Source organism: Bombus affinis, unplaced genomic scaffold (assembly GCF_024516045.1).
Source record: "Bombus affinis isolate iyBomAffi1 unplaced genomic scaffold, iyBomAffi1.2 ctg00000119.1, whole genome shotgun sequence".
Classification (NCBI taxonomy): domain Eukaryota; kingdom Metazoa; phylum Arthropoda; class Insecta; order Hymenoptera; family Apidae; genus Bombus; species Bombus affinis.
Genome location: NW_026108853.1, coordinates 283375 through 342220, shown reverse-complemented (window position 1 = coordinate 342220; position 58846 = coordinate 283375). Strand labels below are relative to the sequence as shown.

The 58846-nt window shown below is 37.4% G+C and overlaps 1 protein-coding gene and 2 long non-coding RNA genes across 5 annotated transcripts; 2 read left to right on the top strand and 1 right to left on the bottom strand.

Annotated features, from left to right (window-relative positions):
* Positions 1-18683: 18683 nt before the first annotated feature.
* On the bottom strand, positions 18684-21212 carry LOC126927455 (G-patch domain and KOW motifs-containing protein-like). 3 transcript variants are annotated; one of them, XR_007715496.1, is made up of 5 exons: positions 21106-21212; positions 20923-21026; positions 20550-20808; positions 19323-20279; positions 18684-18751 (listed from the first exon to the last, which is right to left on the bottom strand). XR_007715496.1 is itself a non-coding variant. In XM_050743584.1 (2 exons), exons 1-2 carry the CDS (start codon positions 20766-20768, stop codon positions 19755-19757), a joined length of 744 nt encoding a protein of 247 aa, XP_050599541.1. In that variant the 5' UTR covers positions 20769-20808; the 3' UTR covers positions 19176-19754. The 3 variants fall into 3 exon arrangements, 1 of the variants encoding a protein (XP_050599541.1); XR_007715495.1 differs by lacking the exons at positions 20923-21026; positions 21106-21212 and having other exon boundaries at positions 19323-19469; positions 19557-20279; XM_050743584.1 differs by lacking the exons at positions 18684-18751; positions 20923-21026; positions 21106-21212 and having other exon boundaries at positions 19176-20279.
* Positions 21213-36583: 15371 nt separating this feature from the next.
* LOC126927466 (uncharacterized) lies at positions 36584-37351 on the top strand. The gene is made up of 2 exons (XR_007715509.1): positions 36584-36799; positions 36864-37351. It is a non-coding gene; the product is annotated as an uncharacterized LOC126927466 (long non-coding RNA).
* Positions 37352-39259: 1908 nt separating this feature from the next.
* Positions 39260-42224, top strand: LOC126927477 (uncharacterized). Its single transcript, XR_007715520.1, has 2 exons — positions 39260-39343; positions 42059-42224. It is a non-coding gene; the product is annotated as an uncharacterized LOC126927477 (long non-coding RNA).
* Positions 42225-58846: the final 16622 nt, after the last annotated feature.

The window sequence follows — 58846 nt, the reverse complement described above, 5'->3', positions numbered from 1 at the left end:
CATCTATCATTTCTTTATAAACCGAAAGAAACTTTTGGAACAACCTAATATTTCTCTCCAACGACACTTCTACGATGTTAAAATATTTGATAAAAATATTTGATAAAAATATTAAGAAATTCTAATATTGATTTAAACGTATCGATTTATTTACTTTTCGCTGCCAGAAATTGTTAATTATGATTTCCACTTGAAAGCGTATTTCATATTATGAGGATAAATGATCAAATTCATCTCTAATATACACGTTAGAGAGTCATTTATAGCTGCAATCCTGTTTACCGCTCATATTCCTGGAACTCGATAATTCACTAGGCGATTGCTTTAACCGTGCAGAATACATCCATAAATAATTAATCGCCATTAATATTCCATCGACTTTTGAAAATCCCTGATGTGATCTATTTCACGTGATGAGAATACGTGTAAAGTGAGGTTATTGCTTGATTATCTTTAGTCGAATAAATCGAGTGATTCAAATTATAATGCGGAAGAAAGTCAAAACTATGTATATTATTTTTTTCAATTTTTATGTATCATTTGACGGAAGGAAATTTCGTAAGTAAGGTTCACCTTCTTTAATGTCAATGATTTTGACATATGTTATTAAGCTCCAAATTCTAAGCAATCTTCTATATATATATATATATATATGTAGTATCTTAATGGGTCTTAGAGGAAAGGACAAGTAATGATGTTTTGATTTAATAAATAATGTTCGAAGCAACGAAATGATTACGATGCTGTCGTACGTCTTATTCTCATAGACGGCTTCCGACTTCCCGATTCACACTCTTCCGCTTCTACACTCGCTCGCTCTCGCTTCTCAAGTCACACTCTGCACACCTTTTGCATCCGTCTTCTCCGGCTTCTCAACTAACACTGCCTTTAGCGTCTCTTTGTCTTTTCCCGTCCTATCGGACACGTGTCCCGAAACGCCCGTGGCCAGAGTCACGCAGGCCCTTTCCACGAAACTATCCACTTAAAAAGAACCGACGACACATTGATGTACCCGACGATGCCGCGGCTCTCGCGGCATTGTTTATGGTTCGGCAGATATCTTAGGCCTTTTGTCCACGATACTACATATATAACATACGTATAATAGCCAAAGTTCAACTGCCAAGTATACGCAAAGCTTTTATTTTCAATTTATGCGACACCACTATGTTTCATGAATTTATTTGCTAACGGTATTGAAACAAATAACAAGCAGAGGACGAACTATCCGTGAACTGTTTTGCCAACGAATACGCTTCCAATATTTTCTGTTTGAGAAAACACACTTGTTGCTGTTGCAACTCCAAATATTTTTACAGCCGACGTTTTTGCCATGAATCATCGGCTAACATATAAAATAGAGAAAAGCCATAGTTGATTGTAATGGAAATTTAGAAAACCTGAAACTCGATATAGAAGGGAAAAATAAAGGAAAGGAAGGGAGAGATAATTGGAAGCTTGGGGCCAGGTTTAATTCACTGAAACCGGGCTGCTTGTGTCATCACGAAACAGAATTGCCAGTACGTCATTTCTGTGCTCCCGTCCTCGTAAAAACGGTTTCACTCGTTAAGAAAAAACGAATAGGCGGTGAAGAGAGAAAAAAGCAGACAGAGAGCGCTTTTAAAAAGCTGACGAAGCGTGCGTTGCCACAACGAGACACACGGTGCTATTTGTCGTTTTAAATTGCGCCGCAACTTGTTTTTCAGATCTTTGCTAGAGACACGTGAAAACACGTTGGAAGTATATTTCTTGTTTTTGTGGAATTTAGCTGGAAAATAAAAAATAACGTAAAACATGTACTTACGACTTACAGAGTAATTGAATGTATACACTATAATAACCAGCGATTTAAGGCTTTAAAAGATCGAAAAAAAAGAAAAGAAAAGAAGAAAGATAATATGTTGTGGCAGTCTAACTCGATCTAAGGAAATAGAGAGGGAGGGGGTTGGGGGGGGGCAAAGCTTGTTAATCTGGAAAGAATACAAGCATCAATTTCAAGCACTTATAGAGAATCAAGCGGGCTTGTTAAGGTCGTAAGTTGGACAATTATCCCGTGTTAGGTTCAATCAGCTTAGTCCTACACAAAATTGATCGAATCATGTGAAAACAAATGTATTCTGATTTTTGTCGCAGATATTTCTGGTCTACGCACTCCAGTGCCCACAAAGCAGTTATTGAAACAGCTGATTTTCGCCTATTCTAGAGCGACAACATCCCCTGATCTTTTACAACCATGAAGGACCTGTACTCGAAAATACTTGCAATTCTCATCTGCTTGCAGGTTATTTTCGTCACTTTCTTCCCGTCAGGGGCTGGTAAGTTGATACTGATTAATTATACCATCGAAATTCTATATAATGGCTACAAAAAATATTTGCATCATTACCCTCATTTCCTAACGAAGCGCGTTTTTTTACCAAGTTTTATATTTCATTTCATAGTATCAAATCTCTGTAGTTACACGAAAGTATTAAATGATAGGAAACTTGATATACACGAATTTAATTAATTAATAAGTTAGTCGATATACAGCCATTATTATTTCATGTGAAATATTACAACGTCAAAAACTTAACGTTCTTGTACGTACAGTATTAATCACAAATTGTAAGAATGTTTACTGATAAGCAAAATAGATAATATGGAAAACGCAGACCTATGGAAAGAGAATTCCTGACATTAGACAGGAATACGCGATTGCACGAAATATTTTATGGTATGTCTGACATGGAGAATATATGCGGCGAAGTACGAAAAATTCATCCTGAGATATGTATACGACCTACGCGGTACGGGACGTGTTATAAATGGTTTTCGCCACTCAGCCGTATTTGAATTTGTGAACACGATCGAACAAATGACGCGACAATTATTAATTGCCGTCTCTGCCTTAGTAACGATTCGCGTTGGAACGAGGTCGAATCGTTCCGATTCCACGCGCGATTAACAAATAATTACAGTGGACATCAATTACTTGGATGACCTTCGTCATTTCAGCTTAAAACGATTAATTTGATCAAACCAACCAATTATTTCAATTAATACAATCTGCACTTTAAATTCGCACGTCTTGTGTATACACACCGGGCCAGAGAAAAGTTTTCATTCGTTCGAGTAGAACCTTCGTAGTCCTTGAGGACGCGTGTCGCTTCTCGTGCACCTAAAGTTTCGCTCAAATTAACCGATTTATTTGAATTCGAGCGAGTGAAAACCTCTTTGTCACCGTGAGTTTGTTACTTAATTGATACTCTTAGATGCCCTTTGCTTTCAATCTCTTACATCCATTCTTAATTAGTCAAGTCGTTTGACTTTTGACAAGTATTTTGAAACCATTTTACTAACACGAACCTACTTTTTTACTTGAGATTATCCGCTATTTTTATTCAAATGTATATGTACGTATATACACTTTTGAATTTTAAACGAACCTTCTATTATACCTATATCCTTTAAGTGCCGTTTTAAGTTTCAAGAGACTTTAACTCGGATAGCTCGACTTGGAGTTCTAACGTATACTGTAAAGCACACTTGCGAAGTAAAACAGCAAACACGATATAAAAACTTTTTGCCCATGTAAGAAATCGAATAACCTATTTCAACGGTGCTTTAATCTCATCGATGAAGCATCGATGCAACGAAGGAGCATCGTGATAGCCGCAATGCGGATCCGTTGAACAAAAATTTCCTGGTACGGTCGTTTTCGTAATGTTATTAACCGTTTTAGTGTCGGATGTTTCAAGACTCCGTATCGGTTTGTGCTGTGCAGCGCGATAGCGCTTCGTTTATTTATTTGCGAGTAGTACCGATCGACGCGATCGCGCTGCCCTTTTTCATCCTGTTTTTTTCATCGAAATATACCGTTCGACGTGCTCGCGCTTCATTTCATCGGTTATACTGGAAGCGTTACAACAAACACTCAAAAGTTTGCGAAATATTTATGCTCTGCGTTTCGTTTGTGTGATAACATTCTATAATGCAGGATTTGGTTTTCCGATTCAAGAGGTAATTTTTTATATTGGTTTTTTTTTTTATTTGGTTTATGATTATTTGAAAAACGAGTAATTACGAGAGGAAACTCTGATATGACTCGCGACGAGCACGCTTGAGCGCGTTGCGAATTAATGATCGTGACCATACATCGTGGCACAATTTACCACGGTACGCGAATAGAGTGATCACGCTGCGTGGCGTTAAAACGGTTAGCGTAACTGCGCGTACGATTGTCGAGTGACAAAGATATTGACGCTGGTAATCGTTTTCAGTGCATTTAGGAGGAAACTGTACTGATTTCGAAGGACGATCTGTCTTACATGGACAGATGTATGTGCCGGGACCTTGGATTTGCATACACTGCATATGTTACAATTCGAAGTCAACATCTTGCGGGCGTCTCCGCTGTTCAATTCCTGCGGTAAGTATATGCTCATTCTAAGAGCAACCAGCTTAACACAACCATGAGAAACTAAAGTACACCGTTAACGCTTGCATGCTGGTCGTTAAAACACATGCTGCGCGAATAGGGTACACAGCGATTCATTTAACTCGCCTTGAATTAGTTTTAGAAAGACAAACATGGACAGGGATAATTTTTGTCACGAGTCGTTTAATTTATTCGTTCATTAGAACGAATTAATTTACACCTGCTGAGATCGCGATTGATGCGACAAATTCGAAATCTTGTTCCATATAAATATTTTTAAACAAGCACGTCGTAAGCTTTGTATATTTTTTAATCGCAACGAAACTGTTCAGAGAAATGCTGAAATTATTAATTATAAAAGGAGATTTCTACGCATCGTTGTAAAAGTGTCAGGGAAAATATTCGTGAAACAGTTACGTTGTTACAAGTTCTACAAGAAGAAATATCGAAAATCACGTTCCACTTATTCAGTTGCACGTGTAAAAGGTATCTTGCGTTCGCGCAAAAAATCTCTGAAGGATACATGCTTTATAATAATTGGAGTGTCGAAGTTGTTACACGGATCGGCGTACACGTACCTTTTAATGAAACTAGGTTACTCATTCGTTATTCGTTCCTAATTTTCAGCTTCACGATTTTTACGCAATAAAATTTTATACACCTGTTCGGTTTATAAATGATTCAATTCAAATTTAACAGAATTAAAGTTGAAATAATCATTTGTACTTCATTAAAAGGTTCTTTCAGCATCTCGTTTCAATATTTTTATTGGTAATATTTTGTTGATCGTTATATTTAAATGGAGTTTTTCAAAGGAGAGACATTTTAAGGTAGGAAATGGACATACATTTATAATAAGAATTCAGAAGAAAGAATATTTCATACAGAAAGAAATATTCCGTATGTATAAATAACTACGCTATGAATTTTATATGTATCGGATATTCCTTCTGGTTAATGTATCTGATGTTTTTTCACGCGAGATAGCGTATATTTGCATCTATATGTCTCTTCGTTTCTCAGTAGTAAAACTTAGCATTCATGCGGCTGATAAGTAGTTACGCACTGACAACGAGAAACATAAAATGAGTAAGAAGCATGAGACATTCTATAGGAAAAATAAACTTGTTTTTATCTTTCATTGCATATTCGTCAGAATATTGTTAATAAATATTTAAGTTAAGATTTCAGTTGAAATAAATACATAGGATTAGACATTTATTTATATATATATCTATGAACGCATTTGACATAAAATTTTGATAACGACTAAAATTATATATTCTGATATTAAATTAATTTAGTGAGAATAAAAAACTAATTTTTTTAAACAAGATTTTGTATAAAGTTATATTTATTAGGAAAAGTTCGTTCATCCCTTTATAATATGATAGGATTAGACTCATAGCTGTGTAAATCATTTCATGGAATAGTATATGTGTGCGTGTGTGTTCTAAGTTTTTACTATAAAAATGCTAAATGTACTAGGAGACGTTTTTAAAAATTCATACATTTTTCTTCATCAAACATATCAATCGTTATATTGAAAAGTTAATTATCTATTATTTGTTTCGAGCTGCACATTGATTGAGACATTCCTGTTGGTTATAATTGCGAATTTAACGCAACGAAGTTGTTTGAATCCCTTGCGAGCATGTAAATATATCGTCGAATTAATAGGTCAATTACTTGAGGTTGGAATTGAAAGAAAGAGAAAGGTGGAGGAGAAGTCTTGCGTTTGAATGCGGGACACTTTTAAAGCCCACAGTTCGCTGAAATTGCCAGAGAATTCAATTAAATGGCAAATTAAACCATTGAACTGAATCTGTTTCCAATCGCGAGCTTAGAAGTTCTATCCTTTGAATTTTTATATCAGTCAACTTTCTTTTTGTACGTACGGTAACGAATACAATTCATGAATTAATGAAGTATGTAATTGGATGAAAGTTCTTCTTCCTGGATTCAGTTTAGACTAAGAAAAATTATATAATAACGAAATTATCAACTTAAAATTGATAGAGTGTATAGTTTTTTTTCTTTTTTTTTTTTTTTGCGTGAGGAGGGGAAAATGCTGTTACGCATACCCAGTGATCCGCATCACTGGGTTATGTGGGACTCGGGCGGATGTTGTTGCCATACCCACTAAAAACCCCTCCTCCTTTTTCCTTTGCTTTGAGGACAGACAACCCCGGTAAAACCTGTCGGCAGTCATCAGGGTTGTCCTTTCATGCCCCGTTGTATCTTCTTCGTCGGGCAGCTATTCTGTATATTCAGTATTGCTCTCGTCATCTTCTCAGCTAGTTCAGAATACTGGGCTGATCTCCTTCTGTGGTTCTTTGTTGTCTTGTATCTCTGCCTTCACTGCTCCGCGTAGTTGTTGTTGCTCTCGTTCTCCTCCTTGCCTCCTTCAAGGCCTTCGCTGTCACCCTCCTGTGAGACATGACGGTCTTGCGAAATTGCCTGAATTTATCCCAGCTCTCGTTCTTGGCGGTCACCGTGGCGATCAGATTGTCCACGTCTATCTTCTCGCCAAGAGCGTTCTCCAGCTCAATCCTTCTGTCCGTTCACCTCGGGCACGTGAAGAGGGCGTGCTCTGCATCGTCGTTAGGGTCTCCACAGTCGAGACAGTTGCTGTCGCTGCTCTTGCCAATCCTCTTTCTATAGACACCGAAACTCCTGTAGAGGTGGCCGTGTGTGCGTTATATATTTATTGGACGTGCGTGATAGCTGTGGTAGTTGGGCCTGGTCCGCTGTAATTGTCACTGGGGGCTGTAGATGTCGCTGCCGTCGTCCGACACTAGTTAGTGTCGAGTGCCGCCACACTCCCATGCCCGGTTAACAGCTGCATGCTGTGATGATCGATGTCCATCTTCTTTTTGGTAAATAGCAGCGCACTCGGTATTAATTTCCTTGCGCCTCCAGTTCCCCCTTCAGCTCGTTGCCGTCATCCGCGCCGATCTTGGTCTTATGGATCTTGTTCCACTCGTAAGTCTCTCCGAGCATCTTTATCTTTATGTAGATCGGGAGATTTCCGGTCAACACGCAAAGTGCCGCGTGGGAGACGGTACGATATGCCGTCGTTGTTATGCACAGGGCCGTTCGTTGTGCCCGTTTCAGCTTCTTCCTGTTCTTATCGGTATTCGCTAAGCTAATTCTTCTTTCTGAACCCATACTGCCTCCGATGGAACGGGTCCGTTCCGATGCATCTCTCGATGATCTTCTTAAAGCATTTTTCCCAGATCTTGCTCATGGCTGGGAGTATGCTTATCGGCCGGTACGCGTTAGGGAGACTGGGATCCTTTCCCGGCTTCCTTAGCAGTATTACTCTGGCCGTCTTCCAGCAGTCTGGTTCCAGCTTGCTTCCAGCTCCTGCTTCCAGCAGTCCAGGAGTCTTCCATCGACTCCTGCAGCCTTCTTGGTGTTCATTCTTCCGGCGGCATCGACGACATCGCCTTCGCCGATGACGACGCTGAAGCTGATGTCTCCTTCTTCTTCGGTCTCTGCCTCTTCGCGGCCCTCGTAATGGGAGGGTCCGTGTCCCATGGTGAATAGCCTCTGTAGGACTGCTTCCACCATGTCGATCGGCATGTCGTTGGTTGGTTTCTTGCTTTTGCATCTCTTCATGACTGTGCGATAGGGTTTGCCTTCTTGCTTTCCTGTATGGATGGAAACGCGTTCGAAAAGTAGAACGGAGTAATTAGCGATGCACGATCCCAGGCTGGTGAATATTTTTCCATCGGGAAAAGTCAGGTCGAGCGATACAAGATTTATATGCTCGTTCTGCCAGTTATTTCAACGTCTGTTACGCGATAGAAAATGAACATAAATGAATAATAAATGTATTACAGCCATAAAGATTGCTTGATGTACGCCACCGTTTTTCCCCTATTTCTCCGATACAATTTTCCTTTTTTTTTTCTTTGCCAAACACTTTACTAATCGGTACGTATTCGAATTATCCTCAATTATTCTCGGTTGTTTCCGTTTCCTTTGGATTTACATAAGTACTCGTTTGATGTACGTGCAGAGTGAGATAATAACTATTAACAGCTATAAAATAAGAAGCGAAAATACGTTGAAACTCGACTTCTAGATTCGCGAGACTTTGCAGAGCTTCGAAACTCTCGTGTTTCAAACCTAATAAAAAGTTGTAGAGGGAGAATTACATTGCGAGATCTGTTAAGGAAAATCGTATCGTTGTAATAGGATTATTTCAGCGAGGGAAATTCCGTGTTGCGTGTAACGCGTTGCAAAGCCATGAGCTTTCTTTCGGGTTAATATACATAATCGCCTTATCGAACTTTCCATCTAAACCGTTGCGCTCACACGTGAATTTTGCATTTCAATCTTCTTACTTGCAGTCCAGTCCAGTTTAGTGTGACTAAGCTAAATGTTTCAGCCCTTCCAGGTAGAATATGTTTTATAGAGAGACGTACAACTCTATGAAGGGGAGATCAATAAATTGGGTTATCTTTAAATCACTGACAATTATTTCATCGACACGATTTCACCGACAGCGAATCCACCGGCAATGTCTATCAAAGTTTATGTACCGATACACCGAGTGAAATCACCCACAATCATTTCACCAATATTCTCCTTTGTCGATAATTATCATGTTTGCCACTACATGTTATCGTTGATTATATGTCTTTATTTACACATTCGTTTACGCGCATAACGAGATAAACGAAGAAACGAAAATGATATGTTGTCATGATGTATTGTTAAATTACTAATTAACACGAGTTATATATCTACCTACATGAAAGCTTCTAAATATCAATTATAATTCATGAAAGCACACAAGCTATTTTGCTATACACAAATGGAATTATAAGGAAATGTTACGTGCTAATGATTTAACGAAATTTATTCTTCTGTACATTTGACATTTCTGTATTATTACTTGTGTACTTTCTGCTCTTGTTTACGTCATCGGAAGTAAAATTACGTTAAGCGAATCAGCTAATCTATTTGAGCGATTCAATGGCTCGGTCTTCTCTTATGCGACTACCAAGTAGAAGATAAGTTCTTGGTTATATAACATTTTATAACATCCAAATTAACTTTTTTTTTCTTTTTCGTTTTCTTTTTCTTTCTCTTTTTCTTTTTTTTTCCTTTTTCTTTTTCTTTTTTTTCCTTTCTCTTTTTCTTTTTTTTTCCTGTTTCTTTTTCTTTTTTTCTTTACGTGGGGGAAATCCGCTCGGACACGAAACCACTTCTTAAGTGGCGTGGTAGTGAACATCGAAATTAACTGGGGCACTAATTAGCTGAATTACATTGGTAATTTTCTATAATTTATTACTCGAATATGGTAATTTTTTCTTAAAAAGTTTGCTTTTTCTACAATTATTTTACTACAAAACCCATCAAAAACATGATGTATGTATATATACCCTCAAATATTATCGGTTTATTCTCAAGCTATAGTTCAATTTCGGAAATTGCCAATTAAAATCATAGAAAAAAAAAAAAAAAACACAGAAAGTTCGTTAAAATATGCGATTTTCCAATCAAGATATAGAATTTATTCGAGTAATATAGATTACAGTAGCGATGGTGACGGCAACGATGAATGGACTGATTCTTCGTGCGAAAATAAATTGGAAGCGCAGAACGATGCATTGTTTCAGGGAATATCGATTTTCAAGCATGGTTTTAAAGTACGTGTGCGCGTGACTAGGTTTGTTAATTAATGCCGCTCCCAGGTTTTCAATATATAAATGTGACACCTACATATCTTTAAGCTTAAAACAATTGGACTAACAATTTCATTAAATTTAAATGAATATTTATCTTTTTAAACGCAACAATATTTTTAATGACAACTTCACGTGTAAATCAAGTGCATACATATTCGATCGTTCTTGAAAACCTGATTCTCTGCGAAGAGAAAAAATCCTTGAATAAAGATTTGATCTACGTTTTATATGCTACGTTTTACATCCACCTCTTTTCAGATATACCTCTCTATTTAAAATCATAGATCGTCACACTCTATAGGTATTTCCTTGAAAAGGTTAAAGTCGTTCTGTATAAAAGCTAATTCAAAGGGGAAGGAAATTCTGCGAAAAATTCTTTCAGATTTCCCTATGTTTGAGCTCGAATCAAAGCAATCCTGTATAATAGGATAGGATGATAGGATGATTCTGTATTATTCCTTGTGTACTTTCTGTTCCTGTTATTTACAATAGGATGATTATGCGTTTAACTTCTCATAGAATCTCTCTGATTCCGTATGATATCGTCAGTGTTTTTGAAATATGTTATTGATGTCGTAACGTCAACCGTTTCCAGTGCAAATTCAATTTCGAATCGCAATTTCCATGTTTGCGTGGCAAAAGCGTAAAATCGATAACGCACGCAAACATGTCTTCTTTGCTAATGGCGTACTATAAATATAAATATTTGAATAAATATTGCGAATTTCATATTGCTAAAAGATTTATACTATTTGTTCGTAAATAATCGTCGGATCTATATTTAAGTGGAAACTGCTGCATTAGATCTCTTTTCTTACTTAAAATTATTTGGATTGGTAACTTGGATGTAACATGTAATTTATTCTTCTTTTATAAATAGTGTACAGAAGATACCAATTCAGAGAAATGGAAGGAAAGTCTAAAAGCAAAGAAAATCTACAGGAAGATGAAACGTTCGAGCCTTGCCAGGCTATATAAGATGCTAAGTAATCTTCCTAGTCCTGCAGTTCTTTCTATTTCGATCAATAATTATTGGTATATGTTAGGAATGCAATTAGAATTTTTGTCCTCAAGCAAAGTATAATTTCAATTTTGTATGTAAACCAAAATATTAAATATCAAATAACCATCAAATAAAATTATATTGTATGGACTACTGTTTCTTTAAATATTTGAATATTTGGTAAATATTGTTTATTTAAATATTTTAAATTGCATGGAAAAAAAATGATGCAAATAAATCATAGGGCATTTTAACTAAAGAGACCAATATCTATTTAACTGTGATTAAATCGTCACCGTTTAACGCTCTATCTCTTTTATTAACTGTGCCTTGTTAAACTACAGAAGATTACAGAGGATGCGTTTTTTTGATAAACAAACGTTCTGACAAATACGGCAGCAAAATCAGATATATAGATTCTTACAACAGCAGTTATATTCTATGAATTCCGTTTTTCAGAAGCTTTATTTGTGAAACGACAATTCGCCAGAGTACGGATTCACTGTAGTTATAGCTGTAGGATCTCTATCTAGTTGACAGATCTGCTTTACGTAAAGAATTCCTGTCTCTTGTTCTACCTTATCGCGATTCTTTCCTCACCTTATACGCTTTGTCGAGGAAAGTAATATCGCTACATATCTCGGCTCCGGTTACAATAATTAGTTTCCGCCTAAACTGTTAGAACCACGTAGCACGCACTCTACTCTCGTTTTTTAAACATTCAGGCCATCTGATCGCATGCGACGAGTTTTATGTTAATCCCGACCAATTACAATATCTTTCTCTCGTTTACAAGGGACGACGAGACTGGCAGTTGCGTGCTTTCCAAAGCAAAAGCCGCGATATCTGCATGATAACCTAACGTCAACCGATTTTGTTGTACTATTCTTAAGGACTTCGTTTGTACCACTTTCGTAACAAAAATAGAATATCTAGAACACAGCATTCCGTTATGCGATATTGTCAATTTCTAACATCTGAAACATCAGAGATAATTTTTTCCCTACAGTTGTAAATTTGTGTGAAAAATTACGAACGTAAAGGTGTTTGGCGCATGTACAGTTCCCCCCTCCCCCTCCCCCCCTCCAACCTTCATTTGCGTAGACATGCTAGAAAGATCCACTTTTCGACGGTGAAACCGTTAGTATTAGTATTAGTGTTATAATATATTTGACTAATGGTTCTCAAATACTAGTTTTGCTAAAGCAATGGTGGAATTGGAGCAATTCCTTCTTCTTTCATTCTTTGAATAACCTGAATTTTCAAATAGTCTAGTGACGATTGATCCGTACAATTAATCGATTTCTTTTTATTACAGAAGTGCAAGAAGTTCCGCTTTGAACGCAGATGTTGCAACATCGAATGCCTAAACCCCACAGAAGATCCGATCGAATTTAATGTCACTACCGTCGATGACTCACCCAGAAATGGTTCACTTCAGAACCATAGTCCCATATCTGGAAGCGTCAATCACTATGTGTCACATAGTCATATGTGGACGCTGAGCTTATTGATGGTAATTGTAATATTTTAATTTTTTTTATTCTATATTTTGAAATACTTTGAAATTACTTACTTGCGAATTACTTTGAAAAGTAATTCGCAAAGTAATATAAAATAATACTACTGATTTGTGTCTCTTTCAGAATTTTTTCTTAATCTCTTGTTTTTTTCCAGTGCAATCCCTTTTATCGGAAGTTACTTGATTGCTTTATTTCCTATTAGGTGGTGACCTGCTGCTTTCTTGGGGTTTAGGCGACTGATTGCTTCTATGATCTCTGCACAAGTGAAGGGTTCAATAGGAGGGGACATTTATGTTACTATCACGGGGGAATGATCAGAGGAGAGATCAGCCGAGGAATCCAGCTATGAATCTATTGCCCAGGGTGTCCAGGAAGTTGTCAAAGTTGTTAATTGTTATCTGTGTTAGCGTAGTGAATAAACACATTGATGTTCGGTGTTTCAATTATCAGAATTATAATCGATGTTAAATGTATAGAGTGTGAAAAAATTATTTGTTATAGCTGTGGAAGATGGAGATCTGTTAGAGAAAATGGATCATGAAATTGATCTTGAGTATAATTTTCAGACAAAATTTTTTATTGCATCATAAAGTACTCATCACGAGAAACGAAAGTTTCAGAAAACCCATTTTTTTTTTCTTTTTTTTTTTTGGTTCTATGTATCCAAGGTCGAGAATAAACTATGTGCACGTTTCTTGTATTCGTTTCTTGTATTTTTATGAGGAATTCAGTCTTTTTACGCCACAAGAGTCTCAACGTTTTCGTTTCCACGCCTACGTTACGCTCGTTAAACACGTTCCAACAAGACCATGAATAAGGGTAACAGCTTTAATGTTTTCACATGTGTTAATTTATTATTTTAGACCTTAAATATTTTATTTATAAAATCTTTATTTAAACAAGTTACCATTGTCGCTACAATAAATCAATGAATGAAATCAGTTTAAATTTAAAATATCATTTCATAATTTCTCGTCACTTGTATCTAAAAACAACAAAAAAACGGTGTACCCACATCGTGCGTAGACGGGAAATTAAAACAGTGGAGCTTAATTGAAACACTGATCATATTCCGCGATTGTAAAACAATAATAGAAAATCGTGTTTCTTTCGAAGGGTATGAAATTGTCAGGAGATTATGCCATAAATGAAATTGGAAACTGGCTGGTCAAAGGTATTAAACTCAATTAAACTGAACTGTGTTATATTGTACAAAGGCTAGAGAACTGCTACCAAATATCTGCTAGTTTAAAGGTGTCCCTTATAAATTATAATTATATTTCAAATTCAATCTCCTAATAATAAGTAAATTAATATTTTACCTAAAATCTGTGATATAGATAACAAAAATAAATTCTTTACATTATTCGTTAGTTTGCAATATAATTAGAATATTCTTTATTTTTATTTTCTGGTGTCTTTGTTATTCTTAAAAGATAAACTGCTTATTTACAAATTTAACACTGCATATGCTATTAATAAATCATTTTATATTTAATTTTGCAACCTTCAGTCATTGTTAAAACTTGTTGACAATACTGTCGGTTAATAGAAATTTCTAAAATCCCCTTGTTTCTATTCGATTAAAGGGTATATTGCAGAAACTATGTTAGCTACAGTGTTAGCTACAAATCACCTGTGTCACTCCGTTAAACTTATACACAATAGTATTGTTTCTTGTTTTCATTTAAAATAAAATATGTTATTGTAGGAATGAAGCAGAATGTTCAAATAATTGAAACAACTTTTTGTCCTATAACTAGTGCCTTTCATTTTAAAAATTAAAAAATTTTTAATCAACGATATTTGGAAGTTTCGATCTAAAATGACCAGGAATTGAAACAGAAAATATTTTGATGCCAATAAATACATATTCTTCACACATAAAACAAATATGAAAACAAAAATCGATGTATATGAATGAATTTTGAAATGGGGAGGAATTATATGATTATACCCATTCTCTGTTGCGTTTAATTGTTTCAATTGATGTCTCATGAGAATTTTCATCGAATTTTTTAGAGATCCTGGCTGTAAGGTCTTTTTAAAATTATAAGAACAGATTCAAACTATAACATTTGAAAACTTGTGCTTACAAAACTTACTTGTTTCTCATAATTATTTAAATGAATCTATTCGGCATTTTGAGTGACCGTCCCTTTATGGCTCGGACGGCACCTCTCCTTCCTTTGGGAAATTCCGAATTATCTGTCCTCCCCGAGCTGCAAACCTGATGACTTAGACAGTAGGGAAAAACATCAGGGAAAACCTCTGGCTAGAAAAGTACGATAGACGAACAAAATTTAACGGCTGATGGGGAGTATCAACAACATACAAGGACAATCATCAACAAAGTGTCGTACCGTGCGGGTGAAATACTGGAGTTTCAATAAGATCTTATAACCATCGAGTTCAGAACATCAAACTTTGTTTGCATAAAGCAAGTGTAAACAAAGTGTCAAATTACACTAACACTCGATCTATTAAATCCGTTCCACCTTGAGCGTTAATTCATTCGAGGTTCGTGGTATCGATCGATCGGTCGGACGTGCCCGCTGGCTCATTAGTTGATGATTTGTAACAGAATCCTTGCATTAACACAGATTCTCAGAACACACGACTTCACCCAGCAGATATCGATTACAGTCAGTTGTCACTAACAATGCTTTTATCAACAATTTCTTTACCTGTTGATCCTCTGGAAGTTTTAACTATATTATATTCTCTAGGAACAGTAAGATTTTAATGATATAACTTTACTAATGAGATCTTAATGTCATAAACGGTATCGAAACTTCTTAATTAATGTCGTTATCGAAGAAGAGACTCGTAATCTTCTCAAACGAAGAGCACTTGATGTTTACAAGTAGAACTCGATATCTTAGTTTCTTAAAATGTGTTTCTGTGTTTACTTTCTAAATGTAAACTTTATTCAAAACGAGCCGTTCATTCGTTACAGGCCGTTAATAAAATTGCACGTTGCACAAAGGAATTGCCGTTAATAATTTAAGATTCTCTGCTCGTCGTACAGGGTATATATCGTAATTATTCACGACGATCGTAACGTTTAAGTCCAATTCGAGCTTAAAATCCCACGTGAGCTATACTACCACAATAGCCTGAATTTCTATTTGTTCGTTTACTGCCTGTTCGTACTCGGAGCATCCGTTGTAAATTACAGCAAAATCTTCTAATGTGTTCCAGAATATGTCTTCATGGAATTTTAATAATTTATTAAATCTATAGATAACAAATGTAAAACTTACTAATTTATAATTAATATAAAATAAGAGAGCACGAAACTTCCTATTTTATGGACATATTAAATATTTGTAAAAAATTCTGTATCATTAGTATCACTTTAATTACTTTAAAGGATATAATCCCATAAAGCCGTGACCCCTGAAAGAATCGATGTTCACGCGTGACAAATTGGCGTCGTATGAAAGTTCCGGTATGAACGTTACTAGAGCTGATACCAGCTAGGGGCACAGGTATATGTTCTGGGTTCATTATATATTTATAAAGGGCTGCCGACTCAACGAGTGGTCCGGGTAAATTTAAATTGTAAATAGACAGAGATTTCAAGTAAAAGCCTGGATAAGAGCGGATATGGTATGAGAGTCTGTGGTGGAAAGAGGAACAGGCTGCTTTTATTTGTAAAGTTTGAATTTCCTCGATATCGAAGGTGTTTAAGCCGCAAGTGTGTTTCATGTTAATCGTTCGTGTTAATTCATTCGAGACCGAGATTTTATTGTAATACGATTCCTGGGTGTCAGTACGATCTGAATGTTTTGTTAGAATGATACTGTGCTTTTCTCTCTCTGGAATATTCTTTTCATATTTTAATTTTAAGTCGATGACAATCTTAAATTTTATGCCGCATGTTCTTAAAATATAAAATTATATACTATGTTATACTATAATATATTATGTACAGTTATATATATTATGCCTACTGATTGATATGAATTTCTTTCGGTCTCGAATGCGTTAAAACGGAGCGCAAAGAAGTCGAAATTACTTATTGTAATTGGTAAAACATCGTGAAAGGCAGACAGATACAAGAAAGAAGTTAAACTATAAATTATATTTGCGACATTGTTATGTTTTTGCTTTCTTTAAGCCTTTCATCAAGACAGCCGATCTATAAATATTAATCGACCAATTTCTCTAAGCTTGTAACTTCAAATTAATGTTTATATATATAAAGAGTTACGTATTAATCTATCTAAATATTTAAAAAGATGTTTAATGTTATAAATGATGGATATTAAAGATGTTCAAAAGAACGTAGTCTTCGCGTGTTCTTTATCATATCCCTGATCAAAGACATTCCAATATTATTACAATATCCAATTACATATTGATACACAAGATATACAGATTATTATTTATAACATTTTGGTTTTCTTAATTGAGTTATTCATTTAGTACAAATGATAAGTAATTAGTAATAAGTCATAAAAAAAAAAAAAAAAAAAAAAAAAACGGTATTGTAGTAGAAATATTATAAGAAAACATTTTCTGTTTCAGTGTAGAGTTACTCCTTTTTATAGACAGTGTCGTACAAATCCGTACGTCTTTGAGAAAATGTAGGTATCTGAGCCCTTACTTCCTCAACAACTTTCAAATCTGAGAGAAAAGAAAAACATACGAAGTAATAAGTAATGCTTGCTAATAAATTCAACAAATACAGAGGGAGCCGGCAAAATCGATGAACCAACGAGACTAAAAGTTAATTACATCATGGATTTCTCGCTTTTAATGTTAAGCTGGAAATTACCGATATCGGTGACCACCATATTTTCCTGAGTTTCCAAATCATAAAGGATTTTCTCCCAGGGATTTGTCAACTGTGTATGTCCCCATGCGACATAACTTGCTGAAGGAACACGAGCCGGTGATATACAGGCGACGTATAATTGATTGTCATTCGCTCTGGAACGCTGAAGTAATGACCAGTGCAGTGGTCCAGTGGTCATATTGAATGCCGCCGGATATATCAGCATTTGGCAACCTAACACAGAGAAACGGGAAATACGAGACCACTGAATTTTAGTTAACTTTGTAGCTGCACAGTCCATATTCCATAATTTATGAATATGCGAGAACAGTCCTCTTGTCGTGCTTCTAATTCTTTTATTTATTTCATTTTCAGCGAATATACTGGTTTTTTAAATTAAGCTCCTTTTTATACAGAGTTACAGATTATATTGATTATATTTTATATAGAATATATTTAAGAAAGATAGTTACTTTCATGCTAGTTAAGTATTGTTCGATTAAGCTACTGTACCTTTGTTCCGATAAATGCGTGCCATTTCCTCGAATCTGATATCATAGCAAATGCCAATACCTATTTTGCAGCCCTTCACATCAAACATTGTTAGGGAATTACCAGGACTGAGTGAATCACTCTCTCGGAAAGTAATCTTGTTGGGAATGTCGATGTCGAATAGATGTACCTAATAACATAAAAATATAGTTGCTAACTCTATTGCTGTAACTTTTGTAATTTAACATCAATGTTACGAACTTCTAAACTTTAATTGTTTTTTATTTAATAACTGACAGCGTTTTTATCACTTTCTTTTATTAAAAAGTTTTATCATTTAATAATATTTGAGAAGGAATATTTTTTAAGAAAAACTAAGTTTTTTCCTATGTGAAAAATTTATATTACAAAACAAATATATTGTACAAAAATTTATATATTATATTACGACAAAAATGTATGTTTCTCGTATCAAAACGTATTTTATAAACCTATAACATATTTTTTAAATTATAGAATTGGTTATAGTACACGTATGTACATATGCATATTCCTAAATTATTCCTAGATAGAGTCACTTTCTCCACCCCAATATTTTCAATTTCAAAGCCACATGGAGGTATATTATTTACCTTCCGGTGTTTTGCTATCAAAGTTCCATCGGGACCCCAAATAGTACAGGTATTGTACAATTTATCGCCCTCTATTTCAGGTATCGTACCACCAACTACATAAATGCTGTTTTCCTTAGCTGCCTTCGATAAAGCAACGCTCGTTTCACCGTTTCATCAGGAATACTCTCGGCGTATTTTGGAAACTATTCTGCATTGCAATATTTCAATTAATGAAAAATAACTGTCCTTTGTTCCAACCATAAATTAGGTTGAAATGTTTGTCAATTTTTTATTTTTTAAATTATTAAAATAACTAAATTTTATATTTAGATTTACTTAAATATATAATTACTTAGATAATAGTACATATAATAAATTGTTTCTACAGGTTCAAGATGAAAAATGAATATTTAGAAATGTTTAATTACAATCATGCTATTTGGGTCAGTACCAGTGACTTGTTACTTAACGACTTTGCTAGTACTTTTTGAAACATAAAGTTAGATTTTAACTAACTTTAATTTTTAACTATTATAGGTGGAATTATAAATACAAAATAATTGATAATACTAGTTTATAAGTACCTAATTATTAGTATCTTAAAAAATATATTTATACAAAAATCACGATAATCATAAAAATGGGGAAATTCTATATTCTCGAGTCAATTCACAATCTTTATGGAAGTATGAACGTTAAGGTAATTTGTCTACTTTTACTTTTTTCTATATAGTTGTTATACATATAATAAATTATTAGAAAAAGAAACAAATTATTACGTATTCCATATGGTGAATTAAAGCATTCAGGAAGAGCGATAATATCAGCATTATGCTCTTTCGCGCTTGAAATGTAGGAAACTGCCCGCTCTACATTTTTGCTTTTTACTTCATTTACTTGAAGTTGTACCAACGCCAAGCGAAATGCTAAAATGTTGGAAAAGTTAAATACACTCGGTTATATATTTCCCATACTTTTTATTTATAAATACTTTATACATAGTGAATACTTACTCGACATCGTTCGCACTACTTGTTTAACGATGTTCGTAAGTATCATAATGTTCTTTGAGGTTATGTATGGTATTACTCGATATCAACATTACGTAAGCAATACGCGGGGATTTTTAATAATTATTGATAAAGTTTAGGACATTAACTTTGATGTAATTGTAAACATTATTACATATTATAATTAAATGTAATTTTCAGTTAAGGGTAAGAAAAGAAATATACTTTTGTAAAAATACACTTTATTATAAAATCTGTATAAATAAAATTGTACAATTTATCTTGAAAGTAAAATGACCGAATACGTTCCTGGAAAATATTACTGCCTACTAAATGATCGAGATCTTGATCTTTCTCGTCGTCTCGTTTTTTACTTGATCTTTCAGACGAGCAATCGTACTTCTTACGTTTCTTTGACTTCTTCAATCTTTTTAATTTATAAGAATCATTACTATTAGAGTTACTTCTTTCTCTCCGTCTCTTCTTTTCAGAATCACTATCGCTGTCATCATTAGATTCGGAGCGTCTTTTTCGTCTTTCTGATTTTTTATCCCCCACTTTATCATACTTGTTCTTATTGTGCATCGTACTTCCGATTTTCTTTCTTTTATTACTACTTTTGTTCTTCACCGTCTTCGGGGTCAGGGGACATTGATCTTTTTCTATCCATCTTTTGCTTGAGTCCCTTGGATTCCTTGTCCTTATATTCCTCATACTTTTTTGTATCTGAAATTAACCCCATAAAATACTGAAATCTAAAACCTCTACATTTATCATATTTTATATAAAGATAGAAGGGACCTTTAAAAAATTGCATGCAACAACACACTTACAGGTACTCTTGAATTAGTTTTTCTACATGTCCGATTATGTCTTTATATGTATATGTCAATTCAAATTTATTTTCTTAAATGTCCCTTAATGAAAAACTAACACTTCATATTAACTTTGAACTTTTGAGTTCTTAGAATATTCTGATTTAGTCACTGGCTGTACCATAAATTCATTTACAGATATTATATTTCCACCAAGAGCTAGTTTTATTATGAGCCTTCCTGCATCATCATCGAATCCTTCTATTTGACCATAATTATTACTTTGTTCTCCAGCTATAATTTTCACAAATGTTCCTTTCTCGATTTTAACTTCTTCCTCTTCTTTTTTGAAATCTGTATTTTTCTTCTGCAATGCTACTTTGTCTGCTCCAAGACCCATACCTTTTGGTCGTAATTCTGGTATGACAGCTGCTACTAATCTGTAATAGTTAGAATAAACGATTGTGAAATAAAAAATGATGTTCTCTGTTTACTTTCCAATAAGTGATGTATTAAATACATATAATTAATTTAATCCAGAGTAAAATTCATACTTTTCATTTCAACCAATTCCCTTTCCTGGTTGCCATCCCATTCCCCTTAACATTGCTACACCAAAAGCATCAATAGGAATTTTTTCATAATCTTCTAACGTAGACTGAAAAATACAAAACGATATTTATAATATGCAAATGTAATACATCTGTGCATTGCACATCAATATGTTGATAACGTACCTGTTCTTTGCCTCTTAATGATTCATCTTCTACTAAAGGTAAAGTTAAATCATTTGTTTTAGTTTCATATTTATTCTTTGACTTAAGTTCCCCAATGATTTCTTTAGTCGCTTGCTCTTCTAAAGTAACAACTTTATTTTCACTATCTTCAACTGGCTCTTTCTTTATTGATATTATTGGCGATGTTTTTCCATTAGATAGCTTTGATTTTGCCTCGTTAACACTAGCGTCTCCTACCTTTTCCTTATCTGCCTTCGGAAGGAAAATGTCTGCATCTATTTTATTAAGAATTCTATCATGCCAGGTTTTTGAACCTAGTAATGGAATAATTAGAGGTTCATCTTTTTTTTCTTCCTCATTGAAATAAAAAAATTGTTTTCAAATATATATATTCCGCTATTGGTGATTTTTATAGGTTAGGTTGAGGTTATATGTTTCTTGATTATAAATTTTACTTTTTGAACTCACCCTATTACTTTAATACCTTTCTCATCAAGGCATTCAATGTAATCAACTTTCTTTTTTTCTTGTGGAATAGCATTTTTTAACACAGGTTTCTTAATAGATTTCGCAAAACCGAAGGAAATCTTCTTTCCTTCTTCTGCCATTTATTTGTTATTTTAACACTGACTTATAGATCAATACACATGTATATACTAGACATAAAGATTGATGTCACTTGAATCTACGTACATGAATCTAATATCTTATTATACTTTATTAATCTACTCAAAATTACTTGCACATTACTAAAATTTCATTCCGACAATGTATCAAGCGTCTGAATAAGTGACATTAAAGTAAACATATATCAAAGAGGAAATAAGAAGAACTGACGCCTATGGTTTTCTATGTTACAGAGCTAGTGCTGCATCATACGGCCAAATGCCGAAGGTGGCTTATGCTAGTATATACCTGCCTATACGTTTCAATGAGAAAATCGATATTATGTGTTCATGTGAAAATTCACATTTCCCTAGGAGCTGTATTTTGATAGATTTAAGCTTCTAATGGAGCATTTTAAACGTATAGAGTATACTATGAAGTAGATAGTAGTGCGGATCATTTTATATTCATAGAAAGTTTGAATGTATAGAAATGTACAAAATGCTCATGATATGCAAAAATATGCAAAATATTCAAAGTAAACCAATCATCAAAAAGTTTAGAAGGTGAAACAAATTTCTTTAATAACACCTAGATTAATTTTTATTTGTTAACAATCCCATATATAACCATAGCTTTCGCCCGGCGCATATACGCGCCCATACATGCGTTAATAAGATAAGAGGAAATAAAAGACAGATTATCGATAAAATACATTAACACATATGTAATACGTGGATATATTACCACTCAGATTACACATATTATATATTATAAGGGAATATGTATACCACGTATATATGTAGAACGAACATTTCAAACTTGTTTATAGCCCGTGCGAACACATAAATGCACGCACACGAACAATTTTTCGAACGATAATTATATTAATAATTTATAACCATTTATATTTTTATATTTTTATATTTTTATATTTTTATATTTTTATATTTTTATATGATAAGCATTTATATTTTTTAAAATATGTTCTTATGGCATACATATTTATTCCACGCTTCATATCTATCCACATCCGTAACTGTAGGTGACATTGTTTTTTAACAATTTTGCTATTATTTCATAATTCTTTAATTCATATTTCAAAGTCGTAACAGATGTTTCTTTTTTTTTTTTTTTTTTCAAGTTTTTCCCATATTGGACTTATTTCGAGCAGCCATGCTTGCTTACAAAGCAATTTTATATCCACGCAAGAATATTTTTCAGTAGATTTTATTATGTGGTTTACAACATCCATATTCTCTAATAACTGGTTGCTAAGGTATAATTTGAACATACCAAGTCGAGTAACTTCATTTGGTAATGATACGTATATTTTCTTTTCAAGGCATCTGCGTAAAGCTGCATCAATGTCCCTAATAATATATTTACAATAAATATTATTGTTCTGTTATATTAATAATAACAAAGGAATATTCCGCACAACACAATAATTAAGATTAAGATAATGAATAATTATGATATTAAGATATTTTCTACTTAGAAAACATTGAAATAGCGTGATATACATAGCAAGGGCAATTAGTTGCAGCCAAAAGAACTACATTAGAATTTTCGTTAGATACTAATCCATCCAATCTAGAAAGAAGTTCTGATCTGAATCTCTTTGCAGGTTCAGACAATGTACAGTTTACTCCTTTATTTGTGCCTATTCAGTCAATCTCGTCGATAAAAATAATTGTAGGCGAATAATTATAGGCAAGTTCAAATAAAACCTGCTCAGTTTAACAAATGTATTTATTATTTATTAACTTTTTTTTTCTTTTTCTTTTTTTCCCTTTTTCTTTTTCTTTTTTTTGCTTTCTCTTTTTCTTTTTTTCCCTTTTTCTTTTTCTTTTTTTTTCCTTTTTCTTTTTCTTTTTTTTTACGTGGGGAAAATTCGCTCGGACACGAAGCCACTTCTTAAGTGGCGTAGTAGTGAACATCCAAATTAACTGTTTTTTTCTTTTTCTTTTTTTTCCTTTCTCTTTTTCTATTTTTTTCCATTTTCTTTTTCTCTTTTCCCTTTCTCTTTTTCTTTTTCTTTTTTTTTTTTTTACGTGGGGAAAACTCGCTGGGACACGAAGCCACTTCTTAAGTGGCGTGGTAGTGGACATCCAAATTAACAGTTTTTTTTCTTTTTCTTTTTCTTTTTTTCCTTTCTCTTTTTCTTTTTTTTTCTTTTTCTTTTTCTTGTTTTTTTTACGTGGGGGAAATCCGCTCGAACACGAAGCCACTTCTTAAGTGGCGTGGTAGTGAACATCCAAATTAACTTTTTTTTTCTTTTTCTTTTTCTTTTTCTTTTTCTTTTTTTCTTTCTCTTTTTCTTTTTTTCCTTTTTCTTTTTCTCTTTTTCCTATCTCTTTTTCTTTTTTTTTCCTTTTTCTTTTTCTTTTTTTTTTACGTGCAGGAAATCCGCTCGGACACGAAGCCACTTCATAAGTGGCGTGGCAGTGAACATCCAAATTAACTGGGGCACTAATTAGCTGAAGCTTCTAGTCAAACCTGGTATCAGTCTTTGTACGCAAAGGCATTCATTACAATCGTTTAAAGTTTGAAGAAACACCGTTACAAATTCGTGATATAAGAGTAAGCGATTCAAAACTCGGATTCATTTGTTGGAACGACGCCGTGGGCAAAAGTACATAATGGTAAATTTTCTTCCAAGACCAATTGATAGCGCTGACGTAATTAAAATGTGACGATATTGCCAGCGACGTTTCTCCAAATAGACGACTAACTTATTTACGAATTGCCGACACACAATTGCCGCTGGTAATACGGTTAGTAATCACTTTATTGAATTTTCTCTTGACGTGACATCGTCGAGTTCCTAGAGAGATTCTTCTCCCTTGCAAAACTATGTTTCTGCAACGCATGTATTTGTTGAATTACCGTTCGTGAACAAGTCCTTCTCTTTATTACATGTAATAGATTCTTCTTTTGAAGTTTTAAATTACATTGGTAATTTTCTATAATTTATTACTCGAATATGGTAATTTTTTCTTAAAAAGTTTGCTTTTTCTACAATTATTTTACTACAAAACCCATCAAAAACATGATGTATGTATATATACCCTCAAATATTATCGGATTATTCTCAAGCTATAGTTCAATTTCGGAAATTGCCAATTAAAATCATAGAAAAAAAAAAACACAGAAAGTTCGTTAAAATATGCGATTTTCCAATCAAGATATAGAATTTATTCGAGTAATATAGATTACAGTAGCGATGGTGACGGCAACGATGAATGGACTGATTCTTCGTGCGAAAATAAATTGGAAGCGCAGAACGATGCATTGTTTCAGGGAATATCGATTTTCAAGCATGGTTTTAAAGTACGTGTGCGCGTGACTAGGTTTGTTAATTAATGCCGCTCCCAGGTTTTCAATATATAAATGTGACACCTACATATCTTTAAGCTTAAAACAATTGGACTAACAATTTCATTAAATTTAAATGAATATTTATCTTTTTAAACGCAACAATATTTTTAATGACAACTTCACGTGTAAATCAAGTGCATACATATTCGATCGATCTTGAAATCCTGATTCTCTGCGAAGAGAAAAATCGTTTGAGGTGGCCGTGTTGTGAGTTATACTTGTAGTAGTTAGTAGGCCTGTTCCGCTGTAATTGTCACTGGGGGCTGTAGATGTCGCTGCCGGGGTACTGCTGATTTTTCGGCTTGTCGAGTGCCGCCACACCTTGAATAAAGATTTGATCTACGTTTTATATGCAACGTTTTACATCCACCTCTTTTCAGATACACCTCTCTATTTAAAATCATAGATCGTCACACTCTATAGGTATTTCCTTGAAAAGGTTAAAGTCGTTCTGTATAAAAGCTAATTCAAAGGGGAAGGAAATTCTGCGAAAAATTCCTTCAGATTTCCCTATGTTTGAGCTCGAATCAAAGCAATCCTGTATAATAGGATAGGATGATAGGATGATTCTGTATTATTCCTTGTGTACTTTCTGTTCCTATTATTTACAATAGGATGATTATGCGTTTAACTTCTCATAGAATCTCTCTGATTCCGTATGATATCGTCAGTGTTTTTGAAATATGTTATTGATGTCGTAACGTCAACCGTTTCCAGTGCAAATTCAATTTCGAATCGCAATTTCCATGTTTGCGTGGCAAAAGCGTAAAATCGATAACGCACGCAAACATGTCTTCTTTGCTAATGGCGTACTATAAATATAAATATTTGAATAAATATGGCGAATTTCATATTGCTAAAAGATTTATACTATTTGTTCGTAAATAATCGTCGGATCTATATTTAAGTTGAAACTGCTGCATTAGATCTCTTTTCTTACTTAAAATTATTTGGATTGGTAACTTGGATGTAACATGTAATTTATTCTTCCTTTATAAATAGTGTACAGAAGATACCAATTCAGAGAAATGGAAGGAAAGTCTAAAAGCAAAGAAAATCTACAGGAAGATAAAACGTTCGAGCCTTGCCAGGCTATATATGATGCTAAGTAATTTCATTTTGACAATGGTCCAACATCTTAGATTTAATCAAAGCCGCTGGAATACGCCAAATATTTCATATCTGACTTAAACATGTACTGCGACGAGCGAAAAAAGTAAACACATAAATGTAAAAGACTAATTTTTCAAGTGATCGGTAAAGATTAGGTAACAGTAACTACAAGTTATTATTAACGAAATGTAATAGTTAATTTTCATTAGCATTAATAATGTACAAAACATTTTACAAAAATGGACATCTCAAACCATGTTTACAGTTTTGCACATTAATTATACTCGTCGAATCAAGGTTTCAACATAGGTATTTCGTCCACTAGTACTACTTCACGTTTATTATATCCAATAGAATTAACTACTATTTAGGTAAATTATTTTGTGGAATGGTCAAATAATGCTCTTTTCTCATTATACCTTCGACATTCGCTTTCTACATAAAATCAACGGGCTGTGTTTACACTTTTGCTTGTCACGGCGTATCAAGGAAGATTGAAATGTAAAGTAATTCGCACAAAAAAGTAGATATTAGTATTGATGTTATTGTATTCCATATTTGACCTTAAAATATGAATAAAATCAGTCTAAGTATTAATGAAATTTCAAACATTTTTTCTAAAACAACGGAACTTTCCTTTCTAATGAGCACTATATGATGCAATAGAAAAACAATTTGACACTGAAAATTGTGGTCAAGATCAATTTTGCGCTACACTTATTTAACCAATTTTCATCAAATCGAAGGTGTAGAATGGCTTGAAAAAAATACCGCGATAAATACTTTTTTGACACTTTGTACAAAGGTGTATATCAATGTGTATATCGATACACATACTCTGTATGTGCATATCCGTGGTATATATATCCGTTTTTCGAAGCAAAATGTCATCTACCTGTTCAAAAGAGCAAAGCAAAAACATTACATAGAGGGTTTGTTACTGTTAACACTCTCTATTTCCGTGCGTAAAGTATCCAACCAGATATCCAGGAACAGCTTTCAGGGAACGAGATTGAATATTTGATCGAATATATTTAATATGGCAATGTTACGTATAACAATATACGTATGGAATTTTAAAAGTCACGAGGGTTGCAGCGGACTCAATTTTAATGTACATTAAACATTTTGCTCATTGATGACCTTACCTTAATTTTTTTCTCCTTCCTCACTTTCTTCTCCTATGCGAGTGACACAGCAAGATTGATAGTAACAAGCGATTTCATTAAAACACAATCTCCTTTTCCATTTGATGAACACGATACGAGACGAGGGAATGATTTAGGAACACGACTTTCGAGCGGTTTCAACAACTATTAAGTTTCATTTATAGCAACGAACACTGCCAAAGACGTAATCAATAAGATTCGCGTAGGTGCCGTAGATGACGTAGATGAAAAAACGTAGATCAAACGTAAATGACGAAATTATACATTAATTTATTTTAACGCGTTAAAATTACGCTAATGACAGTTGTTCCATTCAATTTGTTCACATATTTGAGCCCTATATGGAACAAAGTGAACGGAGCATCTGCAAGCGTGTTAACCGGACAACGACGAATTTTCACATCTACTCCACGAAGCTTCACATATATCAATGACCACTACCGTAGTCATGGTCAAACATAGATGACGAAGTTATGTATTGATTCACTTTAACACGTTCAGATTACGCTAGTGACACTTGCGCAGTACTATTTGTTCATATATTTAAGCCCTATATGCAACAAAGTGAACGTAGCATCAGCAAGCGTGTTAATTGGACAACCACGAATTTTCACATATATTGCACGAAGATTCGTATATAACAATGATCACTGCCATAATCATGGTCAAACGTAGATGACGAGATTATGCATTAATTCACTTTAAAAATTACGCTAGTGACAGTTGCGCTGTTCTATTTGTTCATATATTTAAGCCCTATATGCAACAAAGTGAACGTAGCATCTGCAAGCGTGTTAGTTGGACAACGACGAATTTCGTTTCGCAAACACCGACACGTGATACATTTTGAAGTTACGTGGACGCGAGAGTAATTCGTTCCCTTAAATTGCTCAATTTCCATTTCTTTCGCCATGTATATTCGAGTATTGCATTTGAATTGCAGAGCAGTGGGAAGTAACGGCGCACGTCGTTGATATATCGACAGGAACATGAATTCTTTTTTCATAGGATGAATACTTTTTTCATCGAATTATTAAACCGAATCAAGTTTTCAAATCCAATCATTTAATTTCATCGTTTTACATCGAACGTTTCAATCTTTTTTCTTTTAACTACCTTACCTATATTTCATCTCGTTGAATATTCAATATTTTTAATGCTACTACCACTTATTGGTAATTTCAAATATGTAATTATCGTTCTGAAGTTAGAAATTCGAAATAACATTCGTCAGTATATGATTCTACGTTTTATATAGAGTAATAAAAATGATACAATGAGTTTCGGTAAATAACCAATAAAAATTTTTGTTCCTTTTTCTTTTTCTTTTCTTTTTTTTTTTTTGGTTTTATGTATCCAAGGTCGAGAATAAACTATGTGCACGTTTCTTGTATTCGTTTCTTGTATTTTTATGAGGAATTCAGTCTTTTTACGCCACAAGAGTCTCAACGTTTTCGTTTTCACGCCTACGTTACGCTCGTTAAACACGTTCCAACAAGACCATGAATAAGGATAACAGCTTTAATGTTTTCACATGTGTTTATTTATTATTTTAGACCTTAAATATTTTATTTATAAATTCTTTATTTAAACAAGTTACCATTGTCGCTACAATAAATCAATGAATGAAATCAGTTTAAATTTAAAATATCATTTCATAATTTCTCGTCACTTGTATCTAAAAACAACAAAAAAACGGTGTACCCACATCGTGCGTAGACGGGAAATTAAAACAGTGGAGCTTAATTGAAACACTGATCATATTCCGCGATTGTAAAACAATAATAGAAAGTCGTGTTTCTTTAGAAGGGTATGAAATTGTCAGGAGATTATGTCATAAATGAAATTGGAAACTGGCTGGTCAAAGGTATTAAACTCAATTAAACTGAACTGTGTTATATTGTACAAAGGCTAGAGAACTGCTACCAAATATCTGCTAGTTTAAAGGTGTCCCTTATAAATTATAATTATATTTCAAATTCAATCTCCTAGTAATAAGTAAATTAATATTTTACCTAAAATCTGTGATATAGATAACAAAAATAAATTCTTTACATTATTCGTTAGTTTGCAATATAATTAGAATATTATCTTTATTTTCTGGTGTCTTTGTTATCCTTAAAAGATAAACTGCTTATTTACAAATTTAACACTGCATATGCTATTAATAAATCATTTTATATTTAATTTTGCAACCTTCAGTCATTGTTAAAACTTGTTGACAATACTGTCGGTTAATAGAAATTTCTAAAATCCCCTTGTTTCTACTCGATTAAAGGGTATATTGCAGAAACTATGTTAGCTACAGTGTTAGTTACAAATCACCTGTGTCACTCCATTAAACTTATACACAATAGTATTGATTCTTGTTTTAATTTAAAATAAAATATGTTATTGTAGGAAGGAAGCAGAATGTTCAAATAATTGAAACAACTTTTTGTCCTATAATTAGTGCCTTTCATTTTAAAAATTAAAAAATTTTTAATCAACGATATTTGGAAGTTTCGATCTAAAATGATCAGGAATTGAAACAGAAATACTTTTATGCCAATAAATACGTATTCTTCACATATAAAACAAATATGAAAACAAAAATCGATGTATATGAATGAATTTTGAAATGGGGAGGAATTATATGATTATACCCATTCTCTGTTGCGTTTAATTGCTTCAATTGATGTTTCATGAGAATTTTCATCGAATTTTTTTGAGATTTTTTTTTTTATTAGAATATTTACAATCAGTTCTCGTTGAGAATTTTCAGTAATTAATTTAATTTGGCGTGATACAATGACATGGACCATAATAGTTTTATATTGTTGGTTCTAGTAGAAACTAAGGATTTAAACTAGAGGGTATTTTCTTTTTAGTCTGCGGATCTGGTCCGTCGTGTCCAGTAGTTGGGTGACTAGTGGGTTGTGGTGGTTGTTGACTCTTGTGTTATATCTGCTTCTGGACTTGTGTATTTCATCTTTGACTGTAGGTATCTTGAGGTCACGGTGGATTGTTTCGTTGGTAACATACCAGGGTGCATTTGATAGGGATCTTAGCGTTTTCGATTGGAAGCGTTGGAGTATTTCAATGTTGGAGTTACTTGCTGTTCCCCATAGTTGGATTCCGTAGGTCCAGACAGGTTTTATTACGGCCTTGTAGAGGGTTATTTTGTTCTGTATGTTTAGTTTGGAGCGTCGGCCCGTGAGCCAATAGAATTTTCTTAGTTTTTCCTTTAGTTGCTTTGTTTTTTCCGAGATATGTTTTTTCCAAGTTAGCCTCCTGTCCAGGGTCATGCCCAGGTATCTAACGGAGTCCTTGCTTGGGATTATTGTGTTGTTAATGGTGACCTGGGGGCAGGTTTGTTTTCGGAGCGTGAAGGTTACATGGGAGGATTTTTTTTCGTTTATTTTAAAACCCCATTTTTGGAACCACTTTTCCATGGAGTCGAGACTTCGCTGGAGAGTGGATGAGGCAATTTCCGGGTCTGCGTGGGTAGCTAATAGTGCTGTGTCGTCGGCAAATGTTGCTATTGTTACCTCGTTTGATATAGGTAAGTCGGCAGTGTAGATGGAGAACAGTAGGGGGCCGAGGACACTACCTTGGGGTATGCCGGATTCTATTGGGAATGTTGCGGAAGTGGCGCCTAGACATTTAACTATGAATTGTCTGTTGGTTAGGTAGGATTTTAAGATGGAGTAGTATGGATGGGGTAGGATCTTTTTGAGCTTGTAGAGTAGCCCTTGATGCCATACTTTGTCGAATGCCTGTTGGATGTCTAGGAATACCGCTGAGCAGTATTTTTTCTTTTCAAGGATTTGGCTGATCATGTGGGTTATGCGCTGGATTTGCTCTACTGTTGAGTGTTGTTTTCGGAAGCCGAATTGGTGATCTGGGAGTGTTTTCAATTCTTCTAGGAGTGGAAGGAGACGATTCGTGAGCATCCTCTCGAATAATTTAGACAAGGTAGGTAAAAGACTGATTGGGCGATAGGAGCTGGTTTCATATATTGGTTTACCGAGTTTAGGGATGAGGGTGATCAGTGAGATTTTCCACGCCTGAGGAAAGTGTTCAATGCGGAGGATAGCGTTAAAGATTGATGCGATGAGTGCAATCCCTTTTATGGGAAGTTCCTTGATTGCTTTATTGCCTATTAGGTCGTAACCTGCTGCTTTCTTGGGGTTTAGGCGATTGATTGCTTGTATGATCTCTGAAGAAGTGAAGGGTTCAATAGGAGGGGACATTTGGAAGGGAGTGTGCAGATATTCGGTAACGTCCGCTGCAGCTATGGAGGAATGGGGTTGGAATACTTCAGTCAAGTGTTTGGCAAATAGGTTGGCTTTTTCTATAGGGCTACGCGCCCATCCACCCTGCGGACGGCGGATTGGAGGTATTATTTGTGGGAGGCGCGTGAGTTTCCTGGAGGCTTTCCATAGTGAGTAGTTGGAGTCGGCTGTGGGGGACAAGCTGACGAGATATTTGTGAAAACGGTCATTATTGTAGTTTTTTATAGTTTTGGATATTTTTCTAGTTGCGTTGTTTAGTTTGCGTTTGTCCTCCGGTGTTCTATGGGTCTGCCATATGCTTCTTAGTCTACGTTTTTCTGCTATTTTTTTAAATATGTACTGGGGGTATTCGTGGTTGCTGATGGGCGTTTTTGCCGGTGTGGAGAAGCGGATAGCGTTTGTTATGCTCGTGTTTAGGTATTCCGTGGCTGCTTCGATGTCTTCATTGGTTTTTAGTGAAGTTGAGGCTGAAGTTGTGTGTGTAAAGACTTCTCTAAAGAGCTGCCAGTTGGTGTGTTGGTTATGTATGGAGCCATTACGTGTATTCTCGATGATAGTTGAACTGACTGTTACTATCACGGGGGAATGATCAGAGGAGAGATCAACCGAGGAATTGATTTGGACGTGTCTTGACGAGATATTTTTAGTTATGAGGAAATCAAGGAGATCGGGTATTTTGTTTGTGTCGGTGGGCCAGTTTGTGGGTTCGTATGTGGTAAGGTAGTTGAGCTTGTTGGTTATTATGCTGTTGAGGAGGTTTTTGCCTCTTACTGTAACCAGTCTGCTGCCCCATTGGGTGTGTTTGGCGTTGTAGTCTCCTCCAGCTATGAATCTATTGCCCAGGGTGTCCAGGAAGTCGTCAAAGTCTTCTTTGGCGATGGAGTGTCTGGGAGGGCAGTATACTGCTGAAGTGGTGATTGTACCATGACAGTCTTCAAGACCATGCTTGGAGGTAGTCTTTCTGGAATGGTGGAAGTTCGTAGTGCTTAATGTTTGATTTGATTATGATTCCGGTGCCGCCGTGGGCCTTTCCGCTAGTGTGTTGGGTATGGTAGAACTTGTATCCGTTTATGTTCAGGTAGTTTTTGTCGGTGAAGTGGGTTTCAGATATGAGCATTATGTCGATTTGCTGGTGTTTTAGGAAGAGTTCTAGTTCAAGTTTGCGTTGCGCTAGACCGTTGGCATTCCACAGAGCTATGCGTCTTGGTTTTATTTTGCGCCGGGGCGTATTAATTTATCCATAATGAGTGTTAGTAGCGATAGCAAATTGTTTATTTGCTCTGATTGTTTCTCTATTAGCTTTTCAAGCCTAGAGACGTTGTCTGTATCAGGTGAGTTGGGGGCACTATTTTGAGGAGGATCCCTATGGCTATTTGGTATATTTTGAGTGCCTTGTACCGCTTGGGCATAGGAGGTTGAGGGAGTGGTGAATTTGGTAGGGCTGGGTGTTTGATTGGTTGGGGGGATTGGGGTAAAGATGAATTTCGGTGCGCTGGGTGTTTGGTAGGTTACCTCTTTTGTTCTAAGTTTGGGGTACTTGTTTGAGTACAGTGTTTTGTAGGCTGAGCAGCCTTTGTAGTTGGCAGGATGGTCACCTTGACAGTGGATGCACTTCGCTGGGGTTTCCGGTGATTTACTGCACTGGTCGGTGGGGTGTGTACCTGCACATTTGACGCAGCGGAAGGTATGGTTGCAGTATTTCTGCGTGTGCCCGTATCTTTGGCACCTTTTGCATTGCACTATCTCCTTTTTGATTTGCGGTGGTTCGAATTTTACTATAGCGTTCATTAGGCGACTGATGTAGATTCCTTATTGTTGGGTTTCTGTTTTAAACCGATAAAAAATAGGGATAACGGGTTTTTCGAGACTTTATGCCTTATGTTGCTGACATTGATGACTTCGTGGCCGAGTTTCGATAGTTCTATTTTTAGCTCGTCGATGTCTGCAGAGTGGTGGATGTTTCGTAGCACCACCCGGAAAGGTCTTTCTTCTTTGAGTTGATAGGTGTGGAAATTGGCGTTCAGGGCCCTAAGTATCTTGGTAAGCCTCCTGTAGGCTTCTGGGTTCGTCGGCAGGATTTTGACTCGATTGTTGGTTATCTTCAGGTTGTAGTCCTCCTTGGAGATATCTCTCTCTAAGGACTTGATCATAGTCTGGGTGTCAATGACATCATTAACAAATATTGGTGGGGGAGGGGGCCTTCTCCGTGCGTGGTGGTTTGTTGGCGGGCCTGCGATTTCCATGGCGTCGTTTGAGGATTCCAATATTGCGAACCTATTATGAGTGTTAATTTGTGTTGTTGGCTGTTCGTTCGAGTTTGGTTCAATTTTGCGTTTTTTCGCCTTATTGGCGTCGTTGGCACGGTGGGATCTGCTGCACTTCTGCCACGGGGGGGGGGGGTAGTAGCGCGGGGTAGTTGTGAGTTTGCACAGGCGAGCCTGGTCGTGTTTGCTGGGCCATCATTGAGCTAGCTATTTCAATATGAATAACTAGTCGTGAGGCTATGAGGCAAGGTTCGGGTTGGGGTTAGGCGCGTAGGCTTTTCTTCTGCCTGGCGGATAGGAAACACTTGGGAGGGTAAGAGCACGCTGTGTTCACTTTCGACGGTTGGGTGACACGTGTTACTTTCGAACTTCACTGGGCACTAGAGACACGTCTGCACGCTTCGACACTCAACAGCGAACTGTTCCAGAGCGAATGACAATCAATTATACGTCGCCTGTATATCACCGGCTCGTGTTCCTTCAGCAAGTTATGTCGCATGGGGACATACACAGTTGACAAATCCCTGGGGGAAAATCCTTTATGATTTGGAAACTCAGGAAAATATGGTGGTCACCGATATCGGTAATTTCCAGCTTAACATTAAAAGCGAGAAATCCATGATGTAATTAACTTTTAGTCTCGTTGGTTCATCGATTTTGCCAGCTCCCTCTGTATTTGCTGAATTTATTAGCAAGCATTACTTATTACTTCGTATGTTTTTACATTTTCTCAAAGACGTACGGATTTGTACGACACTGTCTATAAAAAGGAGTAACTCTACACTGAAACAGAATATGTTTTCTTATAATATTTCTACTACAATACCGTTTTTTTATGAATTATTACTAATTACTTATCATTTGTACTAAATGAATAACTCAATTAAGAAAACCAAAATGTTATAAATAATAATCTGTATATCTTGTGTATCAATATGTAATTGGATATTGTAATAATATTGGAATGTCTTTGATCAGGGATATGATAAAGAACACGCGAAGACTACATTCTTTTGAACATCTTTAATATCCATCATTTATAACATTAAACATCTTTTTAAATATTTAGATAGATTAATACGTAACTCTTTATATATATAAACATTAATTTGAAGTTACAAGCTTAGAGAAATTGGTCGATTAATATTTATAGATCGGCTGTCTCGATGAAAGGCTTAAAGAAAGCAAAAACATAACAATGTCGCAAATATAATTTATAGTTTAACTTCTTTCTTGTATCTGTCTGCCTTTCACGATGTTTTACCAATTACAATAAGTAATTTCGACTTCTTTGCGCTCCGTTTTAACGCATTCGAGACCGAAAGAAATTCATATCAATCAGTAGGCATAATATAGAATTATATATATATATGTCGGAGATGAAAGAACACCGGAACCTTCCCTTCGGAACTTTGGGAATACCCCCAGTACTGTAATTTAGATTTCACCATAGCCGAATTAAGAAACTGTTGTCATTCGATCCGACTGTACTTATTTGAGATTTATGATAGTGAGCTCGGGCTCGAGGCGACAACCAGTCGCCGAACGTAATCGCGGTCAAGGGATGAACGTTTTGTCTAACAAAGGCATGAAGTAACTCTATAGCTCTCCTTAAAAGAAATACTTGGGACGGGGCACGATGGTAAGCATTTCAACGATTTCTGTCCCGTGCCTCGCCACACGCAGACTCTATTTTTTGAGTAAGATGATTACCAGATGTCGACGCGTCTCCACAGTACATGTTCAGCTAGCCCGAGGATATCTATAAATAAATATAAATTCGCTATAAATCTTAAGATTTGTTTAACTAAAGTCCTTCAAACCGACAAACAGTCCTCGTTCCAACTACGAGAAAATAGGAGAAATCTATTTTTCTCACGAACGACGCTTCCTCTTCTCGAACTCTCTCTTAAGGGCGGCTAGCACCCTTCCCTAACCACCAACATGGAAATTGACCAATTAACAGTAACGCCAATTTCCCTCACTTTCCGAACGAAGGCTTTTTTCCACGAATCCGATGATTTCGTGCCCTTAGGCACACCCATCATAGTTTTCCTCGACAGCGTTACCGTGAACAGTTTGCTGGTGAGTGCCGAGGCGTGCAAACGTGTGTCCAGTGTCCTGCGAAGTCCACAAAACAGCACGTGACCATCCAGTTGCTGCTGAGTGCCGAGACGTGTGTCCAGTGCCCTGTGAAGTTCACAAAACTCCACGTGACGCCCATCTGTCGAAAGCAAATCCAACAAACCTAGCTAAGGGTTAACAGCCTCTCGTCTAGTTCTTCCACACTGAATTAACTAGCTCGATGATGGCTCTATCATTCCAAACAGGCTCTCCGGAGCTAAATTATAACTCCGCCGTTTTTCCTCCCCCGTGGCAAGGGGGCAACACATCTATCCTGGTAAACGACCATCACTCGAAAAAACGCAAGCTGGAACCAACCAAGACAAATGTGAATAAGAGTCAAACTAAACCACCAGCCAGCCAGGTGACCACCTTCAATAGATTCTCAATACTGGAGTCTACGGAAGACTCCATGAATACAACCGAAAAGGTAAATAATCTCCATACTCAAAAAATTCCCCCTCCTCCACCAATATTCATTGACGACGTAATCGACATACAGTCAATGATAAGGACCATTGAAAAAGACATCAGAAAAGAGGACTACAAGTTAAAAATTAACAACAACCACGTGAAAATTCTGCCGACCCACCCAGACGCCTGTAGAAAGTTAACTAAGTTGCTAAAAACGTTAAACGCTAAATTCCATACATATCAGCTCAAACAAGAAAGACCTTTTCGTGTGGTGCTACGCAACATCCACCACTCAGTCGACCTAGATGAACTAAAGTACGAACTTCAAAATCTTGGCCATGAGGTAACAAACATAAGCAACATTAAACATAGAATCTCAAAAAACCCACTATTACTATTCTTCATAGATTTAAAACAAAAAGGGAACAACAAAGAAATCTACAACGTCAACCGGCTGATAAACTCCATAGTTAAGTTCGAACCACCTCTTGTAGAGAAAGAAATAGTACAATGTAAAAGGTGCCAAAGGTACGACCACACGCAGAAATACTGCAACCATAACTTCCGGTGCGTAAAATGTGCAGGTAATCACCCCACTAACCAATACACTAAATCCCCCGAAACCCCCGCTAAGTGCATCCACTGTCAAGGAGAGCATCCTACGAACTACAAAGGATGCTCAGCATATAAAACACTACATAATATTAAGTATCCAAAACTGAGACCCAAGGACATAACCATACAAGAACCTAGACCCCAAAAACTCACCTCACCATCAGTATCCTACGCGCAGGCAACACAAGGAAACGTAAACAACTCGAAAACCCACAGTGTACACACAGAAAATAGAATTCCCACCCCACAAAACACAGACAACTTCACCAGACTCGAAAAACTTATCGAGAAGCAAACAGAGCAAATTAACAACTTGCTGTCACTACTCACACTCTTCATGGACAAATTCATACGCACAGAAGCAAAATAAAACCAATGCGAATAGCTTTGCGGAACGCCAACGGTCTAGCTCAGCACAAATTTGAACTAGAACTATTCTTAAAACAACAGCAAATCGATGTGATGCTCATATCCGAAACCCATTTCACCGATAAAAACTACCTGAACATAAACGGATACAAGTTCTACCATACCCAACACCCCAGCGGAAAGGCCCACGGCGGCACCGGAATCATAATCAAATCAAACATTAAGCACTACGAACTTCCACCATTCCAGAAAGACTACCTCCAAGCAACAAACGTAGCAATAGAAGACTGTCATGGTACAATCACCACTTCAGCTGTATACTGCCCTCCCAGACACTCCATCGCCAAAGAAGACTTTGACGACATCCTGGACACCCTGGGCAATAGATTCATAGCTGGAGGAGACTACAACGCCAAACACACCCAATGGGGCAGCAGACTGGTTACAGTAAGAGGCAAAAACCTCCTCAACAGCATAATAACCAACAAGCTCAACTACCTTACCACATACGAACCCACACACTGGCCCACCGACACAAACAAAATACCCGATCTCCTTGATTTCCTCATAACTAAAAATATCTCGTCAAGACACGTCCAAATCAATTCCTCGGTTGATCTCTCCTCTGATCATTCCCCCGTGATAGTAACAGTCAGTTCAACTATCATCGAGAATACACGTAATGGCTCCATACATAACCAACACACCAACTGGCAGCTCTTTAGAGAAGTCTTTACACACACAACTTCAGCCTCAACTTCACTAAAAACCAATGAAGACATCGAAGCAGCCACGGAATACCTAAACACGAGCATAACAAACGCTATCCGCTTCTCCACACCGGCAAAAACGTCCATCAGCAATCACGAATACCCCCAGTACATATTAAAAAAAATAGCAGAAAAACGTAGACTAAGAAGCATATGGCAGACCCATAGAACACCGGAGGACAAACGCAAACTAAACAACGCAACTAGAAAACTATCCTAAACTATAAAAAACTACAATAATGACCGTTTTCACAAATATCTCGCCAGCTTGTCCCCCACAGCCGACTCCAACTACTCACTATGGAAGGCCTCCAGGAAACTCACGCGCCTCCCACAAATAATACCTCCAATCCGCCGTCCGCAGGGTGGATGGGCGCGTAGCCCTATAGAAAAAGCCAACCTATTTGCCAAACACTTGACTGAAGTATTCCAACTCCATTCCTCCATAGCTGCAGCGGACGTTACCGAATATCTGCACACTCCCTTCCAAATGTCCCCTCCTATTGAACCCTTCACTTCTTTAGAGATCATAGAAGCAATCAGTCGCCTAAACCCCAAGAAAGCAGCAGGTCACGACCTAATAGGAAATAAAGCAATCAAGGAACTTCCGATAAAAGGGATTGCACTCATCGCATCAATCTTTAACGCTATCCTCCGCCTTCAACACTTTCCCAAGGCTTGGAAAATCTCACTGATCACCCTCATCCCTAAACCCGGTAAACCAATATATGAAGCCAGCTCCTATCGCCCAATCAGTCTCTTACCTACCCTGTCTAAACTATTCGAGAGGATGCTCACGAATCGTCTCCTTCCACTCCTAGAAGAATTGAAAACTCTCCCAGATCACCAATTCGGCTTCCGAAAACAACACTCAACTGTAGAGCAAATCCACCGCATAACCCAGATGATCAGCCAAACCCTTGAAAAGAAAAAATACTGTTCAGCCGTATTCCTAGACATCCAACCGGCATTCGATAAAGTATGGCATGAAGGGCTACTCTACAAGCTTAAAAAAATCCTACCCCACCCATACTACTCCATCTTAAAATCCTACCTTACCAAGAGACAATTCATAGTTAAATGTCTAGGCGCCACTTCCGCAACATTCCCAATAGAATCCGACATACCGCAAGGTAGTATCCTCGGACCCCTACTATTCTCCATCTACACTGCCGACTTATCTATGTCAAACGAGGTAACAATAGCAACATTTGCCGACGACACAGCACTATTAGCTACCCACGCAGACCCGGAAATTGCCTCATCCACTCTCCAGCGAAGTCTCGACTCCATGGAAAAGTGGTTCCAAAAATGGGGTTTTAAAATAAACGAAAAAAAATCCTCCCATGTAACCTTCACGCTCCGAAAACAAACCTGCCCCCAGGTCACCATTAACAACACAATAATCCCAAGCAAGGACTCCGTTAGATACCTGGGCATGACCCTGGACAGGAGGCTAACTTGGAAAAAACATATCTCGGAAAAAACAAAGCAACTAAAGGAAAAACTAAGAAAATTCTATTGGCTCACGGGCCGACGCTCCAAACTAAACATACAGAACAAAATAACCCTCTACAAGGCCGTAATAAAACCTGTCTGGACCTACGGAATCCAACTATGGGGAACAGCAAGTAACTCCAACATTGAAATACTCCAACGCTTCCAATCGAAAACGCTAAGATCCCTATTAAATGCACCCTGGTATGTTACCAGCGAAACAATCCACCGAGACCTCAAGATACCTACAGTCAAAGATGAAATACACAAGTCCAGAAGCAGATATAACACAAGAGTCAACAACCACCACAACCCACTAGTCACCCAACTACTGGACACGACGGACCAGATCCGCAGACTAAAAAGAAAATACCCACTAGATTAAATCCTTAGTCCTACTAGAATCAACAATATAAAGCTATTATAATCCATGTCATTGTATCACGCCAAATTATGTTACTGAAAATTCTCAACGAGAATTGATTGTAAATATTCTAATAAATAAAAAGAAAAAAAAAAAACTTTATGTCTATAGTTCAGTTTGATTTCTGAGATAAATACTATGTCGGAGGTTTCTTTCTTAATTAGGGTTAGCATGCTGTATCTTTTTTGGTTTGAGATTAGTGAGTTGGCGTTTATTGAGATGATTTTCAGATGTTTAACTTTTATCTGATTTGTTTTTTGCTGTAATTGGTGGACGGGTGGGTTTTGGCTAATCTTCGTCTATATTTTCGATGATGTTGAAGATGGAGTCGATTCTTTCTTCATGCGTATTTTATGCTTTTTTTATTTCGTTTAGTTGTGTTTGTTGGTCGCTTAGAGCTTTTAGAATGCTTTTTTTGAAGTCTTCAATGACATTTATTATGCTTATTTGGGGTGAGTCTATCGTTGGGTTGGTGTTTTGTTTGACTCGTGCCGCTATATTTGTTACTTGTGGGCTTGTCTCGTTTATACTTGAAAAGATATAGAATGGATTCGGAAATACAAATAATTCCCTTTATTTAGCACACAACTGTTATACATATATCTTATACTCTTAAGACCTCAAAATTCTACTCGCACGCACGCTTGTTTTCAACCGACTCTTCCAGATACTTCTAACGACTGGCTCTTGTCTTTTGTCTCAACCAAGACCCGGACGTCCTCTGACGCTTACACACATATTCACATGTACAGTGTAAATGTATCATATTCCCAACACGCCTCCTTACATTTATACTGTACACTTAATCGTATTTACATGCTTTGACGAATTACGTAACAGAAACTTTAACACTTATTTATTTACATTTCTCTTAGTTTACATTCATCCATGACCTAAACCTTTCGAATTTCTCTCTACACAGTGCCTTCGTAAAAATAACCGCAGTATTTTCGTCTGTCCCACAGAACACCGGAGGACAAACGCAAACTAAACGCAACTAGAAAACTATCCAAAACCATAAAGAACTACAATAACGACCGTTTTCACAAATATCTCGCCAGCCTGTCCCCCACAGCCGACTCAAACTACTCACTATGGAAAGCCTCCAGGAAACTCACGCGCCCCCCACAAATAATACCTCCAATCCGCCGCCCGCAGGGTGGATGGGCGCGTAGCCCTATAGAAAAAGCCAACCTATTTGCTAAACACTTGACTGAAGTATTCCAACCCCATTCCTCCATAGCTGCAGCAGACGTTACCGAATACCTGCACACTCCCTTCCAAATGTCCCCTCCTATCCAACCCTTCACTTCTGCAGAGATCATAGAAGCAATCAGTCGCCTAAACCCCAAGAAAGCAGCAGGTCACGACCTAATAGGAAATAAAGCAATCAAGGAACTCCCCATAAAAGGGATCGCACTCATCGCATCAATCTTTAACGCCATCCTCCGCCTTGAACACTTTCCTAAGGCGTGGAAAATCTCACTAATCACTCTCATCCCCAAACCAGGTAAACCAATATATGAAGCCAGCTCCTATCGCCCAATCAGTCTCTTACCTACCCTTTCTAAACTATTCGAGAGGATGCTCACGAATCGTCTCCTTCCACTCCTAGAAGAATTGAAAACTCTCCCAGATCACCAATTCGGCTTCCGAAAACAACACTCAACAGTAGAGCAAATCCACCGCATAACCCACATGATCAGCCAGACCCTTGAAAAGAAAAAATACTGCTCAGCCGTATTCCTAGACATCCAACAAGCATTCGATAAAGTATGGCATGAAGGGCTACTCTACAAGCTTAAAAAAATCCTACCCCACCCGTACTACTCCATCTTAAAATCCTACCTTACCAACAGACAATTCATAGTTAAATGTCTAGGCGCCACTTCCGCAACATTCCAAATAGAATCCGGCATACCGCAAGGTAGTGTCCTCGGACCCCTACTATTCTCCATCTACATTGCCGACTTACCCATATCAAACGAGGTAACAATAGCAACATTTGCCGACGACACAGCACTATTAGCTACCCACGCAGACCCGGCAATTGCCTCATCCACTCTCCAGCGAAGTCTCGACTCCATGGAAAAGTGGTTCCAAAAATGGGGTTTTAAAATAAACGAAAAAAAATCCTCCCATGTAACCTTCACGCTCCGAAAACAAACCTGCCCCCAGATCACCATTAACAACACAATAATCCCAAGCAAGGACTCCGTAAGATACCTGGGCATGACCCTGGACAGGAGGCTAACTTGGAAAAAACATATCTCGGAAAAAACAAAGCAACTAAAGGAAAAACTAAGAAAATTCTATTGGCTCACGGGCCGACGCTCCAAACTAAACATACAGAACAAAATAACCCTCTACAAGGCCGTAATAAAACCTGTCTGGACCTACGGAATCCAACTATGGGGAACAGCAAGTAACTCCAACATTGAAATACTCCAACGCTTCCAATCGAAAACGCTAAGATCCCTATTAAATGCACCCTGGTATGTTACCAACGAAACAATCCACCGAGACCTCAAGATACCTACAGTCAAAGATGAAATACACAAGTCCAGAAGCAGATATAGCACAAGAGTCAACAACCACCACAACCCACTAGTCACCCAGCTACTGGACACGACGGACCAGATCCGCAGACTAAAAAGAAAATACCCACTAGATTAAACCCCTAGTCCTACTAGAATCAACAATATAAAGCAATTATAATCCATGTCATTGTATCACGCCAAATTAAGTTACTGAAAATTCTCAACGAGAATTGATTGTAAATATTCTAATAAATAAAAAAAAAAAAAAAAAATTTTCGTCTGTACTTACTTTAAGTATGTTTATCTTGTTCTCTTTTAAGCACTCGTGAACATAGTGGTAATGAACTTCAATGTGTTTAGAATTTTTTGTAAAATTCCCGTGCTTTGCTATACTTATCACTCCAGAGTTATCCTCATAAATTTTTACAGGGTTATCGTCTAGATTTACATTGAAGATTTTCATAATTTCCCTAATCACTCCTGCTCGGACAGCCGAGGAGGACGGACATGTCTAGACGGTCTTCCTCTCCAGGTATAAGTGAATAGTGAAAAAGTGCTTCAAAGTAATAGTGCTGCAAAGTGATAGTGAGGAGGAAATAAAATAACAATGCAGATACCAACTATAAACATAGCAACAAAAGGTGAAACATATTATATAAAAACCAAACAAATTAACATTGAGACTGAAGAAACAAAAGAGCATCGGGGACAGGAAGATAGCAATTCAGAACATGAAAGATACTACCAGGACGAAAGCTGGAAGCCAGCGAAGGCTAGCAAAAAACGCAAAACAACCACAGACATAAGTGCCATAGAAAACCCAGTTACAGAAAAGCAGCGATGGCTGCAAGAATTACCATTAAGTAACTCCTTCAACTCACTAACGGAAGAAATAGACGCTGACCCCGTAAATAAAACCACTATCCAAACAAATCATATTACAAAACCACCACCAATCTTTGTAGAGGCCCAAATAATAGACCCGCTCATCGATCTACTAAATAATCTAGATGAGAAAAACAACTACACAATAAAGCAAACAAAATTGGATCAAGTGAAAATACAAACAAACACACCAGAAACATTTAGGAAAGTTATAAAAGCATTAAAAGAAAAAAATGCTATCTACCACACATATCAGCTTAAAACTGAAAGGAGCTATAAAATTGTCATAAGAGGATTGCATCCTAAAACCAACATACATAAACTAAGCGATGAGTTAGCTAAAATTGAACATCAAACAAGAACAATAAACAATATAACAAGATTCGACACAAAGCAACCACTACCACTATTCTTAATAGAACTTGAACCCAGAATCAATAACAAGGAAATATATGATATCAAACAAATACTAAACACAATAGTAATAGTCGAACCACCACGACACAAAAAAGATATACCTCAATGCATGCGGTGTCAACAATACGGACACACTAAAAACTATTGCAACAGAAGCCCAGCTTGCGTCAAGTGCGCAAAAAATCACTTAACTGTACACTGCCCATATTCAGGAAAAATAGAAAAAGTTAAATGCTTCAACTGTAACGGAAACCACCCAGCCAGCTATAAAGGATGTGAAGTAAGAAAACAACTACAACGTAAACTGTTCCCGCCCCTACGAAGCAGGACAATCACTAACACACAAGCCCAACAGGACAGCACAAATCCTGAAATAATACCAAATACAGAGCAAGCAACAAACACCAAACCCATCAGCACCAACACCATTGGTGGTCTAAGCTACGCTCAAGTAACCAGCCAATCGACACATACACACAACCAATACCACAGCAATAGTAACAATGACACTGCAGAAATCAAAGAACTGCTCAAACAATCTATAAAGAACACCGAAATGCTAACCAGAATGATAAGCGAACAAAACGCAGTACTCAAACAGCAAACCCAACAAATCACAGTCATGCTACAACTAATTACAAACGTGCTAAGCAAAAAATAAAAACGGACACTCTAAAAATAGCAGCCTGGAACTCAAACGGCCTACAACAATGGGCCCTCGAAACTAAAACATTCATATACAATAATAATATAGACATACTACTTGTCTCAGAAACACACTTCACTACAAAAAGCTATTTGAAAATACCATACTACACCGTATATGATACCAAACACCCCTCAGGAAAAGCTCACGGAGGGACAGCAGTGATAGTCAGAAACGATATCAAACATTATCTACACAGCCAAGTTAGCAAAGAATATTTACAAGCAACCACTGTTACAGTTCAAACTAGCAGCAACTACTTCCAGTTGTCAGCAGTATATGTGCCTCCGCGACACAAAATAACAACACAAATGTGGGAAGAATACTTCCAGGACCTAGGGGACAAGTACATCGCAGCGGGAGACTACAACTCAAAGCACACGCTTTGGGGGTCAAGAAACATTACACTTCGAGGTAGAACACTGGAAAAATACATTAGAAATAATAACCTCAATATATTATCCACAGGAACACCGACACATTGGCCGACTGACCTGAACAAAAAACCAGATCTTCTGGACTTTGCAGTTACAAGGGGACTAAACACAAATAAACTAAAAATAACACCCAACCTCGAGCTCAGCTCCGATCATACACCCATAATAATTGAATACAGAAACAAACCAATTCACTATAGCAAACCAGAAACACTATGCAATAAAACCACCAAATGGCAAACTTTCAAAGAAATAATAGAAAGCAAAATAAACTGCAACATCCCGTTAAAAACTCCTGAACACATAGAACAGACAGTAGCAACATTGACAGCAACTATTCAGGAAGCAGCAAGGACAACCACTACTCCCGAACCAACCAGCAGACAAACAATAACAATCCCGCAAGAAATACTCGACAAAATCAAAGAAAAAAGAAAAGCAAAAGCAAAATGGCAAAAATACAGAACCCGAGAAAACAAAAAACACTTAAACAAACTTGCAAAGGAAATAAAAAACAAAATAAAGGAGCACAACGATAACGAATTCGCAAAGTTCATAGGGACACTCTCCACACACGAGAACACCAACTATTCACTATGGAAAGCCACGAAAAAAATAAGGAAGCCAATAATACCCGTCCCGGCAATCAGAAAAGCAGATAACACATGGGCAAGAAGCAACGAAGAACAAGCTGAAGAATTCTCCAACCACCTCTGCAACCACACATTATCAACAACAGCAACCTCAAAAGTCATACGGAGGAGGATCCACAAACCACTACTACCACAGCCGACAAGGAATACACCATACCTAAAACATCGGCACAAGAAATTAGAAACATAATTGATAAAACAAAAAACAACAAAGCGCCAGGAATCGACCTAATCAATGGTAAAATCTTGAAAAACCTTCCGCCAAAAGCAATAAGACTAATGACAGTAATATTCAATGCAATTCTAAGAATTCAATACTTCCCCAAACCATGGAAATTAGCACAGATCAAAATGTTACATAAACCAGGCAAAGACCCGCACCAAACTGCATCTTACAGACCAATATCACTGCTTCCAGTATTTTCCAAAATACTGGAAAAGATAATATACGACCGCATAAAACCAATAATAGTGACAAAAAAACTAATACCGGATCACCAATTTGGTTTCAGAAACAAGCACTCCACGATAGAGCAAATGCACAGGCTTATAAACGAAATAATAATAGCACTAGAAAACAAGGAATACTGCACAGCCCTCTTTATAGACATAGAGAAAGCATTCGATAAAATTAACCATGAAAGTCTACTACAAACAATTAGGAAACAATTCCCGGAGCAAATACACCAATTAATAAAATCCTATCTAAGCAGCAGAACCTTCGTAATAAAAATCAAGGACACACATTCTCAAGTTAAAGACATCAAGGCCGGGGTACCACAAGGAAGCGTCCTAGGCCCAATACTATACACATTATACACGGCGAACATACCAACAACTACCAACAGCACAGTATTGACATTCGCGGACGACACAGCTATACTAGTCAGGCATACTAACCCAGAAACGGCAGTCAAAATACTACAAGAACATATCGTAAAAATAGAAAATTGGCTACAAGAAAAACAAATAAAAGCAAACCCCAATAAATGCAACCATATTACATTCACGCTACGGAAAAAGATACCACCAAACATCCTATTGAACGGCACGCATATAACGCAAACAAAGCATGTCAAATACCTAGGACTCCACTTAGATCAAAAACTCACCTGGAAACTACACATCAAATCAATAGTAGAAAAAATACAGAAAACAAGGAGACAAATGCATTGGCTAACAAGCCGAAAATCCAAACTAAGCACAGAAAATAAAGTAAAAATATATAAAACGATCATAAAACCAATCTGGACGTACGGAATACCACTATGGGGGACGGCAGCAATGAGCCATATACACAAAATAGAGGTAATACAGGCTAAAATCCTCAGAACAATAGTAAACGGACCTTGGTACGTCAGAAACGAAGATATACGAAGGGACCTGGGAATGCCAACGGTCAAGGAAGAAATCAGCAGATACTCCGAGAAATACAAATCAAGAATAGCAACACACATAAACCGGCTAGCTGCGGAAACATACAAAATCATAAATATGGACAAAAGACTAAAAAGGAAGCACCCAGCAGACCTTATAAAGGACATAACCTAACAAACACGATGATGGTACCCCGCTGGGGGTAGCCACCAACATGCTAATTTAACCGCTAAAAAATTCCACCAAATGTCCAAATTGGACAAATAGTGAATTTAAATAAATAAATAAAAAAAAAAATAATTTCCCTAATAGACATTAATTCACTCACCGCTTCCGATAGAGCTACATACTCTGCATACATCAAGGCTTTTGTCACACACCTTTGTTTTTTAGACTTCCAACCAATTACATTTCCATACAATCTAATTACATATACAGAAGTCGATTTCCTATCTAAATGATCTCCTGCCCAATCAGCGTCCACATAACAATCTATCGTTTCACATTTTTCATTCCTTTTATAATCTAATCTTAAATCTCTAGTCCGGTACAAATATTTCAATATTCGCAAAGCATATTTAAAATGTGTCTCATTACAACAATCTTGAAATCTACTCAAATAATTTACACTATAACTTATATCGGGTCTGGTATTTACACTAATATACAACAATGCGCCAATTAAATTTTTGTATCCAATATCCTCTCTATTCTTTGACTTCACTTAAATCTTTCATTTCAAATCTATTAGTTAGTAACTTCTTTACACTTTGTATCTTCCTTTTGTTTTTACTACAAATTAGCAAATCGTCTACATATATTAACAAATAAGCAACATTTTCTCCCTCTCCATGTGTATATAGGCACAACTCTATGTTATTCTTTTTTAAAACCTAATCTCGTCACATACTTATCAAAACACTCATACCAGTCCCTTGGACTTTCTTTTAACCCATACAGCGCTTTCGATAGTTTACAAACTCTATTCATTCCGTCCGCATATCCCTTTGGTTGATTTACATATACCTCCGAGGTTACTTCACCATTTAAAAAGGCAGTTTCTACATCCATTTGCTCAATAATTAATCCATTTTGACAACAATATGATAGCAATATCTTAAAGGTCTGATTTTCTCGCTACTGGGGAGTATATGTCATCAGCTACGTTTCTTTGTTGGAATCCTCTTACCACTAATCTAGCCTTATACCTGTCATCTGATTTTCTCGTGTAAACCCATTTTACATCTAATACGTCTTTGCCTTTTACCCTTTCTACCAATTTCCAAGTTTTATTCTTATAAAGACATTCTATTTCCTCATCCATAGCTTGTTTCCAATCTTCACTATCTTCGCAACAAATCGCCTCCTCAAATGTACAAGGGATATCTACTCTACAATAATTTGCATGGATTTCACTAATGTTTTCTTTTTCTGGATATCTTACTGGAGTTCTCTTATTACGTGTAGATCTTCTAGGGATGTTTAAGCTTTCAAGACTGTTATTATTTTCACCTTCCCTACTTTCTAACTCTTCCTTATTCATGTTTACCAATAAATCATTATCCTCAATGTCATCGTTATCTTTATCGAATGAATTTTCCACAAAGCCGATACATTTTGTGTCTGTTCCTATGACCTCTACATGTCTCGCTATTGTTATTTTCCCACCTAATAAGACTCTGTAACCGACTTCACTATATCCTAACAAAATTCCCATATCTGCCTTCTTATCCCATTTAGAAACTCTTTTTTGTTCTCGTCTTCTTACAAAAACTTTACTTCCATATAGATGTAGATTTTCAACACTTGGTTTTCTCTCGAAGAATATTTCAAAAGGTGTCTTTCTCTCTATAGTATTTGCCAGTATTCGATTTTTCAAGTATACCGCTGTACAAACTATTTCCGGCCAGTACCTTTTATGTACTTTCGCTTCCGCTAACAAGCAACGCGCCATGTCCATAACTGTTCTATTATACCTTTCCGCTGTCCCGTTTAATTCATGTACGTAGGTTGGGCAATTATTTATTCTGATACCTTTATCCCTAGCAAATTTATAAATTCGATTATTCAAATACTCTTTTCCATTATCACATCTCAATATTTTTAACTTCTTGCCCGTTAAATTCTCGGCTTCATTTACAAACTGTACGAAACAATCAAAGACCTCACCCTTTGATTTTATACAATAAATTCTAGCTATTTTGCTATAATCATCGATAAATGAGATGAAATATTTCTCTTCATTGAATCCGGTAGTCTTAAAGGGACCGCACACGTCCGTATGAATAATTTCCATTATCTCCCTAGCCTTGGTTCGATTATTTTTGAATGGTAAATTGTGCATTTTACTTTCTATACACACCCTACATTTCAAAAATTCCTTCTCAAATTCATTCGGTATACCAGTAACTAGCTGCTCTTTGCCCAAAATATTTAAATATTTAAAATTTACGTGTCCTAACATCCTACGCCATCCTTCCTTTTTACTCATATCACTACGTTCGGCGCTGTTTGCTAAGTGCTCCTTCCCTTTCAATATACTTTTCATTCTATATGTTCCCTTTTCTTTAACCGCTACCGCTGTAAGCTTATTGTCCTCATCTATTACTTTTGCAATATTTCCTTTTGAAATAACCGTGTTCTTATTATCTGTTAATTTGCCCAAACTAATCAAGTTTGCGGACATTTCTTTCGCGTAAAAAACATTATTCATATTTATTTCATTTTGCTTTCCAAATGCTTCAAAATAACTTATAACATTCCCTACTTTTGTTGCCTTTATCGATCTATTATCGCCTAAATATATATTTACCGGTTCTTTAAGGTCAATAGATTTATCGAAATAATTTACGTTGTTAATTATGTGATCTGTGCAACCGCTATCTAATAGCCACATTACTTCATTATTACTTATCTCGTTCGCCTCGCCGCTGTGTGCTGCGTGCGCCGTTGCTATTGTCACGTAAAATAAAAAAGCAGGAGGCTCGAACGAAAAGAAAAAATTAAGATAACAAAAAAACAAGAGAATTTATTTCTGAATTTACACTGACTGCGATTTTGTTCTGAGCTCCAGCCGTGACTTTCCAAGACTGAAGCTCTTACAATTTGACTTTCGGTAACATCTGTTTCTTCTTTGTTTGTCATCCCTCAATATCCCCACTACCCTGTAGGCGTACGTGACCGCTGTCACGCTTCTAGGACATTCGGTGGAAGGACCGTTAGGATACAGATGACTCATTAGGCACTTCGGCGATATACATTGTCGCCAAGGCCGCCACATCTCTATCTCCATCATCGGTCCATCGGATTTGAAGTATGCCGGTCGTGACACTATCCATGTGCCTGATCTTGAGTTACCATGCTCGCTCGTGCCGGTTGTTGATTGACGATGGAAATTTCCACGTCCCCTGCTCGTATTTCCTTTGTTTCCTCTTCGTCTGCTGCGACCACGTGTTGACCCACGCCAAAAACTGTTACTGCTTCCCGCTTCGACGCCATTTTGACACTCTCTCGCAAAATGTCCTACTCTTCCACATCTGAAGCATCCTTCCTTTTTTGCAGAAAAGGCGTTGTTTTGCATTTCTCCTCGATTGGACTTATTTTTCTTCTCCGCTATTTCAATTTTATTTTTTACATACGCTACCGTTTGATTTTCTGCTTTCAATACATCTACTATATCCGCTATGTAGATGTATTCTTCGGGTAACGTATTCAGCATGTAATTTAGTTATTCTCTCTCACTCACTTGTGCACCCGCACCTTTTAATTCGTTTATTAATTTTTCGAAATCGCTAAAAAACGATGCTGAATCAGTGTAGTTCTCAAGTCTTATCTTTTCCAATCTCCTTCTGCATACGATCTGTAGTGCCGTCGACTCTTTCGAGTACATTTCATCGAACTTTTTTACTATCTCATACGCCGTTTTTTCTTCTCTAATATATTCCAATTGTCTATTTGTGACGGTACTATAAATTATATTTATTGCCTTCAAATCCTTTTTGTCCCAGTCTTCATTGTCTGTTTCTGTCTTCACCCTAGTTGTGACAATCTCGCATTCTTTATATCTGAGAAACATCGTTATTCTTTGCTTCCACATACCGTAATCCTCACCATCGAAAATAGGTATCATGATTTCCGATCTCTCCATTTTAAATGATTCCTTATCTCTTACTCAAGCGTTCCTACGTGCTCGAAGTGTATTTTTCCTCTTTGTAACCTTTGAACGTTTCTTTCCTTACTGAGAACTCACTCGAACTAACTCGCAATATTGAAAAACAGGCACTAAAATAACTTGCAAAATTATGAACCACGCTCTGCTACCATGAAAAGATATAGAATGGATTCGGAAATACAAATAATTCCCTTTATTTAGCACACAACTGTTATACATATGTCGGAGATGGAAAAACACCGGAACCTCTCCTTGGATTCTCGGGAAAACCGTAATGTCGTAATTTAGATTAAACAAATGTCACCCCGATTGTTCGAGATTTATGATAGTGAGCTTGGGCTCGAGGCGACAACCAGTCGCCGAACGTAGCCACGGTCAAGGGATGAACGTTTTATCTAACAAAAGCACAGAGTAATTCTATACCTCTCCTTAAAAGAAATAGTCGTAGCGACACGCGGCAGTAAATATTTCAATGGTTTCTGTCCCGTGGCTCGCCACACGCAGATTCTATACTCCGGGTAAGATGATCTCCAGATGTCAACATACCTCCGCAGTATATGTTTAGCTAACGTGAGGACCCGCAATAAATCTTAAGATTTAGTCAAGCAAAGTCCTTCATATAGACAAGTAGTCTTTGTTGCAACTACGGGAAGATAGGAGAAACCTATCTTCCACGAACGATGCCCCCCGTCAACAACCTCCCCTCAAGGGCGGCCAGCATCTCTTTCAAAACGCCGATATGGAGATCGACCAATTAGCAACAGCGCTAATTTCCCTCACCTTTGGAACGAAAGCTTTCTTTGACGAATCCGAGGATCTCATGTCCTTAGACCCACCCATTATAGTTTTCCTCGACGGCATCGTCGAGATGGAGAGTTACTCTCCGATACGATCTCGACGACGATTCGAGTAACTCTCGGATACGTAGTGATTGCCCCATGCATTAACATTGAGTACAACTTAGGCGCTAAAGAAGAGTAGAGTTCGTCATCCCGTTGACCGTGGATTCGTTATTGAGCCTAGGATCATTGCCATTAGCCTCTCGAGTATCAAATTATCGCGATTACCTGTCCAATTCCATCATGGTCATGTTTGCACTGGTAAATATCTCCTCTATTGCATAATGATCACGTCCAGTGTCAATAGGGATTCGTTTCACGCCCTTAACCCTAACTCTAATCGTAACGCCAACCCGACACATATATCTTATACTCTTAAGACCTCAAAATCCTACTCGCACGCACGCTTGTTGTCAACCGACTCTTCCAGATACTTCTAACGACTGGCTCTTGTCTTTTGTCTCAACCAAGACCCGGACGTCCTCTGACGCTTACACACACATTCACATGTACAGTGTAAATGTATCATATTCCCAACAATTATGTTTCTAATTTCTTGTGCTGATGTTTTAGGTATGGTGTATTCCTTGTCGGTTGTGGTAATAGTGGTTTGTGGATCCTCCTCCGTATGACTTTTGAGGTTGCTGTTGTTGATAATGTGTGGTGTGAATGTGTTGCAAAGGTGGTTGGAGAATTCTTCAGCTTGTTCTTCGTTGCTTCTTACCCATGTGTTACCTGCTTTTCTGATTGCTGGGACGGGTATTATTTGCTTCCTTATTTTTTTCGTGGCTTTCCATAGTGAATAGTTGGTGTTCTCGTGTGTGGAGAGTGTCCCTATGAACTTTGCGAATTCGTTATCGTTGTGCTCCTTTATTTTGTTTTTTATTTCCTTTGCAAGTTTGTTTAAGTGTTTTTTGTTTTCTCGAGTTCTGTATTTTTGCTATTTTGCTTTTGCTTTTCTTTTTTCTCTGATTTTGTCGAGTATTTCTTGCGGGATTGTTATTGTTTGTCTGCTGGTTGATTCGGGTGTAGTGGTTGTCCTTGCTGCTTCTTGAACAGTTGCTGTCAATGTTGCTACTGCCTCTTCTATGTGTTCAGGAGTTTTCAACGGGATGTTGCAGTTTATTTTGCTTTCTATTATTTCTTTGAAAGTTTGCCATTTGGTGGTTTTATTGCATAGTGTTTCTGGTTTGCTATAGTGTATTGGTTTGTTTCTGTATTCAATTATTATGGGTGTATGATCGGAGCTGAGCTCGAGGTTGGGTGTTATTTTTAGTTTATTTGTGTTTAGTCCCCTTGTTACTGCAAAGTCCAGAAGATCTGGTTTTTTGTTCAGGTCAGTCGGCCAATGTGTCGGTGTTCCTGTGGATAATATATTGAGGTTATTATTTCTAATGTATTTTTCCAGTGTTGTGCCTCGAGGTATAATGTTTCTTGACCCCCCATAACGTGTGCTTTGAGTTGTATTCTCCCGCTGCGATGTACTTGTCCCCTAGGTCCTGGAAGTATTCTTCCCACATTTGTGATGTTATTTTGTGTTGCGGAGGCACTGCTGACAACTGGAAGTAGTTGCTGCTAGTTTGAACTGTAACAGTGGTTGCTTGTAAATATTCTTTGTTAACTTGGCTGTGTAGATAATGTTTGATATCGTTTCTGACTGTCACTGCTGTCCCTCCGTGAGCTTTTCCTGAGGGGTGTTTGTTATCATATATGGTGTAGTATGGTATTTTCATGTAGCTTTTTGTAGTGAAGTGTGTTTCTAAGACAAGTAGTATGTCTATATTGTTACTGTATATGAATGTTTTAATTTCGAGGGCCCGTTGTTGTAGGCCGTTTGAGTTCCAGGCTGCTATTTTTAGAATGTCCGTTTTTTATTTTTTGCTTAGCACGTTTGTAATTAGTTGTAGCATGACTGTGATTTGTTGGGTTTGCTGTCTGAGTACTGCGTTTTGCTCGCTTATCATTCTGGTTAGCATTTCGGTGTTCTTTATAGATTGTTTGAGCAGTTCTTTGATTTCTGCAGTGTCATTGTTACTATTGCTGTGATATTCGTTGTGTGTATGTGTCGATTGGCTGGTTACTTGAGCGTAGCTTAGACCACCAATGGTGTTGGTGCTGATGGGTTTGGTGTTTGTTGCTTGCTCTGTATTTGGTATTATTTCAGGATTTGTGCTGTCCTGTTGGGCTTGTGTGTTAGTGATTGTCCTGCTTCGTAGGGGCGGGAACAGTTTACGTTGTAATTGTTTTCTTACTTCACATCCTTTATAGCTGGCTGGGTGGTTTCCGTTACAGTTATAGCATTTAACTTCTTCTATTTTTCCAGAAGATGGGCAGTGTATAGTTAAGTGGTTTTTTGCGCACTTGACGCAAGCTGGGCTTCTGTTGCAATAATTTTCAGTGTGTCCGTATTGTTGACACCGCATGCATTGAGGTATATCTTTTTTGTGTCGTGGTGGTTCCACTGTTACTATTGTGTTTAGTATTTGTTTGATATCATATATTTCCTTGTTGTTGTTTCCGGGTTCCAGTTCTATTAAGAATAGTGGTAATGGTTGCTTTGTGTCGAATCTTGTTATATTGTTTATTGTTCTTGTTTGATGACCAATTTTTGCTAACTCATCGCTTAGTTTATATATGTTCGTTTTAGGATGCAATCCTCTTATGACAATTTTATAGCTCCTTTCAGTTTTTAGCTGATACGTGTGGTAAATAGCATTTTTTTCTTTTAATGCTTTTATAACTTTCCTAAATGTTTCTGGTGTGTTTGTTTGAATTTTTACTTGTTCCAGTTTTGTTTGCTTTATTGTGTAGTTGTTTTTCTCGTCTAGATTATATAGTAGATCGATGAGCGGGTCTATTATTTGGGCCTCAACAAAAATTGGTGGTGGTTTTGTAATATGATTTGTTTGGATTGTGGTTTTATTTATGGGGTCAGCGTCTGTTTCTTCTGTTAGTGAGCTGAAGGAGTTGCTTAATGGTAATTCTTGCAGCCATCGCTGCTTTTCTGTAGCTGGGTTTTCTATGGCACTTATGTCTGGAGTTGTTTTGCGTTTTTTGCTAGCCTTCGCTAGCTTCCAGCTTTCGTCCTGTTGAGGTTATTCGGTATATAAAGAGAGAAATACGCGTGGATAAAGTGTAAGATACAAAGTATATATTTGACTTAATGATGAAATACAGGAATACAATTTGAGCTGGTCCAGATCCGCACGCTAGCAGTGTTACTTTATGACTGAAAACCCCGAAGCCAACGTCGCCTGTCTAGAGTTTATGGTCTGCCTCCCTGCTATTCTTTTGTCTATGTGCTGTCGATGGCTTCAGCGCTTGAGAAAGTTAAAAAGACCAGATGTGGAGTTTTCCTAGAAGTGGTGACCTCTTCAACACGTCCTGATAGTATCTTTCATAATCTGAATTGCTCTCTTCCTGTCCCCGCTGCTCTTTTGTTTCTTCTGTCTCCATGTTAATTTGTTTGTTTTTTATATAATATGTTTCTCCCTTTGTTGCTATGTTTATAGTTGGTATCTGCATTGCTATTTTATTTCCTCCTCACTATCTGTTACGCCACGAGGCTTACCACAGGCTGTATTTTCTAACCGTCGCTCACGGCCCTACAATGTCGCAGTCAGATCGTTTTATCTGACCGCCGGATCATATACAATGTATCGACGAGCGCATAGCTGTCGCCAAGCAGCGAGTTCTCGAAACGTCGAATTTGGTCCGTTACGTTTTCCTCGCAAGAACAGACATACGTGATCATAGGCGCGAACGGTGGCGTGACCTAAGTATAGTGGGGGTCGTCTTAAAGATGAGACAAAGAAATCATCTAAAGTCGATCAGTTCCTTGTGACGCGTCGAACGTTACACATTGAATCGAATCTAACACATAACGTCTGTCTCAAGCTGCGTAGTGCGATAGGTCTCGTTATATGCAAACCGCTAAACAAACCTTGACTGTTATCTTTTTCGTTTTTAATTGTTGATCTTTGACTGAACTTGTTGTTTCGTTATTTTTATTAAACTTTTATCAACCAACCCAATATAGTTGTTCGTATACACTCAAACCTAACCACCTCTATTCTCGTAATAGAAATAGGGGATCAATCAGTTCGTGGCATCGATTGTTTAATCGTAACGAGAATTTACGACTCTCGTTGACGCGTTATCTAGCGATCGCGTCTCTCTGCGAACGGTTGAAGCATTTGGTCCTTCGAGCCGGATTCAGTGTCAAGTGAAAGGTGCACGCCAGTGACACCCACTACCATACAGTGCCACGTGAACCCAACACAACCAGCAGCGGAAGCGTTACTACCCCAGCGAGGTCAGTAACGTAAAGGGTCGTCACCTTTGAAGAGGTATAATTCGGTGGTTGAAACGCAACCACACAGCCTCCTGCCGCAAAGTGGGCAATCGCCAACAGAAGTAAGTTCAAACGATTTCGCTCTCAATTACATAACAAATAATGGCAACCGGAAACGAATTCGCCACCTTGCGTCGACAGCGGGGCTACTATATCGCCCAGTTTACACGCTTCGCAAAAAAAACTGGACGACATTGAACAATCAGGCTGTCCGGAAGAGATCGACTTGATACAAATTAAAGATCGTCTAGAAATCTACGAGACGGAACTCCGTGCCATACAAAACCAGATCGTAGCTATAGACGAGGGAGAGATCGCGCGCGGCATTGAACTAGCGGAAGGATACGAAAAACTACAACGCCGAATAACTAAACAATTGATCAATATACGACGAAGTACGCCGTCACAATCGACAAGCGGCGCATCAACCGCCGGTCGCGTGTCTGCTTCGCTTAAACTACCGGAGGTTCGGATACCTACATTTGATGGCGCCCTCGAGGATTGGCAGTCATTTTACGATTCCTTCTCGTCAACGATAGATCAAAATGAACATTTAGCACCAGTTCAGAAATTTTATCATCTCCGATCAGCCCTGACTGGATGGGCCGCGCGAAGCATACAGTCATTAGCCATCACCGAGTCAAATTACGCAATCGCCATTGACGTTCTTAAGGAAAAATTCGACTGCCACCGTCAAATCTGCATGCGACAACACGAATTATGGAATTGTCATGTCTTCAAAGCGAAGTCGCCCAAAGAACGCCTGGAAATCGCTAAAAGGGCGTCGCTCTGTACCAATTGTTTAGGCAAGGAACACGCTCTTACTCAATGCTCCGCGGGGTCATGTCGCATCTGTAGACAGCGACACCACACGTATCTGCATCAAGACCATGGGCATAGCAAACCACGAACACGTGTCAACCGAACATCGAGCGGTCGATCTTCGCCTAGTTCACCGACCCCGCATTCCTCACATCGTTCGAGACGCACATCCTCGTCTCCCCGATCGTCTCCCCGAGCATCGCCCCAAGCGTCTCGCCGAGCGTCTCCCCGAACGTCTCCGCGAACATCTCCGAAACGCGAATCTCGGTTATCGCGAACGGCGGCATCGGGATCGACTATATCGTCCAGTCCTAAACGACAAGGAAAACAATGACAGCATCAGACGACTGTGTTAGGGACCGAACCACAGAAAACGGACTCATTGACCTCGCCTCCTTTTGAACCATTGCAGCACGACTTGTTAGTCACAGCGCAGGTCAACATCTTGAACAATGAAATTCAACCATTTCGTTGTAGAGCTCTGCTAGACACCGGCTCTAGCATGAACTTTATCACCGAAAGGCTCGCTAACTCATTAAAACTCAACCAACGGAAATGTTCGGTCCCAATCGGAACACTCAACACGTTATCGAAGATCTCGAAACGCTACATCACGGCCATGATCACCTCCATTGACGGCACATACGAACGCAACTTGACGTTTCTAATCATACCGACTATCGCGTCTTGGGTCCCAAATCAACCCGTAGATCGCTGAATATACAGATACCTAGGAATCTCCAATTAGCCGATCCAAGATTCCATAGACCTGCTCCGATCGAAATATTGTTGAGCGCCGGACCAACACTAGCATCACTCTGTGTCGGCCAACTTGATATCAGTCAAGCAAACGGGCCCGACTTGCGTCTGCAAAAAACGCGATTCGGATGGGTCATCGGGGGGAGCCCAACCTCGCAATCATTAGCATACGCATTTCACGCCTTCACGACGGCTTTACAGGCGGACCTCGCCCGTTTTTGGGAAATCGACGAGGGACCGCCCACCGCACGAATTTCGGAAGCGGAACGACAGTGCGAGGAGCACTTTCGAAATCACGTTCAACGCACCAACGAAGGGCGATACGTTGTCGCTCTCCCATTCAACGAAACAACTCCTCCGCTTGGATCCTCGAAAGCCATGGCAATGAAGCGATTCACTTCCCTTTGCCGTCGATTCCAACGAGACAAACAATTCGAAGCCGACTATCACGCCGTAATAGAAGAATACTTGGAATTAGGACATATGACGAAGATTACCACGGACCACTGCACGGACGACGGATATTTTCTGCCACATCACGGCGTGATCAAAGAATCCAGTCGGACTACAAAACTCCGAGTTGTGTTTGACGGATCTGCACCAACAACCACCGGAGTTTCATTAAACGACGTACTTCATACGGGACCGAAACTACAAGACGACATATTTCTTATCCTTTTAAGATTTCGTTCTCATCAGTACGTCATTACAGGCGATGTCGAAAAGATGTATCGACAATTTCTTGTGCGTCCAGT

Excerpts from the sequence above, each read along its gene's own strand:
- LOC126927455 (XM_050743584.1), bottom strand. The coding sequence starts at position 20,768 with ATGGGTCTTGGAGCAGACAAAGTAGCATTGCAGAAGAAAAATACAGAT. Across the intron at positions 20,280-20,549 it reads TATCTGTAAATGAATTTATG|ATACAAAAAAGTATGAGGAA; the intron begins GTACAGCCAGTG and ends GGTTAATTTCAG.